Raw genomic sequence first — 71,502 nt, 5'->3', positions numbered from 1 at the left:
GTCATGCCCGGTGAACTTTTGTATTGGGAAAGTCATGCCCGGTGAACTTTTGTATTGGGAAAGTCATGCCCGGTGAACATTTGTACTGGGAAAGTCATGCCCGGTCAACTTTTGTATTCGGAAAGTCATGCCCGGTGATCTTTTGTACTGGGAAAGTCATGCCCGGTGAACTTTTGTATGGGAAAAGTCATGCCCGGTGAACTTTTGTATTGGGAAAGTCATGCCCGGTGAACTTTTGTATTGGGAAAGTCATGCCCGGTCAACTTTTGTATTGGGAAAGTCATGCCCGGTGATCTTTTGTATTGGGAAAGTCATGCCCGGTGATCTTTTGTATTGGGAAAGTCATGCCCGGTCAACTTTTGTATGGGAAAAGTCATGCCCGGTGAACTTTTGTATTGGGAAAGTCATGTCCGGTCAACTTTTGTATTAGGAAAGTCATGCCCGGTGAACTTTTGTATGGGAAAAGTCATCTCCGGTGAACTTTTGTATTAGGAAAGTCATGCCCGGTCAACTTTTGTATTGTGAAAGTCATGCCCGGTGAACTTTTGTATTGGGAAAGTCATGCCCGGTCAACTTTTGTATTGGGAAAGTCATGCCCGGTGAACTTTTGTATTGGGAAATGCCATGCCCGGTGAACTTTTGTATTGGGAAAGTCATGCCCGGTGAACTTTTGTATTGGGAAAGTCATGCCCGGTCAACTTTTGTATTGGGAAAGTCATGCCCGGTGAACTTTTGTATGGGAAAAGTCATGCCCGGTGAACTTTTGTATTGGGAAAGTCATGCCCGGTCAACTTTTGTATTGGGAAAGTCATGCCCGGTCAACTTTTGTATTGGGAAAGTCATGCCCGGTGAATTTTTGTATTGGGAAAGTCATGCCCGGTGAACTTTTGTACTGGAAAAGTCATGCCCGGTGAACTTTTGTATTGGGAAAGTCATGCCCGGTGAACTTTTGTATTGGGAAAAGTCATGCCCGGTGAACTTTTGTATGGGAAAAGTCATGCCCGGTGAACTTTTGTATGGGAAAAGTCATGCCCGGTGAACTTTTGTATTGGAAAAGTCATGCCCGGTGAACTTTTGTATGGGAAAAGTCATGCCCGGTGAACTGTTGTATTGGGAAAGTCATGCCCGGTCAACTTTTGTATTGTGAAAGTCATGCCCGGTCAACTTTTGTATTGGGAAAGTCATGCCCGGTCAACTTTTGTATGGGAAAAGCCATGCCCGGTGAACTTTTGTATTGGGAAAGTCATGCCCGGTGAACTTTTGTATTGGGAAAGTCATGCCCGGTCAACTTTTGTATTGGGAAAGTCATGCCCGGTGAACTTTTGTATGGGAAAAGTCATGCCCGGTGAACTTTTGTATTGGGAAAGTCATGCCCGGTCAACTTTTGTATGGGAAAAGTCATGTCCGGTGAACTTTTGTATTGGGAAAGTCATGCCCGGTGAACTTTTGTATTGGGAAAGTCATGCCCGATGATCTTTTGTATTGGAAAAGTCATGCCCGTCAACTTTTGTATTGGGAAAGTCATGCCCGGTGATCTTTTGTATTGGGAAAGTCATGCCCGGTGATCTTTTGTACTGGGAAAGTCATGCCCGGTCAACTTTTGTATTGGGAAAGTCATGCCCGGTGAACTTTTGTATGGGAAAAGTCATGCCCGGTGAACTTTTGTATTGGGAAAGTCATGCCCGGTGAACTTTTGTATTGGGAAAGTCATGCCCGGTGAACTTTTGTATTGGGAAAGTCATGCCCGGTGAACTTTTGTATTGGGAAAGTCATGCCCGGTGAACTTTTGTATTGGAAAGTCATGCCCGTCAACTTTTGTATTGGGAAGGTCATGCCCGGTGATCTTTTGTACTGGGAAAGTCATGCCCCGTCAACTTTTGTATTGGGAAAGTCATGCCCGCTGAACTTTTGTACTGGGAAAGTCATGCCCGGTGAACTTTTGTATTGGGAAAGTCATGCCCGGTGAACTTTTGTATTGGGAAAGTCATGCCCGGTGAACTTTTGTATTGGGAAAGTCATGCCCGGTCAACTTTTGTATTGGGAAAGTCATGCCCGGTGATCTTTTGTACTGGGAAAGTCATGCCCGGTGATCTTTTGTATGGGAAAACTCATGCCCGGTGAACTTTTGTATTGGAAAAGTCATGCCCGGTGAACTTTTGTATTGGGAAAGTCATGCCCGGTGAACTTTTGTACTGGGAAAGTCATGCCCGGTGAACTTTTGTACTGGGAAAGTCATGCCCGGTGAACTTTTGTATTGGGAAAGTCATGCCCGGTAAACTTTTGTATTGGGAAAGTCATGCCCGGTGAACTTTTGTACTGGGAAAGTCATGCCCGGTGAACTTTTGTATTGGGAAAGTCATGCCCGGTGAACTTTTGTATTGGGAAAGTCATGCCCGGTGAACTTTTGTACTGGGAAAGTCATGCCCGGTGAACTTTTGCATTGGGAAAGTCATGCCCGGTGAACTTTTGTACTGGGAAAGTCATGCCCGGTGAACTTTTGTATTGGGAAAGTCATGCCCGGTGAACTTTTGTATTGGGAAAGTCATGCCCGGTGAACTTTTGTATTGGGAAAGTCATGCCCGGTGATCTTTTGTACTGGAAAGTCATGCCCGGTGAACTTTTGTATTGGGAAAAGTCATGCCCGGTAAACTTTTGTATTGGGAAAGTCATGCCCGGTGAACTTTTGTATTGGGAAAGTCATGCCCGGTGAACTTTTGTATTGGGAAAGTCATGCCCGGTGATCTTTTGTATTGGGAAGGTCATGCCCGGTCAACTTTTGTATGGGAAAAGTCATGCCCGGTGAACTTTTGTATTGGGAAAGTCATGCCCGGTCAACTTTTGTATTAGGAAAGTCATGCCCGGTGAACTTTTGTATGGGAAAAGTCATCTCCGGTGAACTTTTGTATTAGGAAAGTCATGCCCGGTCAACTTTTGTATTGTGAAAGTCATGCCCGGTGAACTTTTGTATTGTGAAAGTCATGCCCGGTCAACTTTTGTATGGGAAAAGCCATGCCCGGTGAACTTTTGTATTGGGAAAGTCATGCCCGGTGAACTTTTGTATTGGGAAAGTCATGCCCGGTCAACTTTTGTATGGGAAAAGTCATGCCCGGTGAACTTTTGTATTGGGAAAGTCATGCCCGGTCAACTTTTGTATTGGGAAAGTCATGCCCGGTGAACTTTTGTATGGGAAAAGTCATGCCCGGTGAACTTTTGTATTGGGAAGTCATGCCCGGTCAACTTTTGTATGGGAAAAGTCATGCCCGGTGAACTTTTGTATTGGGAAAGTCATGCCCGGTCAACTTTTGTATTGGGAAAGTCATGCCCGGTGAACTTTTGTATGGGAAAAGTCATGCCCGGTGAACTTTTGTATTGGGAAAAGTCATGCCCGTCAACTTTTGTATTGGAAAGTCATGCCCGGTGATCTTTTGTACTGGGAAAGTCATGCCCGGTCAACTTTTGTATTGGGAAAGTCATGCCCGGTGAACTTTTGTATGGGAAAAGTCATGCCCGGTGAACTTTTGTATTGGGAAAGTCATGCCCGGTGAACTTTTGTATTGGGAAAGTCATGCCCGGTGAACTTTTGTATTGGGAAAGTCATGCCCGGTGAACTTTTGTATTGGGAAAGTCATGCCCGGTGAACTTTTGTATTGGAAAAGTCATGCCCGTCAACTTTTGTATTGGGAAAGTCATGCCCGGTGATCTTTTGTACTGGGAAAGTCATGCCCCGTCAACTTTTGTATTGGGAAAGTCATGCCCGCTGAACTTTTGTACTGGGAAAGTCATGCCCGGTGAACTTTTGTATTGGGAAAGTCATGCCCGGTGAACTTTTGTATTGGGAAAGTCATGCCCGGTGAACTTTTGTATTGGGAAAGTCATGCCCGGTCAACTTTTGTATTGGGAAAGTCATGCCGGTGATCTTTTGTACTGGGAAAGTCATGCCCGGTGATCTTTTGTATGGGAAAAGTCATGCCCGGTGAACTTTTGTATTGGAAAAGTCATGCCCGGTGAACTTTTGTATTGGGAAAGTCATGCCCGGTGAACTTTTGTACTGGGAAAGTCATGCCCGGTGAACTTTTGTACTGGGAAAGTCATGCCCGGTGAACTTTTGTATTGGGAAAGTCATGCCCGGTAAACTTTTGTATTGGGAAAGTCATGCCCGGTGAACTTTTGTACTGGGAAAGTCATGCCCGGTGAACTTTTGTATTGGGAAAGTCATGCCGGTGAACTTTTGTATTGGGAAAGTCATGCCCGGTGAACTTTTGTACTGGGAAAGTCATGCCCGGTGAACTTTTGCATTGGGAAAGTCATGCCCGGTGAACTTTTGTACTGGGAAAGTCATGCCCGGTGAACTTTTGTATTGGGAAAGTCATGCCCGGTGAACTTTTGTATTGGGAAAGTCATGCCCGGTGAACTTTTGTATTGGGAAAGTCATGCCCGGTGATCTTTTGTACTGGGAAAGTCATGCCCGGTGAACTTTTGTATTGGGAAAGTCATGCCCGGTAAACTTTTGTATTGGGAAAGTCATGCCCGGTGAACTTTTGTATTGGGAAAGTCATGCCCGGTGAACTTTTGTATTGGGAAAGTCATGCCCGGTGATCTTTTGTATTGGGAAGGTCATGCCCGGTCAACTTTTGTATGGGAAAAGTCATGCCCGGTGAACTTTTGTATTGGGAAAGTCATGCCCGGTCAACTTTTGTATTAGGAAAGTCATGCCCGGTGAACTTTTGTATGGGAAAAGTCATCTCCGGTGAACTTTTGTATTAGGAAAGTCATGCCCGGTCAACTTTTGTATTGTGAAAGTCATGCCCGGTGAACTTTTGTATTGTGAAAGTCATGCCCGGTCAACTTTTGTATGGGAAAAGCCATGCCCGGTGAACTTTTGTATTGGGAAAGTCATGCCCGGTGAACTTTTGTATTGGGAAAGTCATGCCCGGTCAACTTTTGTATTGGGAAAGTCATGCCCGGTGAACTTTTGTATTGGGAAAGTCATGCCCGGTCAACTTTTGTATTGGGAAAGTCATGCCCGGTGAACTTTTGTATTGGGAAAGTCATGCCCGGTGAACTTTTGTACTGGGAAAGTCATGCCCGGTGAACTTTTGTATTGGGAAAGTCATGCCCGGTGAACTTTTGTATTGGGAAAAGTCATGCCCGGTGAACTTTTGTATGGGAAAAGTCATGCCCGGTGAACTTTTGTATGGGAAAAGTCATGCCCGGTGAACTTTTGTATTGGGAAAGTCATGCCCGGTGAACTTTTGTGTGGGAAAAGTCATGCCCGGTGATTTTTTGTATTGGGAAAGTCATGCCCGGTCAACTTTTGTATTAGGAAAGTCATGCCCGGTGAACTTTTGTATGGGAAAAGTCATCTCCGGTGAACTTTTGTATTAGGAAAGTCATGCCCGGCCAACTTTTGTATTGTGAAAGTCATGCCCGGTGAACTTTTGTATTGGGAAAGTCATGCCCGGTCAACTTTTGTATGGGAAAAGCCATGCCCGGTGAACTTTTGTATTGGGAAAGTCATGCCCGGTGAACTTTTGTATTGGGAAAGTCATGCCCGGTCAACTTTTGTATTGGGAAAGTCATGCCCGGTGAACTTTTGTATGGGAAAAGTCATACCCGGTGAACTTTTGTATTGGGAAAGTCATGCCCGGTAAACTTTTGTATGGGAAAAGTCATGCCCGGTGAACTTTTGTATTGGGAAAGTCATGCCCGGTGAACTTTTATATTGGGAAAGTCATGCCCGATGATCTTTTGTATTGGGAAAGTCATGCCCGGTGAACTTTTGTATTGGAAAAGTCATGCCCGTCAACTTTTGTATTGGGAAAGTCATGCCCGGTGATCTTTTGTACTGGGAAAGTCATGCCCGGTCAACTTTTGTATTGGGAAAGTCATGCCCGGTGATCTTTTGTATGGGAAAAGTCATGCCCGGTGAACTTTTGTATTGGGAAAGTCATGCCCGGTGAACTTTTGTATTGGGAAAGTCATGCCCGGTGAACTTTTGTATTGGGAAAATCATGCCCGGTGAACTTTTGTATTGGGAAAGTCATGCCCGGTGAACTTTTGTATTGGAAAAGTCATGTCCGTCAACTTTGTATTGGGAAAGTCATGCCCGGTGATCTTTTGTACTGGGAAAGTCATGCCCGGTCAACTTTTGTATTGGGAAAGTCATGCCCGGTGAACTTTTGTACTGGGAAAGTCATGCCCGGTGAACTTTTGTATTGGGAAAGTCATGCCCGGTGAACTTTTGTATTGGGAAAGTCATGCCCGGTGAACTTTTGTATTGGGAAAGTCATGCCCGGTCAACTTTTGTATTGGGAAAGTCATGCCCGGTGATCTTTTGTACTGGGAAAGTCATGCCCGGTGAACTTTTGTATGGGAAAAGTCATGCCCGGTGAACTTTTGTATTGGGAAAGTCATGCCCGGTTAACTTTTGTATTGGGAAAGTCATGCCCGGTGAACTTTTGTACTGGGAAAGTCATGCCCGGTGAACTTTTGTACTGGGGAAGTCATGCCCGTGAACTTTTGTATTGGGAAAGTCATGCCCGGTAAACTTTTATATTGGGAAAGTCATGCCCGGTGAACTTTTGTACTGGGAAAGTCTTGCCCGGTGAACTTTTGTATTGGGAAAGTCATGCCCGGTGAACTTTTGTATTGGGAAAGTCATGCCCGGTGAACTTTTGTACTGGGAAAGTCATGCCCGGTGAACTTTTGTATTGGGAAAGTCATGCCAGGTGAACTTTCGTACTGGGAAAGTCATGCCCGGTGAACTTTTGTATTGGGAAAGTCATGCCCGGTGAACTTTTGTATTGGGAAAGTCATGCCCGGTGAACTTTTGTACTGGAAAAGTCATGCCCGGTGAACTTCTGTATTGGGAAAGTCATGCCCGGTGAACTTTTGTATTGGGAAAGTCATGCCCGGTGAACTTTTTGTACTGGGAAAGTCATGCCCGGTGAACTTTTGTATTGGGAAAGTCATGCCCGGTGAACTTTTGTATTGGGAAAGTCATGCCCGGTGAACTTTTGTATTGGGAAAGTCATGCCCGGTGATCTTTTGTACTGGGAAAGTCATGCCCGGTGAACATTTGTACTGGGAAAGTCATGCCCGGTGAACGTTTGTATTGGGAAAGTCATGCCCGGTGAACTTTTGTATGGGAAAAGTCATGCCCGGTGAACTTTTGTATTGGGAAAGTCATGCCCGGTGAACTTTTGTATTGGGAAAGTCATGCCCGGTGATCTTTGTACTGGGAAAGTCATGCCCGGTGAACATTTGTACTGGGAAAGTCCATGCCCGGTCAACATTTGTATTGGGAAAGTCATGCCCGGTGATCTTTTGTACTGGGAAAGTCATGCCCGGTGAACTTTTGTATTGGGAAAGTCATGCCCGGTGAACTTTTGTATTGGGAAAGTCATGCCCGGTCAACTTTTGTATTGGGAAAGTCATGCCCTGTGAACTTTTGTATTGGGAAAGTCATGCCCGGTGATCTTTTGTACTGGGAAAGTCATGCCCGGTGAACATTTGTACTGGGAAAGTCATGCCCGGTCAACTTTTGTATTGGGAAAGTCATGCCCGGTGATCTTTTGTACTGGAAAGTCATGCCCGGTGAACTTTTGTATTGGGAAAGTCATGCCCGGTGAACTTTTGTATTGGGAAAGTCATGCCCGGTGAACTTTTGTATGGGAAAAGTCATGCCCGGTGAACTTTTGTATTGGGAAAGTCATGCCCGGTGAACTTTTGTATTGGGAAAGTCATGCCCGGTGATCTTTTGTACTGGAAAGTCATGCCCGGTGAACATTTGTACTGGGATAGTCATGCCCGGTCAACTTTTGTATTGGGAAAGTCATGCCCGGTGATCTTTTGTACTGGGAAAGTCATGCCCGGTGAACTTTTGTATTGGGAAAGTCATGCCCGGTGAACTTTTGTATTGGAAAGTCATGCCCGGTCAACTTTTGTATTGGGAAAGTCATGCCCGGTGATCTTTTGTACTGGGAAAGTCATGCCCGGTCAACTTTTGTATTGGGAAAGTCATGCCCGGTGAACTTTTGCATTGGGAAAGTCATGCCCGGTGAACTTTTTTACTGGGAAAGTCATGCCCGTGAACTTTTGTATTGGGAAAGTCATGCCCGGTGAACATTTGTATTGGGAAAGTCATGCCCGGTGAACTTTTGTATTGGGAAAGTCATGCCCGGTGAACTTTTGTATTGGGAAAGTCATGCCCGGTGATCTTTTGTGCTGGGAAAGTCATGCCCGGTGAACTTTTGTATTGGGAAAGTCATGCCCGGTGAACTTTTGTATTGGGAAAGTCATGCCCGGTGAACTTTTGTATTGGAAAAGTCATGCCCGGTGAACTTTTGTATTGGGAAAGTCATGCCCGGTGAACTTTTGTACTGGGAAAGTCATGCCCGGTGAACTTTTGTATTGGGAAAGTCATGCCCGGTGAACATTTGTACTGGGAAAGTCATGTCCGGTCAACTTTTGTATTGGGAAAGTCATGCCCGGTGATCTTTTGTATTGGGAAAGTCATGCCCGGTGAACTTTTGTACTGGAAAAGTCATGCCCGGTGAACTTTTGTATTGGGAAAGTCATGCCCGGTGAACTTTTGTATTGGGAAAGTCATGCCCGGTGAACTTTTGTATTGGGAAAGTCATGCCCGGTGAACTTTTGTATTGGGAAAGTCATGCCCGGTCAACTTTTGTATTGGGAAACTCATGCCCGGTGAACTTTTGTATTGGGAAAGTGATGCCCGGTGAACTTTTGTACTGGGAAAGTCATGCCCGGTGAACTTTTGTATTGGGAAAGTCATGCCCGGTGAACTTTTGTATTGGGAAAGTCATGCCCGGTGATCTTTTGTACTGGGAAAGTCATGCCCGGTCAACTTTTGTATTGGGAAAGTCATGCCCGGTGAACTTTTGTACTGGGAAAGTCATGCCCGGTGAACTTTTGTATTGGGAAAGTCATGCCCGGTGAACTTTTGTATTGGGAAAGTCATGCCCGGTGAACTTTTGTATTGGGAAAGTCATGCCCGGTGAACTTGGGAAAGTCATGCCCGGTCAACTTTTGTATTGGGAAAGTCATGCCCGCTGAACTTTTGTATGGGAAAAGTCATGCCCGGTCAACTTTTGTATTGGGAAAGTCATGCCCGGTGATCTTTTGTATTGGGAAAGTCATGCCCGGTCAACTTTTGTATTGAGAAAGTCATGCCCGGTCAACTTTTGTATTGGGAAAGTCATGCCCGGTCAACTTTTGTATTGGGAAAGTCATGCCCGGTCAACTTTTGTATTGGGAAAGTCATGCCCGGTCAACTTTTGTACTGGGAAAGTCATGCCCGGTGAACTTTTGTATTGGGAAAGTCATGCCCGGTGAAATTTTGTATTGGGAAAGTCATGCCCGGTGAACTTTTGTATTGGGAAAGTCATGCCCGGTCAACTTTTGTATTGGGAAAGTCATGCCCGGTCAACTTTTGTATTGGGAAAGTCATGCCCGGTCAACTTTTGTATTGGGAAAGTCATGGCCGGTGATCTTTTGTACTGGGAAAGTCATGCCCGGTCAACTTTTGTATTGGGAAAGTCATGCCCGGTGATCTTTTGTACTGGGAAAGTCATGCCCGGTCAAATTTGTATTAGGAAAGTCATGCCCGGTCAACTTTTGTATTGGGAAAGTCATGCCCGGTGAACTTTTGTATTGGGAAAGTCATGCCCGGTGAACTTTTGTATTGGGAAAGTCATGCCCGGTGAACTTTTGTACTGGGAAAGTCATGCCCGGTGAACTTTTGTATTGGGAAAGTCATGCCCGGTGATCTTTTGTACTGGGAAAGTCATGCCCGGTGAACTTTTGTATTGGGAAAGTCATGCCCGGTGAACTTTTGTATTGGGAAAGTCATGCCCGGTGAACTTTTGTATTGGGAAAGTCATGCCCGGTCAACTTTTGTATTGGGAAAGTCATGCCCGGTCAACTTTTGTATTGAGAAAGTCATGCCCGGTCAACTTTTGTATTGGGAAAGTCATGCCCGGTGAACTTTTGTATTGGAAAGTCATGCCCGGTGAACTTTTGTACTGGGAAAGTCATGCCCGGTGAACTTTTGTATTGGGAAAGTCATGCCCGGTGAACTTTTGTACTGGGAAAGTCATGCCCGGTGAACTTTTGTATTGGGAAAGTCATGCCCGGTGATCTTTTGTACTGGGAAAGTCATGCCCGGTCAACTTTTGTATTGGGAAAGTCATGCCCGGTGATCTTCTGTTCTGGGAAAGTCATGCCCAGTGAACTTTTGTACTGGGAAAGTCATGCCCGGTGAACTTTTGTATTGGGAAAGTCATGCCCGGTCAACTTTTGTATTGGGAAAGTCATGCCCGGTGAACTTTTGTATTGGGAAATTCATGCCCGGTCAACTTTTGTATTGGGAAAGTCATGCCCGGTGATCTTTTGTACTGGGAAAGTCATGCCCGGTCAACTTTTGTATTGGGAAAGTCATGCCCGGTGATCTTCTGTACTGGGAAAGTCATGCCCCGTGAACTTTTGTACTGGGAAAGTCATGCCCGGTGAACTTTTGTATTGGGAAAGTCATGCCCGGTGAACTTTTGTATTGGGAAAGTCATGCCCGGTGAACTTTTGTATTGGGAAAGTCATGCCCGGTGAACTTTGTATTGGGAAAGTCATGCCCGGTCAACTTTTGTATTGGGAAAGTCATGCCCGGTGAACATTTGTATTGGGAAAGTCATGCCCGGTGAACTTTTGTATTGGGAAAGTCATGCCCGGTGAAACTTTTGTATTGGGGAAAGTCATGCCCGGTGATCTTTTGTGCTGGGAAAGTCATGCCCGGTGAACTTTTGTATTGGGAAAGTCATGCCCGGTGATCTTTTGTACTGGGAAAGTCATGCCCGTGAACTTTTGTATTGGGAAAGTCATGCCCGGTGAACATTTGTACTGGGAAAGTCATGCCCGGTCAACTTTTGTATTCGGAAAGTCATGCCCGGTGATCTTTTGTACTGGGAAAGTCATGCCCGGTGAACTTTTGTATGGGAAAAGTCATGCCCGGTGAACTTTTGTATTGGGAAAGTCATGCCCGGTGAACTTTTGTATTGGGAAAGTCATGCCCGGTCAACTTTTGTATTGGGAAAGTCATGCCCGGTGATCTTTTGTATTGGGAAAGTCATGCCCGGTGATCTTTTGTATTGGGAAAGTCATGCCCGGTCAACTTTTGTATGGGAAAAGTCATGCCCGGTGAACTTTTGTATTGGGAAAGTCATGTCCGGTCAACTTTTGTATTAGGAAAGTCATGCCCGGTGAACTTTTGTATGGGAAAAGTCATCTCCGGTGAACTTTTGTATTAGGAAAGTCATGCCCGGTCAACTTTTGTATTGTGAAAGTCATGCCCGGAGAACTTTTGTATTGGGAAAGTCATGCCCTGTCAACTTTTGTATGGGAAATGCCATGCCCGGTGAACTTTTGTATTGGGAAAGTCATGCCCGGTGAACTTTTGTATTGGGAAAGTCATGCCCGGTCAACTTTTGTATTGGGAAAGTCATGCCCGGTGAACTTTTGTATGGGAAAAGTCATGCCCGGTGAACTTTTGTATTGGGAAAGTCATGCCCGGTCAACTTTTGTATTGGGAAAGTCATGCCCGGTCAACTTTTGTATTGGGAAAGTCATGCCCGGTGAATTTTTGTATTGGGAAAGTCATGCCCGGTGAACTTTTGTACTGGAAAAGTCATGCCCGGTGAACTTTTGTATTGGGAAAGTCATGCCCGGTGAACTTTTGTATTGGGAAAAGTCATGCCCGGTGAACTTTTGTATGGGAAAAGTCATGCCCGGTGAACTTTTGTATGGGAAAAGTCATGCCCGGTGAACTTTTGTATTGGGAAAGTCATGCCCGGTGAACTTTTGTATGGGAAAAGTCATGCCCGGTGAACTGTTGTATTGGGAAAGTCATGCCCGGTCAACTTTTGTATTGTGAAAGTCATGCCCGGTCAACTTTTGTATTGGGAAAGTCATGCCCGGTCAACTTTTGTATGGGAAAAGCCATGCCCGGTGAACTTTTGTATTGGGAAAGTCATGCCCGGTGAACTTTTGTATTGGGAAAGTCATGCCCGGTCAACTTTTGTATTGGGAAAGTCATGCCCGGTGAACTTTTGTATGGGAAAAGTCATGCCCGGTGAACTTTTGTATTGGGAAAGTCATGCCCGGTCAACTTTTGTATGGGAAAAGTCATGCCCGGTGAACTTTTGTATTGGGAAAGTCATGCCCGGTGAACTTTTGTATTGGGAAAGTCATGCCCGATGATCTTTTGTATTGGGAAAGTCATGCCCGGTGAACTTTTGTATTGGAAAAGTCATGCCCGTCAACTTTTGTATTGGGAAAGTCATGCCCGGTGATCTTTTGTACTGGGAAAGTCATGCCCGGTCAACTTTTGTATTGGGAAAGTCATGCCCGGTGAACTTTTGTATGGGAAAAGTCATGCCCGGTGAACTTTTGTATTGGGAAAGTCATGCCCGGTGAACTTTTGTATTGGGAAAGTCATGCCCGGTGAACTTTTGTATTGGGAAAGTCATGCCCGGTGAACTTTTGTATTGGGAAAGTCATGCCCGGTGAACTTTTGTATTGGAAAAGTCATGCCCGTCAACTTTTGTATTGGGAAAGTCATGCCCGGTGATCTTTTGTACTGGGAAAGTCATGCCCCGTCAACTTTTGTATTGGGAAAGTCATGCCCGCTGAACTTTTGTACTGGGAAAGTCATGCCCGGTGAACTTTTGTATTGGGAAAGTCATGCCCGGTGAACTTTTGTATTGGGAAAGTCATGCCCGGTGAACTTTTGTATTGGGAAAGTCATGCCCGGTCAACTTTTGTATTGGGAAAGTCATGCCCGGTGATCTTTTGTACTGGGAAAGTCATGCCCGGTGATCTTTTGTATGGGAAAAGTCATGCCCGGTGAACTTTTGTATTGGAAAAGTCATGCCCGGTGAACTTTTGTATTGGGAAAGTCATGCCCGGTGAACTTTTGTACTGGGAAAGTCATGCCCGGTGAACTTTTGTACTGGGAAAGTCATGCCCGGTGAACTTTTGTATTGGGAAAGTCATGCCCGGTAAACTTTTGTATTGGGAAAGTCATGCCCGGTGAACTTTTGTACTGGGAAAGTCATGCCCGGTGAACTTTTGTATTGGGAAAGTCATGCCCGGTGAACTTTTGTATTGGGAAAGTCATGCCCGGTGAACTTTTGTACTGGGAAAGTCATGCCCGGTGAACTTTTGCATTGGGAAAGTCATGCCCGGTGAACTTTTGTACTGGGAAAGTCATGCCCGGTGAACTTTTGTATTGGGAAAGTCATGCCCGGTGAACTTTTGTATGGGAAAAGTCATGCCCGGTCAACTTTTGTATTGGGAAAGTCATGCCCGGTCAACTTTTGTATTAGGAAAGTCATGCCCGGTGAACTTTTGTATGGGAAAAGTCATCTCCGGTGAACTTTTGTATTAGGAAAGTCATGCCCGGTCAACTTTTGTATTGTGAAAGTCATGCCCGGTGAACTTTTGTATTGTGAAAGTCATGCCCGGTGAACTTTTGTATTGGGAAAGTCATGCCCGGTGAACTTTTGTACTGGGAAAGTCATGCCCGGTGAACTTTTGTATTGGGAAAGTCATGCCCGGTGATCTTTTGTACTGGGAAAGTCATGCCCGGTGATCTTTTGTATTGGGAAGGTCATGCCCGGTCAACTTTTGTATGGGAAAAGTCATGCCCGGTCAACTTTTGTATTGGGAAAGTCATGCCCGGTCAACTTTTGTATTAGGAAAGTCATGCCCGGTGAACTTTTGTATGGGAAAAGTCATCTCCGGTGAACTTTTGTATTAGGAAAGTCATGCCCGGTCAACTTTTGTATTGTGAAAGTCATGCCCGGTGAACTTTTGTATTGTGAAAGTCATGCCCGGTCAACTTTTGTATGGGAAAAGCCATGCCCGGTGAACTTTTGTATTGGGAAAGTCATGCCCGGTGAACTTTTGTATTGGGAAAGTCATGCCCGGTCAACTTTTGTATTGGGAAAGTCATGCCCGGTGAACTTTTGTATTGGGAAAGTCATGCCCGGTCAACTTTTGTATTGGGAAAGTCATGCCCGGTGAACTTTTGTATTGGGAAAGTCATGCCCGGTGAACTTTTGTACTGGGAAAGTCATGCCCGGTGAACTTTTGTATTGGGAAAGTCATGCCCGGTGAACTTTTGTATTGGGAAAAGTCATGCCCGGTGAACTTTTGTATGGGAAAAGTCATGCCCGGTGAACTTTTGTATGGGAAAAGTCATGCCCGGTGAACTTTTGTATTGGAAAAGTCATGCCCGGTGAACTTTTGTATGGGAAAAGTCATGCCCGGTGATTTTTTGTATTGGGAAAGTCATGCCCGGTCAACTTTTGTATTAGGAAAGTCATGCCCGGTGAACTTTTGTATGGGAAAAGTCATCTCCGGTGAACTTTTGTATTAGGAAAGTCATGCCCGGCCAACTTTTGTATTGTGAAAGTCATGCCCGGTGAACTTTTGTATTGGGAAAGTCATGCCCGGTCAACTTTTGTATGGGAAAAGCCATGCCCGGTGAACTTTTGTATTGGGAAAGTCATGCCCGGTGAACTTTTGTATTGGGAAAGTCATGCCCGGTCAACTTTTGTATTGGGAAAGTCATGCCCGGTGAACTTTTGTATGGGAAAAGTCATACCCGGTGAACTTTTGTATTGGGAAAGTCATGCCCGGTAAACTTTTGTATGGGAAAAGTCATGCCCGGTGAACTTTTGTATTGGGAAAGTCATGCCCGGTGAACTTTTATATTGGGAAAGTCATGCCCGATGATCTTTTGTATTGGGAAAGTCATGCCCGGTGAACTTTTGTATTGGAAAAGTCATGCCCGTCAACTTTTGTATTGGGAAAGTCATGCCCGGTGATCTTTTGTACTGGGAAAGTCATGCCCGGTCAACTTTTGTATTGGGAAAGTCATGCCCGGTGAACTTTTGTATGGGAAAAGTCATGCCCGGTGAACTTTTGTATTGGGAAAGTCATGCCCGGTGAACTTTTGTATTGGGAAAGTCATGCCCGGTGAACTTTTGTATTGGGAAAGTCATGCCCGGTGAACTTTTGTATTGGGAAAGTCATGCCCGGTGAACTTTTGTATTGGAAAAGTCATGTCCGTCAACTTTTGTATTGGGAAAGTCATGCCCGGTGATCTTTTGTACTGGGAAAGTCATGCCCGGTCAACTTTTGTATTGGGAAAGTCATGCCCGGTGAACTTTTGTACTGGGAAAGTCATGCCCGGTGAACTTTTGTATTGGGAAAGTCATGCCCGGTGAACTTTTGTATTGGGAAAGTCATGCCCGGTGAACTTTTGTATTGGGAAAGTCATGCCCGGTCAACTTTTGTATTGGGAAAGTCATGCCCGGTGATCTTTTGTACTGGGAAAGTCATGCCCGGTGAACTTTTGTATGGGAAAAGTCATGCCCGGTGAACTTTTGTATTGGGAAAGTCATGCCCGGTGAACTTTTGTATTGGGAAAGTCATGCCCGGTGAACTTTTGTACTGGGAAAGTCATGCCCGGTGAACTTTTGTACTGGGGAAGTCATGCCCGGTGAACTTTTGTATTGGGAAAGTCATGCCCGGTAAACTTTTATATTGGGAAAGTCATGCCCGGTGAACTTTTGTACTGGGAAAGTCTTGCCCGGTGAACTTTTGTATTGGGAAAGTCATGCCCGGTGAACTTTTGTATTGGGAAAGTCATGCCCGGTGAACTTTTGTACTGGGAAAGTCATGCCCGGTGAACTTTTGTATTGGGAAAGTCATGCCAGGTGAACTTTTGTACTGGGAAAGTCATGCCCGGTGAACTTTTGTATTGGGAAAGTCATGCCCGGTGAACTTTTGTATTGGGAAAGTCATGCCCGGTGAACTTTTGTACTGGAAAAGTCATGCCCGGTGAACTTTTGTATTGGGAAAGTCATGCCCGGTGAACTTTTGTATTGGGAAAGTCATGCCCGGTGAACTTTTGTACTGGGAAAGTCATGCCCGGTGAACTTTTGTATTGGGAAAGTCATGCCCGGTGAACTTTTGTATTGGGAAAGTCATGCCCGGTGAACTTTTGTATTGGGAAAGTCATGCCCGGTGATCTTTTGTACTGGGAAAGTCATGCCCGGTGAACATTTGTACTGGGAAAGTCATGCCCGGTGAACGTTTGTATTGGGAAAGTCATGCCCGGTGAACTTTTGTATGGGAAAAGTCATGCCCGGTGAACTTTTGTATTGGGAAAGTCATGCCCGGTGAACTTTTGTATTGGGAAAGTCATGCCCGGTGATCTTTTGTACTGGGAAAGTCATGCCCGGTGAACATTTGTACTGGGAAAGTCATGCCCGGTCAACATTTGTATTGGGAAAGTCATGCCCGGTGATCTTTTGTACTGGGAAAGTCATGCCCGGTGAACTTTTGTATTGGGAAAGTCATGCCCGGTGAACTTTTGTATTGGGAAAGTCATGCCCGGTCAACTTTTGTATTGGGAAAGTCATGCCCTGTGAACTTTTGTATTGGGAAAGTCATGCCCGGTGATCTTTTGTACTGGGAAAGTCATGCCCGGTGAACATTTGTACTGGGAAAGTCATGCCCGGTCAACTTTTGTATTGGGAAAGTCATGCCCGGTGATCTTTTGTACTGGGAAAGTCATGCCCGGTGAACTTTTGTATTGGGAAAGTCATGCCCGGTGAACTTTTGTATTGGGAAAGTCATGCCCGGTGATCTTTTGTACTGGGAAAGTCATGCCCGGTGAACATTTGTACTGGGAAAGTCATGCCCGGTCAACTTTTGTATTGGGAAAGTCATGCCCGGTGATCTTTTGTACTGGGAAAGTCATGCCCGGTGAACTTTTGTATTGGGAAAGTCATGCCCGGTGAACTTTTGTATTGGGAAAGTCATGCCCGGTGAACTTTTGTATGGGAAAAGTCATGCCCGGTGAACTTTTGTATTGGGAAAGTCATGCCCGGTGAACTTTTGTATTGGGAAAGTCATGCCCGGTGATCTTTTGTACTGGGAAAGTCATGCCCGGTGAACATTTGTACTGGGAAAGTCATGCCCGGTCAACTTTTGTATTGGGAAAGTCATGCCCGGTGATCTTTTGTACTGGGAAAGTCATGCCCGGTGAACTTTTGTATTGGGAAAGTCATGCCCGGTGAACTTTTGTATTGGGAAAGTCATGCCCGGTCAACTTTTGTATTGGGAAAGTCATGCCCGGTGATCTTTTGTACTGGGAAAGTCATGCCCGGTCAACTTTTGTATTGGGAAAGTCATGCCCGGTGATCTTCTGTACTGGGAAAGTCATGCCCCGTGAACTTTTGTACTGGGAAAGTCATGCCCGGTGAACTTTTGTATTGGGAAAGTCATGCCCGGTGAACTTTTGTATTGGGAAAGTCATGCCCGGTGAACTTTTGTATTGGGAAAGTCATGCCCGGTGAACTTTTTTACTGGGAAAGTCATGCCCGGTGAACTTTTGTATTGGGAAAGTCATGCCCGGTGAACATTTGTATTGGGAAAGTCATGCCCGGTGAACTTTTGTATTGGGAAAGTCATGCCCGGTGAACTTTTGTATTGGGAAAGTCATGCCCGGTGATCTTTTGTGCTGGGAAAGTCATGCCCGGTGAACTTTTGTATTGGGAAAGTCATGCCCGGTGAACTTTTGTACTGGGAAAGTCATGCCCGGTGAACTTTTGTATTGGGAAAGTCATGCCCGGTGAACTTTTGTATTGGGAAAGTCATGCCCGGTGAACTTTTGTACTGGGAAAGTCATGCCCGGTGAACTTTTGTATTGGGAAAGTCATGCCCGGTGAACTTTTGTATTGGGAAAGTCATGCCCGGTGAACATTTGTACTGGGAAAGTCATGTCCGGTCAACTTTTGTATTGGGAAAGTCATGCCCGGTGATCTTTTGTATTGGGAAAGTCATGCCCGGTGAACTTTTGTACTGGAAAAGTCATGCCCGGTGAACTTTTGTATTGGGAAAGTCATGCCCGGTGAACTTTTGTATTGGGAAAGTCATGCCCGGTGAACTTTTGTATTGGGAAAGTCATGCCCGGTGAACTTTTGTATTGGGAAAGTCATGCCCGGTCAACTTTTGTATTGGGAAACTCATGCCCGGTGAACTTTTGTATTGGGAAAGTGATGCCCGGTGAACTTTTGTACTGGGAAAGTCATGCCCGGTGAACTTTTGTATTGGGAAAGTCATGCCCGGTGAACTTTTGTATTGGGAAAGTCATGCCCGGTGATCTTTTGTACTGGGAAAGTCATGCCCGGTCAACTTTTGTATTGGGAAAGTCATGCCCGGTGAACTTTTGTACTGGGAAAGTCATGCCCGGTGAACTTTTGTATTGGGAAAGTCATGCCCGGTGAACTTTTGTATTGGGAAAGTCATGCCCGGTGAACTTTTGTATTGGGAAAGTCATGCCCGGTCAACTTTTGTATTGGGAAAGTCATGCCCGCTGAACTTTTGTATGGGAAAAGTCATGCCCGGTCAACTTTTGTATTGGGAAAGTCATGCCCGGTGATCTTTTGTATTGGGAAAGTCATGCCCGGTCAACTTTTGTATTGAGAAAGTCATGCCCGGTCAACTTTTGTATTGGGAAAGTCATGCCCGGTCAACTTTTGTATTGGGAAAGTCATGCCCGGTCAACTTTTGTATTGAGAAAGTCATGCCCGGTCAACTTTTGTACTGGGAAAGTCATGCCCGGTGAACTTTTGTATTGGGAAAGTCATGCCCGGTGAAATTTTGTATTGGGAAAGTCATGCCCGGTGAACTTTTGTATTGGGAAAGTCATGCCCGGTCAACTTTTGTATTGGGAAAGTCATGCCCGGTCAACTTTTGTATTGGGAAAGTCATGCCCGGTCAACTTTTGTATTGGGAAAGTCATGACCGGTGATCTTTTGTACTGGGAAAGTCATGCCCGGTCAACTTTTGTATTGGGAAAGTCATGCCCGGTGATCTTTTGTACTGGGAAAGTCATGCCCGGTCAAATTTGTATTAGGAAAGTCATGCCCGGTCAACTTTTGTATTGGGAAAGTCATGCCCGGTGAACTTTTGTATTGGGAAAGTCATGCCCGGTGAACTTTTGTATTGGGAAAGTCATGCCCGGTGAACTTTTGTACTGGGAAAGTCATGCCCGGTGAACTTTTGTATTGGGAAAGTCATGCCCGGTGATCTTTTGTACTGGGAAAGTCATGCCCGGTGAACTTTTGTATTGGGAAAGTCATGCCCGGTGAACTTTTGTATTGGGAAAGTCATGCCCGGTGAACTTTTGTATTGGGAAAGTCATGCCCGGTCAACTTTTGTATTGGGAAAGTCATGCCCGGTCAACTTTTGTATTGGGAAAGTCATGCCCGGTCAACTTTTGTATTGGGAAAGTCATGCCCGGTGAACTTTTGTATTGGAAAGTCATGCCCGGTGAACTTTTGTACTGGGAAAGTCATGCCCGGTGAACTTTTGTATTGGGAAAGTCATGCCCGGTGAACTTTTGTACTGGGAAAGTCATGCCCGGTGAACTTTTGTATTGGGAAAGTCATGCCCGGTGATCTTTTGTACTGGGAAAGTCATGCCCGGTCAACTTTTGTATTGGGAAAGTCATGCCCGGTGATCTTCTGTTCTGGGAAAGTCATGCCCAGTGAACTTTTGTACTGGGAAAGTCATGCCCGGTGAACTTTTGTATTGGGAAAGTCATGCCCGGTCAACTTTTGTATTGGGAAAGTCATGCCCGGTGAACTTTTGTATTGGGAAATTCATGCCCGGTCAACTTTTGTATTGGGAAAGTCATGCCCGGTGATCTTTTGTACTGGGAAAGTCATGCCCGGTCAACTTTTGTATTGGGAAAGTCATGCCCGGTGATCTTCTGTACTGGGAAAGTCATGCCCCGTGAACTTTTGTACTGGGAAAGTCATGCCCGGTGAACTTTTGTATTGGGAAAGTCATGCCCGGTGAACTTTTGTATTGGGAAAGTCATGCCCGGTGAACTTTTGTATTGGGAAAGTCATGCCCGGTGAACTTTTGTATTGGGAAAGTCATGCCCGGTCAACTTTTGTATTGGGAAAGTCATGCCCGGTGAACATTTGTATTGGGAAAGTCATGCCCGGTGAACTTTTGTATTGGGAAAGTCATGCCCGGTGAACTTTTGTATTGGGAAAGTCATGCCCGGTGATCTTTTGTGCTGGGAAAGTCATGCCCGGTGAACTTTTGTATTGGGAAAGTCATGCCCGGTGATCTTTTGTACTGGGAAAGTCATGCCCGGTGAACTTTTGTATTGGGAAAGTCATGCCCGGTGAACTTTTGTATTGGGAAAGTCATGCCCGGTGAACTTTTGTACTGGGAAAGTCATGCCCGGTGAACTTTTGTATTGGGAAAGTCATGCCCGGTGAACTTTTGTATTGGGAAAGTCATGCCCGGTGAACATTTGTACTGGGAAAGTCATGCCCGGTCAACTTTTGTATTGGGAAAGTCATGCCCGGTGATCTTTTGTATTGGGAAAGTCATGCCCGGTGAACTTTTGTACTGGAAAAGTCATGCCCGGTGAACTTTTGTATTGGGAAAGTCATGCCCGGTGAACTTTTGTATTGGGAAAGTCATGCCCGGTGAACTTTTGTATTGGGAAAGTCATGCCCGGTGAACTTTTGTATTGGGAAAGTCATGCCCGGTCAACTTTTGTATTGGGAAACTCATGCCCGGTCAACTTTTGTATTGGGAAACTCATGCCCGGTGAACTTTTGTACTGGGAAAGTCATGCCCGGTGAACTTTTGTATTGGGAAAGTCATGCCCGGTGAACTTTTGTATTGGGAAAGTCATGCCCGGTGAACTTTTGTACTGGGAAAGTCATGCCCGGTGAACTTTTGTACTGGGAAAGTCATGCCCGGTGAACTTTTGTATTGGGAAAGTCATGCCCGGTGAACTTTTGTATTGGGAAAGTCATGCCCGGTGAACTTTTGTATTGGGAAAGTCATGCCCGGTCAACTTTTGTATTGGGAAAGTCATGCCCGGTGAACTTTTGTATTGGGAAAGTCATGCCCGGTGATCTTTTGTACTGGGAAAGTCATGCCCGGTGAACTTTTGTATGGGAAAAGTCATGCCCGGTGATCTTTTGTACTGGGAAAGTCATGCCCGGTCAACTTTTGTATTGGGAAAGTCATGCCCGGTGAACTTTTGTACTGGGAAAGTCATGCCCGGTGAACTTTTGTATTGGGAAAGTCATGCCCGGTGAACTTTTGTATTGGGAAAGTCATGCCCGGTGAACTTTTGTATTGGGAAAGTCATGCCCGGTCAACTTTTGTATTGGGAAAGTCATGCCCGCTGAACTTTTGTATGGGAAAAGTCATGCCCGGTCAACTTTTGTATTGGGAAAGTCATGCCCGGTGATCTTTTGTATTGGGAAAGTCATGCCCGGTCAACTTTTGTATTGAGAAAGTCATGCCCGGTCAACTTTTGTATTGGGAAAGTCATGCCCGGTCAACTTTTGTATTGGGAAAGTCGTGCCCGGTCAACTTTTGTATTGGGAAAGTCATGCCCGGTCAACTTTTGTACTGGGAAAGTCATGCCCGGTGAACTTTTGTATTGGGAAAGTCATGCCCGGTGAAATTTTGTATTGGGAAAGTCATGCCCGGTGAACTTTTGTATTGGGAAAGTCATGCCCGGTGAACTTTTGTATTGGGAAAGTCATGCCCGGTCAACTTTTGTATTGGGAAAGTCATGCCCGGTCAACTTTTGTATTGGGAAAGTCATGACCGGTGATCTTTTGTACTGGGAAAGTCATGCCCGGTGAACTTTTGTATTGGGAAAGTCATGCCCGGTGAACTTTTGTATTGGGAAAGTCATGCCCGGTGAACTTTTGTATTGGGAAAGTCATGCCCGGTCAACTTTTGTATTGGGAAAGTCATGCCCGGTGAACATTTGTATTGGGAAAGTCATGCCCGGTGAACTTTTGTATTGGGAAAGTCATGCCCGGTGAACTTTTGTATTGGGAAAGTCATGCCCGGTGATCTTTTGTGCTGGGAAAGTCATGCCCGGTGAACTTTTGTATTGGGAAAGTCATGCCCGGTGATCTTTTGTACTGGGAAAGTCATGCCCGGTGAACTTTTGTATTGGGAAAGTCATGCCCGGTGAACTTTTGTATTGGGAAAGTCATGCCCGGTGAACTTTTGTACTGGGAAAGTCATGTCCGGTGAACTTTTGTATTGGGAAAGTCATGCCCGGTGAACTTTTGTATTGGGAAAGTCATGCCCGGTGAACATTTGTACTGGGAAAGTCATGTCCGGTCAACTTTTGTATTGGGAAAGTCATGCCCGGTGATCTTTTGTATTGGGAAAGTCATGCCCGGTGAACTTTTGTACTGGAAAAGTCATGCCCGGTGAACTTTTGTATTGGGAAAGTCATGCCCGGTGAACTTTTGTATTGGGAAAGTCATGCCCGGTGAACTTTTGTATTGGGAAAGTCATGCCCGGTGAACTTTTGTATTGGGAAAGTCATGCCCGGTCAACTTTTGTATTGGGAAACTCATGCCCGGTGAACTTTTGTATTGGGAAAGTGATGCCCGGTGAACTTTTGTACTGGGAAAGTCATGCCCGGTGAACTTTTGTATTGGGAAAGTCATGCCCGGTGAACTTTTGTATTGGGAAAGTCATGCCCGGTGAACTTTTGTACTGGGAAAGTCATGCCCGGTGAACTTTTGTATTGGGAAAGTCATGCCCGGTGAACTTTTGTATTGGGAAAGTCATGCCCGGTGAACTTTTGTATTGGGAAAGTCATGGCCGGTCAACTTTTGTATTGGGAAAGTCATGCCCGGTGAACTTTTGTATTGGGAAAGTCATGCCCGGTGATCTTTTGTACTGGGAAAGTCATGCCCGGTGAACTTTTGTATGGGAAAAGTCATGCCCGGTGATCTTTTGTACTGGGAAAGTCATGCCCGGTCAACTTTTGTATTGGGAAAGTCATGCCCGGTGAACTTTTGTACTGGGAAAGTCATGCCCGGTGAACTTTTGTATTGGGAAAGTCATGCCCGGTGAACTTTTGTATTGGGAAAGTCATGCCCGGTGAACTTTTGTATTGGGAAAGTCATGCCCGGTCAACTTTTGTATTGGGAAAGTCATGCCCGCTGAACTTTTGTATGGGAAAAGTCATGCCCGGTCAACTTTTGTATTGGGAAAGTCATGCCCGGTGATCTTTTGTATTGGGAAAGTCATGCCCGGTCAACTTTTGTATTGAGAAAGTCATGCCCGGTCAACTTTTGTATTGGGAAAGTCATGCCCGGTCAACTTTTGTATTGGGAAAGTCATGCCCGGTCAACTTTTGTATTGGGAAAGTCATGCCCGGTCAACTTTTGTACTGGGAAAGTCATGCCCGGTGAACTTTTGTATTGGGAAAGTCATGCCCGGTGAAATTTTGTATTGGGAAAGTCATGCCCGGTGAACTTTTGTATTGGGAAAGCCATGCCCGGTGAACTTTTGTATTGGGAAAGTCATGCCCGGTCAACTTTTGTATTGGGAAAGTCATGCCCGGGCAACTTTTGTATTGGGAAAGTCATGACCGGTGATCTTTTGTACTGGGAAAGTCATGCCCGGTGAACTTTTGTATTGGGAAAGTCATGCCCGGTGATCTTTTGTACTGGGAAAGTCATGCCCGGTCAACTTTTGTATTAGGAAAGTCATGCCCGGTCAACTTTTGTATTGGGAAAGTCATGCCCGGTGAACTTTTGTATTGGGAAAGTCATGCCCGGTGAACTTTTGTATTGGGAAAGTCATGCCCGGTGAACTTTTGTACTGGGAAAGTCATGCCCGGTGAACTTTTGTATTGGGAAAGTCATGCCCGGTGATCTTTTGTACTGGGAAAGTCATGCCCGGTGAACTTTTGTATTGGGAAAGTCATGCCCGGTGAACTTTTGTATTGGGAAAGTCATGCCCGGTGAACTTTTGTATTGGGAAAGTCATGCCCGGTCAACTTTTGTATTGTGAAAGTCATGCCCGGTGAGCTTTTGTATTGGGAAAGTCATGCCCGGTGAACTTTTGTATTGGGAAAGTCATGCCCGGTGAACTTTTGTATTGGAAAGTCATGCCCGGTGAACTTTTGTACTGGGAAAGTCATGCCCGGTGAACTTTTGTATTGGGAAAGTCATGCCCGGTGAACTTTTGTACTGGGAAAGTCATGCCCGGTGAACTTTTGTATTGGGAAAGTCATGCCCGGTGAACTTTTGTATTGGGAAAGTCATGCCCGGTGAACTTTTGTATTGGGAAAGTCATGCCCGGTGATCTTTTGTACTGGGAAAATCATGCCCAGTGAACTTTTGTATTGGGAAAGTCATGCCCGGTGAACTTTTGTATTGGGAAAGTCATGCCCGGTGAACATTTGTACTGGGAAAGTCATGCCCGGTCAACTTTTGTACTGGGAAAGTCATGCCCGGTGATCTTTTGTACTGGGAAAGTCATGCCCGGTGAACTTTTGTATGGGAAAAGTCATGCTCGGTGAACTTTTGTATTGGGAAAGTCATGCCCGGTGAACTTTTGTATTGGGAAAGTCATGCCCGGTCAACTTTTGTATTGGGAAAGTCATGCCCGGTGATCTTCTGTACTGGGAAAGTCATGCCCGGTGAACTTTTGTACTGGGAAAGTCATGCCCGGTGAACTTTTGTATTGGGAAAGTCATGCCCGGTGAACTTTTGTATTGGGAAAGTCATGCCCGGAGAACTTTTGTATCGGGAAAGTCATGCCCGGTGATCTTTTGTATTGGGAAAGCCATGCCCGGTCAACTTTTGTATGGGAAAAGTCATGCCCGGTGAACTTTTGTATTGGGAAAGTCATGCCCGGTCAACTATTGTATTAGGAAAGTCATGCCCGGTGAACTTTTGTATGGGAAAAGTCATCTCCGGTGAACTTTTGTATTAGGAAAGTCATGCCCGGTCAACTTTTGTATTGTGAAAGTCATGCCCGGTGAACTTTTGTATTGGGAAAGTCATGCCCGGTCAACTTTTGTATGGGAAAAGCCATGCCCGGTGAACTTTTGTATTGGGAAAGTCATGCCCGGTGAACTTTTGTATTGGGAAAGTCATGCCCGGTCAACTTTTGTATTGGGAAAGTCATGCCCGGTGAACTTTTGTATGGGAAAAGTCATGCCCGGTGAACTTTTGTATTGGGAAAGTCATGCCCGGTCAACTTTTGTATTGGGAAAGTCATGCCCGGTCAACTTTTGTATTGGGAAAGTCATGCCCGGTCAACTTTTGTATTGGGAAAGTCATGCCCGGTGAACTTTTGTACTGGGAAAGTCATGCCCGGTGAACTTTTGTATTGGGAAAGTCATGCCCGGTGAACTTTTGTATTGGGAAAGTCATGCCCGGTGAACATTTGTACTGGGAAAGTCATGCCCGGTCAACTTTTGTATTGGGAAAGTCATGCCCGGTGATCTTTTGTATTGGGAAAGTCATGCCCGGTGAACTTTTGTACTGGAAAAGTCATGCCCGGTGAACTTTTGTATTGGGAAAGTCATGCCCGGTGAACTTTTGTACTGGGAAAGTCATGCCCGGTGAACTTTTGTATTGGGAAAGTCATGCCCGGTCAACTTTTGTATTGGGAAAGTCATGCCCGGTGAACTTTTGTATTGGGAAAGTCATGCCCGGTGAACTTTTGTACTGGGAAAGTCATGCCCGGTGAACTTTTGTATTGGGAAAGTCATGCCCGGTGAACTTTTGTATTGGGAAAGTCATGCCCGGTGAACTTTTGTACTGGGAAAGTCATGCCCGGTGAACTTTTGTATTGGGAAAGTCATGCCCGGTGTACTTTTGTATTGGGAAAGTCATGCCCGGTGAACTTTTGTATTGGGAAAGTCATGCCCGGTCAACTTTTGTATTGGGAAAGTCATGCCCGGTGAACTTTTGTATTGGGAAAGTCATGCCCGGTGATCATTTGTACTGGGAAAGTCATGCCCGGTGAACTTTTGTATGGGAAAAGTCATGCCCGGTGATCTTTTGTACTGGGAAAGTCATGCCCGGTCAACTTTTGTATTGGGAAAGTCATGCCCGGTGAACTTTTGTACTGGGAAAGTCATGCCCGGTGAACTTTTGTATTGGGAAAGTCATGCCCGGTGAACTTTTGTATTGGGAAAGTCATGCCCGGTGAACTTTTGTATTGGGAAAGTCATGCCCGGTCAACTTTTGTATTGGGAAAGTCATTCCCGCTGAACTTTTGTATTGGGAAAGTCATGCCCGGTGAACTTTTGTATTGGGAAAGTCATGCCCGGTCAACTTTTGTACTGGGAAAGTCATGCCCGGTGAACTTTTGTATTGGGAAAGTCATGCCCGGTGAAATTTTGTATTGGGAAAGTCATGCCCGGTGAACTTTTGTATTGGGAAAGTCATGCCCGGTGAACTTTTGTATTGGGAAAGTCATGCCCGGTCAACTTTTGTATTGGGAAAGTCATGCCCGGTCAACTTTTGTATTGGGAAAGTCATGACCGGTGATCTTTTGTACTGGGAAAGTCATGCCCGGTCAACTTTTGTATTAGGAAAGTCATGCCCGGTCAACTTTTGTATTGGGAAAGTCATGCCCGGTGAACTTTTGTATTGGGAAAGTCATGCCCGGTGAACTTTTGTATTGGGAAAGTCATGCCCGGTGAACTTTTGTACTGGGAAAGTCATGCCCGGTGAACTTTTGTATTGGGAAAGTCATGCCCGGTGACCTTTGGACTGGGAAAGTCATGCCCGGTGAACTTTTGTATTGGGAAAGTCATGCCCGGTGAACTTTTGTATTGGGAAAGTCATGCCCGGTGAACTTTTGTATTGGGAAAGTCATGCCCGGTCAACTTTTGTATTGGGAAAGTCATGCCCGGTGAACTTTTGTATTGGGAGAGTCATGCCCGGTGAACTTTTGTATTGGGAAAGTCATGCCCGGTGAACTTTTGTATTGGAAAGTCATGCCCGGTGAACTTTTGTACTGGGAAAGTCATGCCCGGTGAACTTTTGTATTAGGAAAGTCATGCCCGGTGAACTTTTGTACTGGGAAAGTCATGCCCGGTGAACTTTTGTACTGGGAAAGTCATGCCCGGTGAACTTTTGTATTGGGAAAGTCATGCCCGGTGAACTTTTGTATTGGGAAAGTCATGCCCGGTGAACATTTGTACTGGGAAAGTCATGCCCGGTCAACTTTTGTATTGGGAAAGTCATGCCCGGTGATCTTTTGTACTGGGAAAGTCATGCCCGGTGAACTTTTGTATGGGAAAAGTCATGCCCGGTGAACTTTTGTATTGGGAAAGTCATGCCCGGTGAACTTTTGTATTGGGAAAGTCATGCCCGGTCAACTTTTGTATTGGGAAAGTCATGCCCGGTGATCTTCTGTACTGGGAAAGTCATGCCCGGTGAACTTTTGTACTGGGAAAGTCATGCCCGGTGAACTTTTGTATTGGGAAAGTCATGCCCGGTGAACTTTTGTATTGGGAAAGTCATGCCCGGTGAACTTTTGTATTGGGAAAGTCATGCCCGGTGAACTTTTGTATGGGAAAAGTCATGCCCGGTGAACATTTGTACTGGGAAAGTCATGCCCGGTCAACTTTTGTATTGGGAAAGTCATGCCCGGTGATCTTTTGTACTGGGAAAGTCATGCCCGGTGAACTTTTGTATGGGAAAAGTCATGCCCGGTGAACTTTTGTATTGGGAAAGTCATGCCCGGTGAACTTTTGTATTGGGAAAGTCATGCCCGGTGAACTTTTGTATTGGGAAAGTCATGCCCGGTGAACTTTTGTATTGGAAAAGTCATGCCCGTCAACTTTTGTATTGTGAAAGTCATGCCCGGTGATCTTTTGTACTGGGAAAGTCATGCCCGGTGAACTTTTGTATTGGGAAAGTCATGCCCGGTGAACTTTTGTACTGGGAAAGTCATGCCCGGTGAACTTTTGTACTGGGAAAGTCATGCCCGGTGAACTTTTGTATTGGGAAAGTCATGCCCGGTAAACTTTTCTATTGGGAAAGTCATGCCCGGTGAACTTTTGTACTGGGAAAGTCATGCCCGGTGAACTTTTGTACTGGGAAAGTCATGCCCGGTGAACTTTTGTATTGGGAAAGTCATGCCCGGTGAACTTTTGTATTGGGAAAGTCATGCCCGTTGAACTTTTGTACTGGGAAAGTCATGCCCGGTGAACTTTTGTATTGGGAATGTCATGCCCGGTGAACTTTTGTATTGGGAAAGTCATGCCCGGTGAACTTTTGTACTGGGAAAGTCATGCCCGGTGAACTTTTGTATTGGGAAAGTCATGCCAGGTGAACTTTTGTACTGGGAAAGTCATGCCCGGTGAACTTTTGTATTGGGAAAGTCATGCCCGGTAAACTTTTGTATTGGGAAAGTCATGCCCGGTGAACTTTTGTACTGGGAAAGTCATGCCCGGTGAACTTTTGTATTGGGAAAGTCATGCCCGGTGAACTTTTGTATTGGGAAAGTCATGCCCGGTGATCTTTGGTACTGGGAAAGTCATGCCCTGTGAACTTTTGTATTGGGAAAGTCATGCCCGGTGAACTTTTGTATTGGGAAAGTCATGCCCGGTGAACTTTTGTATTGGGAAAGTCATGCCCGGTGATCTTTTGTACTGGGAAAGTCATGCCCGGTGAACTTTTGTATGGGAAAAGTCATGCCCGGTGAACTTTTGTATTGGGAAAGTCATGCCCGGTGAACTTTTGTATTGGGAAAGTCATGCCCGGTGATCTTTTGTGCTGGGAAAGTCATGCCCGGTGAACATTTGTACTGGGAAAGTCATGCCCGGTCAACTTTTGTATTGGGAAAGTCATGCCCGGTGATCTTTTGTACTGGGAAAGTCATGCCCGGTGAACTTTTGTATTGGGAAAGTCATGCCCGGTGAACTTTTGTATTGGGAAAGTCATGCCCGGTCAACTTTTGTATTGGGAAAGTCATGCCTGGTGATCTTTTGTACTGGGAATGTCATGCCCGGTCAACTTTTGTATTGGGAAAGTCATGCCCGGTGATCTTCTGTACTGGGAAAGTCATGCCCGGTGAACTTTTGTACTGGGAAAGTCATGCCCGGTGAACTTTTGTATTGGGAAAGTCATGCCCGGTGAACTTTTGTATTGGGAAAGTCATGCCCGGTGAACTTTTGTATCGGGAAAGTCATGCCCGGTCAACTTTTGTATTGGGAAAGTCATGCCCGGTGAACTTTTGTATTGGGAAAGTCATGCACGGTGAACTTTTGTATTGGGAAAGTCATGCCCGGTGAACTTTTGTATTGGGAAAGTCATGCCCGGTGATCTTTTGTACTGGGAAAGTCATGCCCGGTGAACTTTTGTATTGGAAAAGTCATGCCCGGTGATATTTTGTACTGGGAAAGTCATGCCCGGTGAACTTTTGTATTGGGAAAGTCATGCCCGGTGAACTTTTGTATTGGGAAAGTCATGCCCGGTGAACTTTTGTACTGGGAAAGTCATGCCCGGTGAACTTTTGTATTGGGAAAGTCATGCCCGGTGAACTTTTGTATTGGGAAAGTCATGCCCGGTGAACATTTGTACTGGGAAAGTCATGCCCGGTCAACTTTTGTATTGGGAAAGTCATGCCCGGTGATCTTTTGTATTGGGAAAGTCATGCCCGGTGAACTTTTGTACTGGGAAAGTCATGCCCGGTGAACTTTTGTATTGGGAAAGTCATGCCCGGTAAACTTTTGTACTGGGAAAGTCATGCCCGGTCAACTTTTGTATTGGGAAAGTCATGCCCGGTTAACTTTTGTATTGGGAAAGTCATGCCCGGTGAACTTTTGTATTGGGAAAGTCATGCCCGGTGAACTTTTGTATGTAAAAGTCATGCCCGGTGAACTTTTGTATTGGGAAAGTCATGCCCGGTCAACTTTTGTATTGGGAAAGTCATGCCCGGTGAACTTTTGTATTGGGAAAGTCATGCCCGGTGAACTTTTGTACTGGGAAAGTCATGCCCGGTGAACTTTTGTATTGGGAAAGTCATGCCCGGTGAACTTTTGTATTGGGAAAGTCATGCCCGGTGAACTTTTGTACTGGGAAAGTCATGCCCGGTGAACTTTTGTATTGGGAAAGTCATGCCCGGTGAACTTTTGTATTGGGAAAGTCATGCCCGGTGAACTTTTGTATTGGGAAAGTCATGCCCGGTGAACTTTTGTATTGGGAAAGTCATGCCCGGTCAACTTTTGTATTGGGAAAGTCATGCCCGGTGAACTTTTGTATTGGGAAAGTCATGCCCGGTGATCTTTTGTACTGGGAAAGTCATGCCCGTTGAACTTTTGTATGGGAAAAGTCATGCCCGGTGATCTTTTGTACTGGGAAAGTCATGCCCGGTGAACTTTTGTATTGGGAAAGTCATGCCCGGTGAACTTTTGTACTGGGAAAGTCATGCCCGGTGAACTTTTGTATTTGGAAAGTCATGCCCGGTGAACTTTTGTATTGGGAAAGTCATGCCCGGTGAACTTTTGTATTGGGAAAGTCATGCCCGGTGAACTTTTGTACTGGGAAAGTCATGCCCGGTGAACTTTTGTATTGGGAAAGTCATGCCCGGTCAACTTTTGTATTGGGAAAGTCATGCCCGGTGAACTTTTGTATTGGGAAAGTCATGCCCGGTGAACATTTGTACTGGGAAAGTCATGCACGGTCAACTTTTGTATTGGGAAAGTCATGCCCGGTGATCTTTTGTACTGGGAAAGTCATGCCCGGTGAACTTTTGTATTGGGAAAGTCATGCCCGGTGAACTTTTGCATGGGAAAAGTCATGCCCGTCAACTTTTGTATTGGGAAAGTCATGCCCGGTGATCTTTTGTACTGGGAAAGTCATGCCCGGTGAACTTTTGTATTGGGAAAGTCATGCCCGGTGAACTTTTGTATTGGGAAAGTCATGCCCGGTGATCTTTTGTACTGGGAAAGTCATGCCCTGTGAACTTTTGTACTGGGAAAGTCATGCCCGGTGAACTTTTGTATTGGGAAAGTCATGCCCGGTGAACTTTTGGATTGGGAAAGTCATGCCCGGTGATATTTTGTACTGGGAAAGTCATGCCCGGTGAACTTTTGTATTGGGAAAGTCATGCCCGGTGAACTTTTGTATTGGGAAAGTCATGCCCGGTGAACTTTTGTATTGGGAAAGTCATGCCCGGTGAACTTTTGTATTGGGAAAGTCATGCCCGGTGAACTTTTGTACTGGGAAAGTCATGCCCGGTCAACTTTTGTATTGGGAAAGTCATGCCCGGTCAACTTTTGTATTGGGAAAGTCATGCCCGGTCAACTTTTGTATTGGGAAAGTCATGCCCGGTGATCTTTTGTACTGGGAAAGTCATGCCCGGTGAACTTTTGTACTGGGAAAGTCATGCCCGGTGAACTTTTGTATTGGGAAAGTCATGCCCGGTGAACTTTTGTACTGGGAAAGTCATGCCCGGTGAACTTTTGTATTGGGAAAGTCATGCCCGGTGAACTTTTGTATTGGGAAAGTCATGCCCGGTGAACTTTTGTACTGGGAAAGTCATGCCCGGTGAACTTTTGTACTGGGAAAGTCATGCCCGGTGAACTTTTGTATTGGGAAAGTCATGCCCGGTGAACTTTTGTATTGGGAAAGTCATGCCCGGTGATCTTTTGTACTGGGAAAGTCATGCCCGGTGAACTTTTGTACTGGGAAAGTCATGCCCGGTGAACGTTTGTATTGGGAAAGTCATGCCCGGTGAACTTTTGTATTGGGAAAGTCATGCCCGGTGATCTTTTGTACTGGGAAAGTCATGCCCGGTGAACTTTTGTATTGGGAAAGTCATGCCCGGTGAACTTTTGTATTGGGAAAGTCATGCCCGGTGAACTTTTGTATTGGGAAAGTCATGCCCGGTGAACTTTTGTACTGGGAAAGTCATGCCCGGTCAACTTTTGTATTGGGAAAGTCATGCCCGGTCAACTTTTGTATTGGGAAAGTCATGCCCGGTGAACTTTTGTACTGGGAAAGTCATGCCCGGTGAACTTTTGTATTGGGAAAGTCATGCCCGGTGAACTTTTGTATTGGGAAAGTCATGCCCGGTGATCTTTTGTACTGGGAAAGTCATGCCCGGTGAACTTTTGTACTGGGAAAGTCATGCCCGGTGAACGTTTGTATTGGGAAAGTCATGCCCGGTGAACTTTTGTATTGGGAAAGTCATGCCCGGTGATCTTTTGTACTGGGAAAGTCATGCCCGGTGAACTTTTGTATTGGGAAAGTCATGCCCGGTGAACTTTTGTATTGGGAAAGTCATGCCCGGTGAACTTTTGTATTGGGAAAGTCATGCCCGGTGAACTTTTGTACTGGGAAAGTCATGCCCGGTCAACTTTTGTATTGGGAAAGTCATGCCCGGTCAACTTTTGTATTGGGAAAGTCATGCCCGGTCAACTTTTGTATTGGGAAAGTCATGCCCGGTGATCTTTTGTACTGGGAAAGTCATGCCCGGTGAACTTTTGTATGGGAAAAGTTATGCCCGGTGAACTTTTGTATTGGGAAAGTCATGCTCGGTGAACTTTTGTATTGGGAAAGTCATGACCGGTCAACTTTTGTATTGGGAAAGTCATGCCCGGTGATCTTTTGTACTGGGAAAGTCATTCCCGGTGAACTTTTGTACTGGGAAAGTCATGCCCGGTGAACTTTTGTATTGGGAAAGTCATGCCCATTGAACTTTTGTATTGGGAAAGTCATGCCCGGTGAACTTTTGTATTGGGAAAGTCATGCCCGGTGATCTTTTGTATTGGGAAAGTCATGCCCGGTGAACTTTTGTATGGAAAAGTTATCTCCGGTGAACTTTTGTATTGGGAAAGTCATGCTCGGTGAACTTTTGTATTGGGAATGTCATGACCGGTCAACTTTTGTATTGGGAAAGTCATGCCCGGTGATCTTTTGTACTGGGAAAGTCATTCCCGGTGAACTTTTGTACTGGGAAAGTCATGCCCGGTGAACTTTTGTATTGGGAAAGTCATGCCCGGTGAACTTTTGTATTGGGAAAGTCATGCCCGGTGAACTTTTGTATTGGGAAAGTCATGCCCGGTCAACTTTTGTATTAGGAAAGTCATGCCCGGTGAACTTTTGTATGGGAAAAGTTATCTCCGGTGAACTTTTGTATTAGGAAAGTCATGCCCGGTCACCTTTTGTATTGTGAAAGGCATGCCCGGTGAACTTTTGTATTGAGAAAGTCATGCCCGGTCAACTTTTGTATGGGAAAAGCCATGCCCGGTGAACTTTTGTATTGGGAAAGTCATGCCCAGTGAACTTTTGTATTGGGAAAGTCATGCCCGGTGAACTTTTGTATTGGGAAAGTCATGCCCGGTGAACTTTTGTACTGGGAAAGTCATGCCCGGTGAACTTTTGTATTGGGAAAGTCATGCCCGGTGAACTTTTGTATTGGGAAAGTCATGCCCGGTGAACTTTTGTATTGGGAAAGTCATGCCCGGTGAACTTTTGTACTGGGAAAGTCATGCCCGGTGAACTTTTGTATGGGAAAAGTCATGCCCGGTGATCTTTTGTACTGGGAAAGTCATGCCCGGTGAACTTTTGTATTGGGAAAGTCATGCCCGGTGAACTTTTGTATTGGGAAAGTCATGCCCGGTGAACTTTTGTATTGGGAAAGTCATGCCCGGTCAACTTTTGTATTGGGAAAGTCATGCCCGGTGAACTTTTGTATTGGGAAAGTCATGCCCGGTCAACTTTTGTATTGGGAAAGTCATGCCCGGTGATCTTTTGTACTGGGAAAGTCATGCCCGGTGAACTTTTGTACTGGGAAAGTCATGCCCGGTGAACTTTTGTATTGGGAAAGTCATGCCCGGTGAACTTTTGTATGGGAAAAGTCATGCCCGTTGAACTTTTGTATTGGGAAAGTCATGCCCGGTGAACTTTTGTACTGGGAAAGTCATGCCCGGTCAACTTTTGTATTGGGAAAGTCATGCCCGGTGAACTTTTGTATTGGGAAAGTCATGCCCGGTCAACTTTTGTATTGGGAAAGTCATGCCCGGTGAACTTTTGTATTGGGAAAGTCATGCCCGGTGAACTTTTGTATTGGGAAAGTCATGCCCGGTGAACTTTTGTATGGGAAAGTCATGCCCGGTGAACTTTTGTATTGGGAAAGTCATGCCCGGTGAACTTTTGTATTGGGAAAGTCATGCCCGGTGAACTTTTGTATTGGGAAAGTCATGCCCGGTGAACTTTTGTATGGGAAAGTCATGCCCGGTGAACTTTTGTATTGGGAAAGTCATGCCCGGTGAACTTTTGTATTGGGAAAGTCATGCCCGGTGAACTTTTGTATTGGGAAAGTCATGCCCGGTGAACTTTTGTATTGGGAAAGTCATGCCCGGTGAACTTTTGTACTGGGAAAGTCATGCCCGGTGATCTTTTGTACTGGGAAAGTCATGCCCGGTGAACTTTTGTACTGGGAAAGTCATGCCCGGTGAACTTTTGTATTGGGAAAGTCATGCCCGGTCAACTTTTGTATTGGGAAAGTCATGCCCGGTGATCTTTTGTACTGGGAAAGTCATGCCCGGTGAACTTTTGTACTGGGAAAGTCATGCCCGGTCAACTTTTGTATTGGGAAAGTCATGCCCGGTGAACTTTTGTATTGGGAAAGTCATGCCCGGTCAACTTTTGTATTGGGAAAGTCATGCCCGGTGATCTTTTGTACTGGGAAAGTCATGCCCGGTGAACTTTTGTACTGGGAAAGTCATGCCCGGTGAACTTTTGTATTGGGAAAGTCATGCCCGGTGAACTTTTGTATTGGGAAAGTCATGCCCGGTGAACTTTTGTATTGGGAAAGTCATGCCCGGTCAACTTTTGTATTAGGAAAGTCATGCCCGGTGAACTTTTGTACTGGGAAAGTCATGCCCGGTGAACTTTTGTATTGGGAAAGTCATGCCCGGTGAACTTTTGTATTGGGAAAGTCATGCCCGGTGATCTTTTGTACTGGGAAAGTCATGCCCGGTGAACTTTTGTACTGGGAAAGTCATGCACGGTGAACTTTTGTATTGGGAAAGTCATGCCCGGTGAACTTTTGTATTGGGAAAGTCATGCCCGGTGAACTTTTGTATTGGGAAAGTCATGCCCGGTGAACATTTGTACTGGGAAAGTCATGCCCGGTCAACTTTTGTATTGGGAAAGTCATGCCCGGTGATCTTTTGTACTGGGAAAGTCATGCCCGGTGAACTTTTGTATTGGGAAAGTCATGCCCGGTGAACTTTTGTATGGGAAAAGTCATGCCCGGTGATCTTTTGTACTGGGAAAATCATGCCCGGTGATCTTTTGTGTTGGGAAAGTCATGCCCGGTCAACTTTTGTATTGGGAAAGTCATGCCCGGTGAACTTTTGTATTGGGAAAGTCATGCCCGGTGAACTTTTGTATGAGAAAGTCATGCCCGGTGAACTTTTGTATTGGGAAAGTCATGCCCGGTGAACTTTTGTATTGGGAAAGTCATGCCCGGTGAACTTTTGTATTGGGAAAGTCATGCCCGGTGAACTTTTGTATTGGGAAAGTCATGCCCGGTGAACTTTTGTATTGGGAAAGTCATGCCCGGTGAACTTTTGTATTGGGAAAGTCATGCCCGGTGAACTTTTGTATTGGGAAAGTCATGCCCGGTGAACTTTTGTACTGGGAAAGTCATGCCCGGTGAACTTTTGTATAGGGAAAGTCATGCCCGGTGAACTTTTGTATTGGGAAAGTCATGCCCGGTGAACTTTTGTATTGGGAAAGTCATGCCCGGTGAACTTTTGTATTGGGAAAGTCATGCCCGGTTTACTTTTGTATTGGGAAAGTCATGCCCGGTGAACTTTTGTACTGGGAAAGTCATGCCCGGTGAACTTTTGTATTGGGAAAGTCATGCCCGGTGAACTTTTGTATTGGGAAAGTCATGCCCGGTGAACTTTTGTATTGGGAAAGTCATGCCCGGTGATCTTTTGTACTGGGAAAGTCATGCCCGGTGAACTTTTGTATGGGAAAAGTCATGCCCGGTGATCTTTTGTGCTGGGAAAGTCATGCCCGGTGAACTTTTGTATGGGAAAAGTCATGCCCGGTGAACTTTTGTATGGGAAAAGTCATGCCCGGTGAACTTTTGTATTGGGAAAGTCATGCCCGGTCAACTTTTGTATTGGGAAAGTCATGCCCGGTGAACTTTTGTACTGGGAAAGTCATGCCCGGTGAACTTTTGTATTGGGAAAGTCATGCCCGGTGATCTTTTGTGCTGGGAAAGTCATGCCCTGTGAACTTTTGTATGGGAAAAGTCATGCCCGGTGAACTTTTGTATGGGAAAAGTCATGCCCGGTGAACTTTTGTATTGGGAAAGTCATGCCCGGTCAACTTTTGTATTGGGAAAGTCATGCCCGGTGATCTTTTGTACTGGGAAAGTCATGCCCGGTGAACTTTTGTATTGGGAAAGTCATGCCCGGTGAACTTTTGTATTGGGAAAGTCATGCCCGGTGAACTTTTGTATTGGGAAAGTCATGCCCGGTGAACTTTTGTATTGGGAAAGTCATGCGCGGTGAACTTTTGTATTGGGAAAGTCATGCCCGGTGAACTTTTGTATGGGAAAAGTCATGCCCGGTGAACTTTTGTATTGGGAAAGTCATGCCCGGTGAACTTTTGTATTGGGAAAGTCATGCCCGGTCAACTTTTGTATTGGGAAAGTCATGCCCGGTGATCTTTTGTACTGGGAAAGTCATGCCCGGTGAACTTTTGTATGGGAAAAGTCATGCCCGGTGAACTTTTGTATTGGGAAAGTCATGCCCGGTGAACTTTTGTATGGGAAAAGTCATGCCCGGTGATCTTTTGTACTGGGAAAGTCATGCCCAGTGAACTTTTGTATTGGGAAAGTCATGCCCGGTCAACTTTTGTATTGGGAAAGTCATGCCCGCTGATCTTTTGTACTGGGAAAGTCATGCCCGGTGAACTTTTGTATGGGAAAAGTCATGCCCGGTGAACTTTTGTATTGGGAAAGTCATGCCCGGTGAACTTTTGTATTGGGAAAGTCATGCCCGGTCAACTTTTGTATTGGGAAAGTCATGCCCGGTCAACTTTTGTATTGGGAAAGTCATGCCCGGTGAATTTTTGTATGGGAAAAGTCATGCCCGGTGAACTTTTGTATTGGGAAAGTCATGCCCGGTGATCTTTTGTATTGGGAAAGTCATGCCCGGTCAACTTTTGTATTGGGAAAGTCATGCCCGGTGAACTTTTGTATTGGGAAAGTCATGCCCGGTGATCTTTTGTACTGGGAAAGTCATGCCCGGTGAACTTTTGTATTGGGAAAGTCATGCCCGGTGAATTTTTGTATTGGGAAAGTCATGCCCGGTGAACTTTTGTACTGGGAAAGTCATGCCCGGTGATCTTTTGTACTGGGAAAGTCATGCCCGGTGAACTTTTGTATTGGGAAAGTCATGCCCGGTGAACTTTTGTACTGGGAAAGTCATGCCCGGTGAACTTTTGTACTGGGAAAGTCATGCCCGGTGAACTTTTGTATTGGGAAAGTCATGCCCGGTGAACTTTTGTATTGGGAAAGTCATGCCCGGTGAACTTTTGTATTGGGAAAGTCATGCCCGGTGAACTTTTGTACTGGGAAAGTCATGCCCGGTGAACTTTTGTATGGGAAAAGTCATGCCCGGTGAACTTTTGTATTGGGAAAGTCATGCCCGGTCAACTTTTGTATTGGGAAAGTCATGCCCGGTGATCTTTTGTACTGGGAAAGTCATGCCCGGTGAACTTTTGTATTGGGAAAGTCATGCCCGGTGAACTTTTGTATTGGGAAAGTCATGCCCGGTGAACTTTTGTATTGGGAAAGTCATGCCCGGTCAACTTTTGTATTGGGAAGTCATGCCCGGTGAACTTTTGTATTGGGAAAGTCATGCCCGGTCAACTTTTGTATTGGGAAAGTCATGCCCGGTGATCTTTTGTACTGGGAAAGTCATGCCCGGTGAACTTTTGTACTGGGAAAGTCATGCCCGGTGAACTTTTGTATTGGGAAAGTCATGCCCGGTGAACTTTTGTATTGGGAAAGTCATGCCCGGTGAACTTTTGTATTAGGAAAGTCATGCCCGGTCAACTTTTGTATTAGGAAAGTCATGCCCGGTGAACTTTTGTACTGGGAAAGTCATGCCCGGTGAACTTTTGTATTGGGAAAGTCATGCCCGGTCAACTTTTGTATTGGGAAAGTCATGTCCGGTGATCTTTTGTACTGGGAAAGTCATGCCCGGTGAACTTTTGTACTGGGAAAGTCATGCCCGGTCAACTTTTGTATTGGGAAAGTCATGCCCGGTCAACTTTTGTATGGGAAAAGTCATGCCCGGTGAACTTTTGTATTGGGAAAGTCATGCCCGGTCAACTTTTGTATTGGGAAAGTCATGCCCGGTGATCTTTTGTACTGGGAAAGTCATGCCCGGTGAACTTTTGTATTGGGAAAGTCATGCCCGGTGAACTTTTGTATTGGGAAAGTCATGCCCGGTGAACTTTTGTATTGGGAAAGTCATGCCCGGTCAACTTTTGTATGGGAAAAGTCATGCCCGGTGAACTTTTGTATTGGGAAAGTCATGCCCGGTCAACTTTTGTATTGGGAAAGTCATGCCCGGTGATCTTTTGTACTGGGAAAGTCATGCCCGGTGAACTTTTGTATTGGGAAAGTCATGCCCGGTGAACTTTTGTATTGGGAAAGTCATGCCCGGTGAACTTTTGTATTGGGAAAGTCATGCCCGGTGAACTTTTGTATTGGAAAATTCATGCCCGGTGAACTTTTGTATTGGGAAAGTCATGCCCGGTGAACTTTTGTATTGGGAAAGTCATGCCCGGTGAACTTTAGTACTGGGAAAGTCATGCCCGGTGAACTTTTGTATGGGAAAGTCATGCCCGGTGATCTTTTGTACTGGGAAAGTCATGCCCGGTGAACTTTTGTATTGGAAAAGTCATGCCCGGTGATCTTTTGTATTGGGAAAGTCATGCCCGGTGAACTTTTGTATGGGAAAAGTCATGCCCGGTGAACTTTTGTATTGGGAAAGTCATGCCCGGTGAACTTTTGTATTGGGAAAGTCATGCCCGGTGAACTTTTGTATTGGGAAAGTCATGCCCGGTGAACTTTTGTATGGGAAAAGTCATGCCCGGTGAACTTTTGTATTGGGATAGTCATGCCCGGTGAACTTTTGTATTGGGAAAGTCATGCCCGGTGAACTTTTGTATTGGGAAAGTCATGCCCGATGATCTTTTGTACTGGGAAAGTCATGCCCGGTGAACTTTTGTATTGGGAAAGTCATGCCCGGTGAACTTTTGCATTGGGAAAGTCATGCCCGGTGAACATTTGTACTGGGAAAGTCATGCCCGGTCAACTTTTGTATTGGGAAAGTCATGCCCGGTGATCTTTTGTACTGGGAAAGTCATGCCCGGTGAACTTTTGTATTGGGAAAGTCATGCCCGGTGAACTTTTGTATTGGGAAAGTCATGCCCGGTGAACATTTGTACTGGGAAAGTCATGCCCGGTGATCTTTTGTACTGGGAAAGTCATGCCCGGTGAACTTTTGTACTGGGAAAGTCATGCCCGGTCAACTTTTGTATTAGGAAAGTCATGCCCGGTGAACTTTTGTACTGGGAAAGTCATGCCCGGTGAACTTTTGTATTGGGAAAGTCATGCCCGGTCAACTTTTGTATTGGGAAAGTCATGCCCGGTGATCTTTTGTACTGGGAAAGTCATGCCCGGTGAACTTTTGTATTGGGAAAGTCATGCCCGATGATCTTTTGTACTGGGAAAGTCATGCCCGGTGAACTTTTGTATTGGGAAAGTCATGCCCGGTGAACTTTTGCATTGGGAAAGTCATGCCCGGTGAACATTTGTACTGGGAAAGTCATGCCCGGTCAACTTTTGTATTGGGAAAGTCATGCCCGGTGATCTTTTGTACTGGGAAAGTCATGCCCGGTGAACTTTTGTATTGGGAAAGTCATGCCCGGTGAACTTTTGTATTGGGAAAGTCATGCCCGGTGAACATTTGTACTGGGAAAGTCATGCCCGGTGAACTTTTGTATTGGGAAAGTCATGCCCGGTGAACTTTTGTATTGGGAAAGTCATGCCCGGTGAACTTTTGTATTGGGAAAGTCATGCCCGGTGAACTTTTGTATTGGAAAATTCATGCCCGGTGAACTTTTGTATTGGGAAAGTCATGCCCGGTGAACTTTTGTATTGGGAAAGTCATGCCCGGTGAACTTTAGTACTGGGAAAGTCATGCCCGGTGAACTTTTGTATGGGAAAGTCATGCCCGGTGATCTTTTGTACTGGGAAAGTCATGCCCGGTGAACTTTTGTATTGGAAAAGTCATGCCCGGTGATCTTTTGTATTGGGAAAGTCATGCCCGGTGAACTTTTGTATGGGAAAAGTCATGCCCGGTGAACTTTTGTATTGGGAAAGTCATGCCCGGTGAACTTTTGTATTGGGAAAGTCATGCCCGGTGAACTTTTGTATTGGGAAAGTCATGCCCGGTGAACTTTTGTATGGGAAAAGTCATGCCCGGTGAACTTTTGTATTGGGATAGTCATGCCCGGTGAACTTTTGTATTGGGAAAGTCATGCCCGGTGAACTTTTGTATTGGGAAAGTCATGCCCGATGATCTTTTGTACTGGGAAAGTCATGCCCGGTGAACTTTTGTATTGGGAAAGTCATGCCCGGTGAACTTTTGCATTGGGAAAGTCATGCCCGGTGAACATTTGTACTGGGAAAGTCATGCCCGGTCAACTTTTGTATTGGGAAAGTCATGCCCGGTGATCTTTTGTACTGGGAAAGTCATGCCCGGTGAACTTTTGTATTGGGAAAGTCATGCCCGGTGAACTTTTGTATTGGGAAAGTCATGCCCGGTGAACATTTGTACTGGGAAAGTCATGCCCGGTGATCTTTTGTACTGGGAAAGTCATGCCCGGTGAACTTTTGTACTGGGAAAGTCATGCCCGGTCAACTTTTGTATTAGGAAAGTCATGCCCGGTCAACTTTTGTATTGGGAAAGTCATGCCCGGTGAACTTTTGTATGGGAAAAGTCATGCCCGGTGAATTTTTGTATTGGGAAAGTCATGCCCGGTGAACTTTTGTATTGGGAAAGTCATGCCCGGTGAACTTTTGTATTGGGAAAGTCATGCCCGATGATCTTTTGTACTGGGAAAGTCATGCCCGGTGAACTTTTGTATTGGGAAAGTCATGCCCGGTGAACTTTTGCATTGGGAAAGTCATGCCCGGTGAACATTTGTACTGGGAAAGTCATGCCCGGTCAACTTTTGTATTGGGAAAGTCATGCCCGGTGATCTTTTGTACTGGGAAAGTCATGCCCGGTGAACTTTTGTATTGGGAAAGTCATGCCCGGTGAACTTTTGTATTGGGAAAGTCATGCCCGGTGAACATTTGTACTGGGAAAGTCATGCCCGGTGATCTTTTGTACTGGGAAAGTCATGCCCGGTGAACTTTTGTACTGGGAAAGTCATGCCCGGTCAACTTTTGTATTAGGAAAGTCATGCCCGGTGAACTTTTGTACTGGGAAAGTCATGCCCGGTGAACTTTTGTATTGGGAAAGTCATGCCCGGTCAACTTTTGTATGGGAAAAGTCATGCCCGGTGAACTTTTGTATTGGGAAAGTCATGCCCGGTCAACTTTTGTATTGGGAAAGTCATGCCCGGTGAACTTTTGTATTGGGAAAGTCATGCCCGGTGAACTTTTGTATTGGGAAAATCATGCCCGGTCAACTTTTGTATGGGAAAAGTCATGCCCGGTGAACTTTTGTACTGGGAAAGTCATGCCCGGTGAACTTTTGTATTGGGAAAGTCATGCCCGGTGAACTTTTGTATTGGGAAAGTCATGCCCGGTGAACTTTTGTATTGGGAAAGTCATGCCCGGTGAACTTTTGTATTGGGAAAGTCATGCCCGGTGAACTTTTGTATTGGGAAAGTCATGCCCGGTGAACTTTTGTATTGGGAAAGTCATGCCCGGTCAACTTTTGTATTGGGAAAGTCATGCCCGGTGAACTTTTGTATTGGGAAAGTCATGCCCGGTCAACTTTTGTATTGGGAAAGTCATGCCCGGTCAACTTTTGTATGGGAAAAGTCATGCCCGGTGAACTTTTGTACTGGGAAAGTCATGCCCGGTGAACTTTTGTATTGGGAAAGTCATGCCCGGTGAACTTTTGTATTGGGAAAGTCATGCCCGGTGAACTTTTGTATTGGGAAAGTCATGCCCGGTGAACTTTTGTATTGGGAAAATCATGCCCGGTCAACTTTTGTATGGGAAAAGTCATGCCCGGTGAACTTTTGTATTGGGAAAGTCATGCCCGGTCAACTTTTGTATTGGGAAAGTCATGCCCGGTGATCTTTTGTACTGGGAAAGTCATGCCCGGTGAACTTTTGTATTGGGAAAGTCATGCCCGGTGAACTTTTGTATTGGGAAAGTCATGCCCGGTGAACTTTTGTATTGGGAAAGTCATGCCCGGTGAACTTTTGTATTGGAAAATTCATGCCCGGTGAACTTTTGTATTGGGAAAGTCATGCCCGGTGAACTTTTGTATTGGGAAAGTCATGCCCGGTGAACTTTTGTACTGGGAAAGTCATGCCCGGTGAACTTTTGTATGGGAAAGTCATGCCCGGTGATCTTTTGTACTGGGAAAGTCATGCCCGGTGAACTTTTGTATTGGAAAAGTCATGCCCGGTGATCTTTTGTATTGGGAAAGTCATGCCCGGTGAACTTTTGTATGGGAAAAGTCATGCCCGGTGAACTTTTGTATTGGGAAAGTCATGCCCGGTGAACTTTTGTATTGGGAAAGTCATGCCCGGTGAACTTTTGTATGGGAAAAGTCATGCCCGGTGAACTTTTGTATTGGGAAAGTCATGCCCGGTCAACTTTTGTATTGGGAAAGTCATGCCCGGTGATCTTTTGTACTGGGAAAGTCATGCCCGGTGAACTTTTGTATTGGGAAAGTCATGCCCGGTGAACTTTTGTATTGGGAAAGTCATGCCCGGTGAACTTTTGTATTGGGAAAGTCATGCCCGGTGAACTTTTGTATTGGGAAAGTCATGCCCGGTGAACATTTGTACTGGGAAAGTCATGCCCGGTCAACTTTTGTATTGGGAAAGTCATGCCCGGTGATCTTTTGTACTGGGAAAGTCATGCCCGGTGATCTTTTGTATTGGGAAAGTCATGCCCGGTCAACTTTTGTATGGGAAAAGTCATGCCCGGTGAACTTTTGCATGGGAAAAGTCATGCCCGGTGAACTTTTGTATGGGAAAAGTCATGCCCGGTGAACTTTTGTATTGGGAAAGTCATGCCCGGTGAACTTTTGTACTGGGAAAGTCATGCCCGGTGAACTTTTGTATTGGGAAAGTCATGCCCGGTGAACTTTTGTATTGGGAAAGTCATGCCCGGTGAACTTTTGTATGGGAAAAGTCATGCCCGGTGAACTTTTGTATGGGAAAAGTCATGCCCGGTGAACTTTTGTATTGGGAAAGTCATGCCCGGTCAACTTTTGTATTGGGAAAGTCATGCCCGGTGATTTTTGTACTGGGAAAGTCATGCCCGGTGAACTTTTGTATGGGAAAAGTCATGCCCGGTGAACTTTTGTATGGGAAAAGTCATGCCCGGTGAACTTTTGTATTGGGAAAGTCATGCCCGGTGAACTTTTGTATTGGGAAAGTCATGCCCGGTGAACTTTTGTATTGGGAAAGTCATGCCCGGTGAACTTTTGTATTGGGAAAGTCATGCCCGGTGAACTTTTGTACTGGGAAAGTCATGCCCGGTGAACTTTTGTATTAGGAAAGTCATGCCCGGTGAACTTTTGTATTGGGAAAGTCATGCCCGGTCAACTTTTGTACTGGGAAAGTCATGCCCGGTGAACTTTTGTATGGGAAAAGTCATGCCCGGTGAACTTTTGTATTGGGAAAGTCATGCCCGGTCAACTTTTGTATTGGGAAAGTCATGCCCGGTGATCTTTTGTACTGGGAAAGTCATGCCTGGTGAACTTTTGTATTGGGAAAGTCATGCCCGGTGAACTTTTGTATTGGGAAAGTCATGCCCGGTGAACTTTTGTATGGGAAAAGTCATGCCCGGTGAACTTTTGTATTGGGAAAGTCATGCCCGGTGAACTTTTGTATTGGGAAAGTCATGCCCGGTGAACTTTTGTATTGGAAAAGTCATGCCCGGTGAACTTTTGTATTGGGAAAGTCATGCCCGGTGAACTTTTGTACTGGGAAAGTCATGCCCGGTGGACTTTTATATGGGAAAGTCATGCCCGGTGATCTTTTGTACTGGGAAAGTCATGCCCGGTGAACTTTTGTATTGGGAAAGTCATGCCCGGTGAACTTTTGTATGGAAAAAGTCATGCCCGGTGAACTTTTGTATTGGGAAAGTCATGCCCGGAGAACTTTTGTATTGGGAAAGTCATGCCCGGTGAACTTTTGTATTGGGAAAGTCATGCCCGGTGAACTGTTGTATTGGGAAAGTCGTGCCCGGTGAACTTTTGTATTGGGAAAGTCATGCCCGGTGAACTTTTGTATTGGGAAAGTCATGCCCGGTGAACTTTTGTATTGGGAAAGTCATGCCCGGTGAACTTTTGTATTCAGAAAATCATGCCCGGTGATCTTTTGTACTGGGAAAGTCATGCCCGGTCAACTTTTGTTTTGGGAAAGTCATGCCCGGTGAACTTTTGTATTGGGAAAGTCATGCCCGGTGAACTTTGTATTGGGAAAGTCATGCCCGGTGAACTTTTGTATTGGGAAAGTCATGCCCGGTGAACTTTTGTACTGGGAAAGTCATGCCCGGTGAACTTTTGTATTGGGAAAGTCATGCCCGGTGAACTTTTGTATTGGGAAAGTCATGCATGGTGAACTTTTGTATTGGGAAAGTCATGCCCGGTGAACTTTTGTATTGGGAAAGTCATGCCCGGTGAACTTTTGTATTGGGAAAGTCATGCCCGGTCAACTTTTGTATTGGGAAAGTCATGCCCGGTGATCTTTTGTACTGGGAAAGTCATGCCCGGTGAACTTTTGTATGGGAAAAGTCATGCCCGGTGAACTTTTGTATTGGGAAAGTCATGCCCGGTGAACTTTTGTATTGGGAAAGTCATGCCCGGTGGTCTTTTGTACTGGGAAAGTCATGCCCGGTGAACTTTTGTATGGGAAAAGTCATGCCCGGTGAACTTTTGTATTGGGAAAGTCATGCCCGGTGAACTTTTGTATTGGGAAAGTCATGCCCGGTGAACTTTTGTATTGGGAAAGTCATGCCCGGTGAACATTTGTACTGGGAAAGTCATGCCCGGTCAACTTTTGTATTGGGAAAGTCATGCCCGGTGATCTTTTGTACTGGGAAAGTCATGCCCGGTGATCTTTTGTATTGGGAAAGTCATGCCCGGTCAACTTTTGTATGGGAAAAGTCATGCCCGGTGAACTTTTGTATTGGGAAAGTCATGCCCGGTGAACCTTTGCATGGGAAAAATCATGCCCGGTGAACTTTTGTATGGGAAAAGTCATGCCCGGTGAACTTTTGTATTGGGAAAGTCATGCCCGGTGAACTTTTGTACTGGGAAAGTCATGCCCGGTGAACTTTTGTATTGGGAAAGTCATGCCCGGTGAACTTTTGTATTGGGAAAGTCATGCCCGGTGAACATTTGTACTGGGAAAGTCATGCCCGGTCAACTTTTGTATTGGGAAATTCATGCTCGGTGATCTTTTGTACTGGGAAAGTCATGCCCGGTGAACTTTTGTATTGGGAAAGTCATGCCCGGTGAACTTTTGTATTGGGAAAGTCATGCCCGGTCAACTTTTGTATTGGGAAAGTCATGCCCGGTGATCTTTTGTACTGGGAAAGTCATGCCCGGTGAACTTTTGTACTGGGAAAGTTATGCCCGGTGAACTTTTGTATTGGGAAAGTCATGCGCGGTGAACTTTTGTATTGGGAAAGTCATGCCCGGTGATCTTTTGTACTGGGAAAGTCATGCCCGGTGAACTTTTGTATTGGGAAAGTCATGCCCGGTGAACTTTTGTATTGGGAAAGTCATGCCCGGTGAACTTTTGTACTGGGAAAGTCATGCCCGGTGAACTTTTGTATTGGAAAAGTCATGCCCGGTCAACTTTTGTATTGGGAAAGTCATGCCCGGTCATCTTTTGTATGGGAAAAGTCATGCCCGGTGAACTTTTGTATTGGGAAAGTCATGCCCGGTCAACTTTTGTATTGGGAAAGTCATGCCCGGTCAACTTTTGTATTGGGAAAGTCATGCCCGGTGAACTTTTGTATGGGAAAAGTCATGCCCGGTGAACTTTTGTATGGGAAAAGTCATGCCCGGTGAACTTTTGTATTGGGAAAGTCATGCCCGGTGAACTTTTGTATTGGGAAAGTCATGCCCGGTGAACTTTTGTATTGGAAAAGTCATGCCCGGTGAACTTTTGTATTGGGAAAGTCATGCCCGGTGAACTTTTGTACTGGGAAAGTCATGCCCGGTGAACTTTTATATGGGAAAGTCATGCCCGGTGATCTTTTGTACTGGGAAAGTCATGCCCGGTGAACTTTTGTATTGGGAAAGTCATGCCCGGTGAACTTTTGTATGGGAAAAGTCATGCCCGGTGAACTTTTGTATTGGGAAAGTCATGCCCGGTGAACTTTTGTATTGGGAAAGTCATGCCCGGTGAACTTTTGTATTGGGAAAGTCATGCCCGGTGAACTGTTGTATTGGGAAAGTCGTGCCCGGTGAACTTTTGTATTGGGAAAGTCATGCCCGGTGAACTTTTGTATTGGGAAAGTCATGCCCGGTGAACTTTTGTATTGGGAAAGTCATGCCCGGTGAACTTTTGTATTGGGAAAGTCATGCCCGGTGAACTTTTGTATTGGGAAAGTCATGCCCGGTGATCTTTTGTACTGGGAAAGTCATGCCCGGTCAACTTTTGTTTTGGGAAAGTCATGCCCGGTGAACTTTTGTATTGGGAAAGTCATGCCCGGTGAACTTTGTATTGGGAAAGTCATGCCCGGTGAACTTTTGTATTGGGAAAGTCATGCCCGGTGAACTTTTGTACTGGGAAAGTCATGCGCGGTGAACTTTTGTATTGGGAAAGTCATGCCCGGTGAACTTTTGTATTGGGAAAGTCATGCCCGGTGAACTTTTGTATTGGGAAAGTCATGCCCGGTGAACTTTTGTATTGGGAAAGTCATGCCGGTGAACTTTTGTATTGGGAAAGTCATGCCCGGTCAACTTTTGTATTGGGAAAGTCATGCCCGGTGATCTTTTGTACTGGGAAAGTCATGCCCGGTGAACTTTTGTATGGGAAAAGTCATGCCCGGTGAACTTTTGTATTGGGAAAGTCATGCCCGGTGAACTTTTGTATTGGGAAAGTCATGCCCGGTGGTCTTTTGTACTGGGAAAGTCATGCCCGGTGAACTTTTGTATGGGAAAAGTCATGCCCGGTGAACTTTTGTATTGGGAAAGTCATGCCCGGTGAACTTTTGTATTGGGAAAGTCATGCCCGGTGAACTTTTGTATTGGGAAAGTCATGCCCGGTGAACTTTTGTATTGGGAAAGTCATGCCCGGTGAACATTTGTACTGGGAAAGTCATGCCCGGTCAACTTTTGTATTGGGAAAGTCATGCCCGGTGATCTTTTGTACTGGGAAAGTTATGCCCGGTGATCTTTTGTATTGGGAAAGTCATGCCCGGTCAACTTTTGTATGGGAAAAGTCATGCCCGGTGAACTTTTGTATTGGGAAAGTCATGCCCGGTGAACCTTTGCATGGGAAAAATCATGCCCGGTGAACTTTTGTATGGGAAAAGTCATGCCCGGTGAACTTTTGTATTGGGAAAGTCATGCCCGGTGAACTTTTGTACTGGGAAAGTCATGCCCGGTGAACTTTTGTATTGGGAAAGTCATGCCCGGTGAACTTTTGTATTGGGAAAGTCATGCCCGGTGAACATTTGTACTGGGAAAGTCATGCCCGGTCAACTTTTGTATTGGGAAAGTCATGCCCGGTGATCTTTTGTACTGGGAAAGTCATGCCCGGTGAACTTTTGTATTGGGAAAGTCATGCCCGGTGAACTTTTGTATTGGGAAAGTCATGCCCGGTCAACTTTTGTATTGGGAAAGTCATGCCCGGTGATCTTTTGTACTGGGAAAGTCATTCCCGGTGAACTTTTGTACTGGGAAAGTTATGCCCGGTGAACTTTTGTATTGGGAAAGTCATGCCCGGTGAACTTTTGTATTGGGAAAGTCATGCCCGGTGATCTTTTGTACTGGGAAAGTCATGCCCGGTGAACTTTTGTATTGGGAAAGTCATGCCCGGTGAACTTTTGTATTGGGAAAGTCATGCCCGGTGAACTTTTGTACTGGGAAAGTCATGCCCGGTGAACTTTTGTATGGGAAAAGTCATGCCCGGTCAACTTTTGTATTGGGAAAGTCATGCCCGGTCAACTTTTGTATGGGAAAAGTCATGCCCGGTGAACTTTTGTATTGGGAAAGTCATGCCCGGTCAACTTTTGTATTGGGAAAGTCATGCCCGGTCAACTTTTGTATTGGGAAAGTCATGCCCGGTGAACTTTTGTATGGGAAAAGTCATGCCCGGTCAACTTTTGTATTGGGAAAGTCATGCCCGGTCAACTTTTGTATGGGAAAAGTCATGCCCGGTGAACTTTTGTATTGGGAAAGTCATGCCCGGTCAACTTTTGTATTGGGAAAGTCATGCCCGGTCAACTTTTGTATTGGGAAAGTCATGCCCGGTGAACTTTTGTATTGGGAAAGTCATGCCCGGTGATCTTTTGTACTGGGAAAGTCATGCCCGGTGAACTTTTGTATTAGGAAAGTCATGCCCGGTGAACTTTTGTATTGGGAAAGTCATGCCCGGTGAACTTTTGTACTGGGAAAGTCATGCCCGGTGAACTTTTGTATTGGAAAAGTCATGCCCGGTCAACTTTTGTATTGGGAAAGTCATGCCCGGTCAACTTTTGTATGGGAAAAGTCATGCCCGGTGAACTTTTGTATTGGGAAAGTCATGCCCGGTCAACTTTTGTATTGGGAAAGTCATGCCCGGTCAACTTTTGTATTGGGAAAGTCATGCCCGGTGAACTTTTGTATGGGAAAAGTCATGCCCAGTGAACTTTTGTATGGGAAAAGTCATGCCCGGTGAACTTTTGTATTGGGAAAGTCATGCCCGGTGAACTTTTGTATTGGGAAAGTCATGCCCGGTGAACTTTTGTATTGGAAAAGTCATGCCCGGTGAACTTTTGTATTGGGAAAGTCATGCCCGGTGAACTTTTGTACTGGGAAAGTCATGCCCGGTGAACTTTTATATGGGAAAGTCATGCCCGGTGATCTTTTGTACTGGGAAAGTCATGCCCGGTGAACTTTTGTATTGGGAAAGTCATGCCCGGTGAACTTTTGTATTGGGAAAGTCATGCCCGGTGAACTTTTGTATTGGGAAAGTCATGCCCGGTGAACTTTTGTATTGGGAAAGTCATGCCCGGTGAACTGTTGTATTGGGAAAGTCGTGCCCGGTGAACTTTTGTATTGGGAAAGTCATGCCCGGTGAACTTTTGTATTGGGAAAGTCATGCCCGGTGAACTTTTGTATTGGGAAAGTCATGCCCGGTGAACTTTTGTATTGGGAAAGTCATGCCCGGTGAACTTTTGTATTGGGAAAGTCATGCCCGGTGATCTTTTGTACTGGGAAAGTCATGCCCGGTCAACTTTTGTTTTGGGAAAGTCATGCCCGGTGAACTTTTGTATTGGGAAAGTCATGCCCGGTGAACTTTGTATTGGGAAAGTCATGCCCGGTGAACTTTTGTATTGGGAAAGTCATGCCCGGTGAACTTTTGTACTGGGAAAGTCATGCGCGGTGAACTTTTGTATTGGGAAAGTCATGCCCGGTGAACTTTTGTATTGGGAAAGTCATGCATGGCGAACTTTTGTATTGGGAAAGTCATGCCCGGTGAACTTTTGTATTGGGAAAGTCATGCCCGGTGAACTTTTGTATTGGGAAAGTCATGCCCGGTCAACTTTTGTATTGGGAAAGTCATGCCCGGTGATCTTTTGTACTGGGAAAGTCATGCCCGGTGAACTTTTGTATGGGAAAAGTCATGCCCGGTGAACTTTTGTATTGGGAAAGTCATGCCCGGTGAACTTTTGTATTGGGAAAGTCATGCCCGGTGGTCTTTTGTACTGGGAAAGTCATGCCCGGTGAACTTTTGTATGGGAAAAGTCATGCCCGGTGAACTTTTGTATTGGGAAAGTCATGCCCGGTGAACTTTTGTATTGGGAAAGTCATGCCCGGTGAACTTTTGTATTGGGAAAGTCATGCCCGGTGAACTTTTGTATTGGGAAAGTCATGCCCGGTGAACATTTGTACTGGGAAAGTCATGCCCGGTCAACTTTTGTATTGGGAAAGTCATGCCCGGTGATCTTTTGTACTGGGAAAGTCATGCCCGGTGATCTTTTGTATTGGGAAAGTCATGCCCGGTCAACTTTTGTATGGGAAAAGTCATGCCCGGTGAACTTTTGTATTGGGAAAGTCATGCCCGGTGAACCTTTGCATGGGAAAAATCATGCCCGGTGAACTTTTGTATGGGAAAAGTCATGCCCGGTGAACTTTTGTATTGGGAAAGTCATGCCCGGTGAACTTTTGTACTGGGAAAGTCATGCCCGGTGAACTTTTGTATTGGGAAAGTCATGCCCGGTGAACTTTTGTATTGGGAAAGTCATGCCCGGTAAACATTTGTACTGGGAAAGTCATGCCCGGTCAACTTTTGTATTGGGAAAGTCATGCCCGGTGATCTTTTGTACTGGGAATGTCATGCCCGGTGAACTTTTGTATTGGGAAAGTCATGCCCGGTGAACTTTTGTATTGGGAAAGTCATGCCCGGTCAACTTTTGTATTGGGAAAGTCATGCCCGGTGATCTTTTGTACTGGGAAAGTCATTCCCGGTGAACTTTTGTACTGGGAAAGTTATGCCCGGTGAACTTTTGTATTGGGAAAGTCATGCCCGGTGAACTTTTGTATTGGGAAAGTCATGCCCGGTGATCTTTTGTACTGGGAAAGTCATGCCCGGTGAACTTTTGTATTGGGAAAGTCATGCCCGGTGAACTTTTGTATTGGGAAAGTCATGCCCGGTGAACTTTTGTACTGGGAAAGTCATGCCCGGTGAACTTTTGTATGGGAAAAGTCATGCCCGGTCAACTTTTGTATTGGGAAAGTCATGCCCGGTCAACTTTTGTATGGGAAAAGTCATGCCCGGTGAACTTTTGTATTGGGAAAGTCATGCCCGGTCAACTTTTGTATTGGGAAAGTCATGCCCGGTCAACTTTTGTATTGGGAAAGTCATGCCCGGTGAACTTTTGTATGGGAAAAGTCATGCCCGGTCAACTTTTGTATTGGGAAAGTCATGCCCGGTCAACTTTTGTATGGGAAAAGTCATGCCCGGTGAACTTTTGTATTGGGAAAGTCATGCCCGGTCAACTTTTGTATTGGGAAAGTCATGCCCGGTCAACTTTTGTATTGGGAAAGTCATGCCCGGTGAACTTTTGTATTGGGAAAGTCATGCCCGGTGATCTTTTGTACTGGGAAAGTCATGCCCGGTGAACTTTTGTATTAGGAAAGTCATGCCCGGTGAACTTTTGTATTGGGAAAGTCATGCCCGGTGAACGTTTGTATTGGGAAAGTCATGCCCGGTGAACTTTTGTACTGGGAAAGTCATGCCCGGTGAACTTTTGTATGGGAAAAGTCATGCCCGGTGAACTTTTGTATTGGGAAAGTCATGCCCGGTCAACTTTTGTATGGGAAAAGTCATGCCCGGTGAACTTTTGTATTGGGAAAGTCATGCCCGGTCAACTTTTGTATTGGGAAAGTCATGCCCGGTCAACTTTTGTATTGGGAAAGTCATGCCCGGTGAACTTTTGTATGGGAAAAGTCATGCCCGGTCAACTTTTGTATTGGGAAAGTCATGCCCGGTCAACTTTTGTATTGGGAAAGTCATGCCCGGTGATCTTTTGTACTGGGAAAGTCATGCCCGGTGAACTTTTGTATTGGGAAAGTCATGCCCGGTGAACTTTTGTATTGGGAAAGTCATGCCCGGTGAACTTTTGTATGGGAAAAGTCATGCCCGGTGAACTGTTGTATTGGGAAAGTCATGCCCGGTGAACTTTTGTATTGGGAAAGTCATGCCCGGTGAACTTTTGTATTGGAAAAGTCATGCCCGGTGAACTTTTGTATTGGGAAAGTCATGCCCGGTGAACTTTTGTACTGGGAAAGTCATGCCCGGTGAACTTTTGTATGGGAAAGTCATGCCCGGTGATCTTTTGTACTGGGAAAGTCATGCCCGGTGAACTTTTGTATTGGGAAAGTCATGCCCGGTGAACTTTTGTATGGGAAAAGTCATGCCCGGTGAACTTTTGTATTGGGAAAGTCATGCCCGGTGAACTTTTGTATTGGGAAAGTCATGCCCGGTGAACTTTTGTATTGGGAAAGTCATGCCCGGTGAACTTTTGTATTGGGAAAGTCATGCCCGGTGAACTTTTGTATTGGGAAAGTCATGCCCGGTGAACTTTTGTATTGGGAAAGTCATGCCCGGTGAACTTTTGTATTGGGAAAGTCATGCCCGGTGAACTTTTGTATTGGGAAAGTCATGCCCGGTGAACTTTTGTATTGGGAAAGTCATGCCCGGTGATCTTTTGTACTGGGAAAGTCATGCCCGGTCAACTTTTGTATTGGGAAAGTCATGCCCGGTGAACTTTTGTATTGGGAAAGTCATGCCCGGTGAACTTTTGTATTGGGAAAGTCATGCCCGGTGAACTTTTGTATTGGGAAAGTCATGCCCGGTGAACTTTTGCATTGGGAAAGTCATGCCCGGTGAACTTTTGTATCGGGAAAGTCATGCCCGGTGAACTTTGTATTGGGAAAGTCATGCCCGGTGAACTTTTGTATTGGGAAAGTCATGCCCGGTCAACTTTTGTATTGGGAAAGTCATGCCCGGTGATCTTTTGTACTGGGAAAGTCATGCCCGGTGAACTTTTGTATGGGAAAAGTCATGCCCGGTGAACTTTTGTATTAGGAAAGTCATGCCCGGTGAACTTTTGTATTGGGAAAGTCATGCCCGATGGTCTTTTGTACTGGGAAAGTCATGCCCGGTGAACTTTTGTATAGGAAAAGTCATGCCCGGTGAACTTTTGTATTGGGAAAGTCATGCCCGGTGAACTTTTGTATTGGGAAAGTCATGCCCGGTGAACTTTTGTATTGGGAAAGTCATGCCCGGTGAACTTTTGTATTGGGAAAGTCATGCCCGGTGAACATTTGTACTGGGAAAGTCATGCCCGGTCAACTTTTGTATTGGGAAATTCATGCCCGGTGATCTTTTGTACTGGGAAAGTCATGCCCGGTGATCTTTTGTATTGGGAAAGTCATGCCCGGTCAACTTTTGTATGGGAAAAGTCATGCCCGGTGAACTTTTGTATTGGGAAAGTCATGCCCGGTGAACTTTTGCATGGGAAAAGTCATGCCCGGTGAACTTTTGTATGGGAAAAGTCATGCCCGGTGAACTTTTGTATTGGGAAAGTCATGCCCGGTGAACTTTTGTACTGGGAAGGTCATGCCCGGTGAACTTTTATATTGGGAAAGTCATGCCCGGTGAACTTTTGTATTGGGAAAGTCATGCCCGGTGAACATTTGTACTGGGAAAGTCATGCCCGGTCAACTTTTGTATTGGGAAAGTCATGCCCGGTGATCTTTTGTACTGGGAAAGTCATGCCCGGTGAACTTTTTTATTGGGAAAGTCATGCCCGGTGAACTTTTGTATTGGGAAAGTCATGCCCGGTCAACTTTTGTATTGGGAAAGTCATGCCCGGTGATCTTTTGTACTGGGAAAGTCATGCCCGGTGAACTTTTGTACTGGGAAAGTCATGCCCGGTGAACTTTTGTATTGGGAAAGTCATGCCCGGTGAACTTTTGTATTGGGAAAGACATGCCCGGTGATCTTTTGTACTGGGAAAGTCATGCCCGGTGAACTTTTGTGTTGGGAAAGTCATGCCCGGTGAACTTTTGTATTGGGAAAGTCATGCCCGGTGAACTTTTGTACTGGGAAAGTCATGCCCGGTGAACTTTTGTATGGGAAAAGTCATGCCCGGTCAACTTTTGTATTGGGAAAGTCATGCCCGGTCAACTTTTGTATGGGAAAAGTCATGCCCGGTGAACTTTTGTATTGGGAAAGTCATGCCCGGTCAACTTTTGTATTGGGAAAGTCATGCCCGGTCAACTTTTGTATTGGGAAAGTCATGCCCGGTGAACTTTTGTATGGGAAAAGTCATGCCCGGTCAACATTTCTATTGGGAAAGTCATGCCCGGTCAACTTTTGTATGGGAAAAGTCCTGCCCGGTGAACTTTTGTATTGGGAAAGTCATGCCCGGTCAACTTTTGTATTGGGAAAGTCATGCCCGGTCAACTTTTGTATTGGGAAAGTCATGCCCGGTGAACTTTTGTATTGGGAAAGTCATGCCCGGTGAACTTTTGTATTGGGAAAGTCATGCCCGGTGATCTTTTGTATTGGGAAAGTCATGCCCGGTGAAGTTTTGTATTGGGAAAGTCATGCCCGGTCAACTTTTGTATTGGGAAAGTCATGCCCGGTGAACTTTTGTATTGGGAAAGTCATGCCCGGTGATCTTTTGTACTGGGAAAGTCATGCCCGGTGAACTTTTGTATTGGGAAATTCATGCCCGGTGATCTTTTGTATTGGGGAAGTCATGCCCGGTGAACTTTTGTATTGGGAAAGTCATGCCCGGTGATCTTTTGTACTGGGAAAGTCATGCCCGGTCAACTTTTTTATTGGGAAAGTCATGCCCGGTGAACTTTTGTATGGGAAAAGTCATGCCCGGTCAACTTTTGTATTGGGAAAGTCATGCCCGGTGATCTTTTGTATTGGGAAAGTCATGCCCGGTGAACTTTTGTATGGGAAAAGTCATGCCCGGTGAACTTTTGTATTGGGAAAGTCATGCCCGGTGAACATTTGTATGGGAAAAGTCATGCCCGGTGAACTTTTGTATGGGAAAAGTCATGCCCGGTGAACTTTTGTATTGGGAAAGTCATGCCCGGTGAACTTTTGTATTGGGAAAGTCATGCCCGGTGAACTTTTGTATTGGGAAACTCATGCCCGGTCAACTTTTGTATTGGGAAAGTCATGCCCGGTGAACTTTTGTATTGGGAAAGTCATGTCCTGTGAACTTTTGTACTGGGAAAGTCATGCCCGGTGAACTTTTGTACTGGGAAAGTCATGCCCGGTGAACTTTTGTACTGGGAAAGTCATGCCCGGTGAACTTTTGTATTGGGAAAGTCATGCCCGGTGAACTTTTGTATTGGGAAAGTTATGCCCGGTGAACTTTTGTATTGGGAAAGTCATGCCCGGTGAACTTTTGTATTGGGAAAGTCATGCCCGGAGAACTTTTGTATTGGGAAAGTCATGCCCGGTGAACTTTTGTATTGGGAAAGTCATACCCGGTGAACTTTTGTATTGGGAAAGCCATGCCCGGTGAACTTTTGTATTGGGGAAGTCATGCCCGGTGAACTTTTGTATTGGGAAAGTCATGCCCGGTGAACTTTTGTATTGGGAAAGTCATGCCCGGTGAACTTTTGTATTGGGAAAGTCATGCCCGGTGAACTTTTGTATTGGGAAAGTCATGCCCGGTGAACTTTTGTATTGGGAAAGTCATGCCCGGTTAACTTTTGTATTGGGAAAGTCATGCCCGGTCAACTTTTGTATTGGGAAAGTCATGCCCGGTGAACTTTTGTATTGGGAAAGTCATGCCCGGTGATCTTTTGTACTGGGAAAGTCATGCCCGGTCAACTTTTGTATTGGGAAAGTCATGCCCGGTGAACTTTTGTATGGGAAAAGTCATGCCCGGTCAACTTTTATATTGGGAAAGTCATGCCCGGTGAACTTTTGTATTGGGAAAGTCATGCCCGGTGAACTTTTGTATTGGGAAAGTCATGCCCGGTGAACATTTGTACTGGGAAAGTCATGCCCGGTCAACTTTTGTATTGGGCAAGTCATGCCCGGTGATCTTTTGTACTGGGAAAGTCATGCCCGGTGAACTTTTGTATTGGGACAGTCATGCCCGGTGAACTTTTGTATTGGGAAAGTCATGCCCGGTCAACTTTTGTATTGGGAAAGTCATGCCCGGTGATCTTTTGTACTGGGAAAGTCATGCCCGGTGAACTTTTGTACTGGGAAAGTCATGCCCGGTGAACTTTTGTATTGGGAAAGTCATGCCCGGTGAACTTTTGTATTGGGAAAGTCATGCCCGGTGATCTTTTGTACTGGGAAAGTCATGCCCGGTGAACTTTTGTATTGGGAAAGTCATGCCCGGTGAACTTTTGTATTGGGAAAGTCATGCCCGGTGAACTTTTGTACTGGGAAAGTCATGCCCGGTGAACTTTTGTACTGGGAAAGTCATGCCCGGTCAACTTTTGTATTGGGAAAGTCATGCCCGGTGATCTTTTGTACTGGGAAAGTCATGCCCGGTGAACTTTTGTACTGGGAAAGTCATGCCCGGTGAACTTTTGTATTGGGAAAGTCATGCCCGGTCAACTTTTGTATTGGGAAAGTCATGCCCGGTGATCTTTTGTATTGGGAAAGTCATGCCCGGTGAACTTTTGTATTGGGAAAGTCATGCCCTGTGAACTTTTGTATTGGGAAAGTCATGCCCGGTGAACTTTTGTATTGGGAAAGTCATGCCCGGTGAACTTTTGTATTGGGAAAGTCATGCCCGGTGAACTTTTGTATTGGGAAAGTCATGCCCGGTGAACTTTTGTATTGGGAAAGTCATGCCCGGTGAACTTTTGTATTGGGAAAGTCATGCCCGGTGACCTTTTGTATTGGGAAAGTCATGCCCGGTGAACTTTTGTATTGGGAAAGACATGCCCGGTCAACTTTTGTATTGGGAAAGTCATGCCCGGTCAACTTTTGTATTGGGAAAGTCATGCCCGGTCAACTTTTGTATTGGGAAAGTCATGCCCGGTGATCTTTTGTACTGGGAAAGTCATGCCCGGTGAACTTTTGTATTGGGAAAGTCATGCCCGGTGATCTTTTGTACTGGGAAAGTCATGCCCGGTCAACTTTTGTATTGGGAAAGTCATGCCCGGTGAACTTTTGTATTGGGAAAGTCATGCCCGGTGAACTTTTGTATTGGGAAAGTCATGCCCTGTGATCTTTTGTACTGGGAAAGTCATGCCCGGTGAACTTTTGTATTGGGAAAGTCATGCCCGGTCAACTTTTGTATTGGGAAAGTCATGCCCGGTCAACTTTTGTATTGGGAAAGTCATGCCCGGTGATCTTTTGTACTGGGAAAGTCATGCCCGGTGAACTTTTGTATTGGGAAAGTCATGCCCGGTGATCTTTTGTACTGGGAAAGTCATGCCCGGTCAACTTTTGTATTAGGAAAGTCATGCCCGGTGAACTTTTGTACTGGGAAAGTCATGCCCGGTGAACTTTTGTATTGGGAAAGTCATGCCCGGTCAACTTTTGTATTGGGAAAGTCATGCCCGGTGATCTTTTGTACTGGGAAAGTCATGCCCGGTGAACTTTTGTATTGGGAAAGTCATGCCCGGTGATCTTTTGTACTGGGAAGGTCATGCCCGGTGAACTTTTGTATTGGGAAAGTCATGCCCGGTGATCTTTTGTATTGGGAAAGTCATGCCCGGTGAACTTTTGTATGGGAAAAGTCATGCCCGGTGAACTTTTGTATTGGGAAAGTCATGCCCGGTGAACTTTTGTATTGGGAAAGTCATGCCCGGTGAACTTTTGTATTGGGAAAGTCATGCCCGGTGAACTTTTGTACTGGGAAAGTCATGCCCGGTGAACTTTTGTATGGGAAAAGTCATGCCCGGTGAACTTTTGTATTGGGAAAGTCATGCCCGGTGAACTTTTGTATTGGGAAAGTCATGCCCGGTGAACTTTTGTATGGGAAAAGTCATGCCCGGTGAACTTTTGTATTGGGAAAGTCATGCCCGGTGAACTTTTGTATTGGGAAAGTCATGCCCGGTGAACTTTTGTACTGGGAAAGTCATGCCCGGTGAACTTTTGTATTGGGAAAGTCATGCCCGGTGAACTTTTGTATGGGAAAAGTCATGCCCGGTGAACTTTTGTATTGGGAAAGTCATGCCCGGTGAACTTTTGTATGGGAAAAGTCATGCCCGGTGAACTTTTGTACTGGGAAAGTCATGCCCGGTGATCTTTTGTACTGGGAAAGTCATGCCCGGTGAACTTTTGTATTGGGAAAGTCATGCCCGGTGAACTTTTGTATGGGAAAAGTCATGCCCGGTGATCTCTTGTACTGGGAAAGTCATGCCCGCTGAACTTTTGTATGGGAAAGTCATGCCCGGTGAACTTTTGTACTGGGAAAGTCATGCCCGGTGAACTTTTGTATGGGAAAAGTCATGCCCGGTGAACTTTTGTACTGGGAAAGTCATGCCCGGTGATCTTTTGTACTGGGAAAGTCATGCCCGGTGAACTTTTGTATTGGGAAAGTCATGCCCGGTGAACTTTTGTATGGGAAAAGTCATGCCCGGTCAACTTTTACATGGGAAAAGTCATGCCCGGTTAACTTTTGTACTGGGAAAGTCATACCCGGTGAACTTTTGTATTGGGAAAGTCATGCCCGGTCAACTTTTGTATGGGAAAAGTCATGCCCGGTGAACTTTTGTATTGGGAAAGTCATGCCCGGTGAACTTTTGTACTGGGAAAGTCATGCCCGGTGAACTTTTGTATTGGGAAAGTCATGCCCGGTGAACTTTTGTATGGGAAAAGTCATGCCCGGTGAACTTTTGTATGGGAAAAGTCATGCATGGTGAACTTTTGTATTGGGAAAGTCATGCCCGGTCAACTTTTGTATTGGGAAAGTCATGCCCGGTGATCTTTTGTACTGGGAAAGTCATGCCCGGTGAACTTTTGTATGGGTAAAGTCATGCCCGGTGAACTTTTGTATGGGAAAAGTCATGCCCGGTGAACTTTTGTATTGGGAAAGTCATGCCCGGTGAACTTTTGTATTGGAAAAGTCATGCCCGGTGAACTTTTGTACTGGGAAAGTCATGCCCGGTGAACTTTTGTATTGGGAAAGTCATGCCCGGTGAACTTTTGTATGGGAAAAGTCATGCCCGGTGAACTTTTGTATTGGGAAAGTCATGCCCGGTGAACTTTTGTACGGGAAAAGTCATGCCCGGTGAACTTTTGTACTGGGAAAGTCATGCCCGGTGATCTTTTGTACTGGGAAAGTCATGCCCGGTGAACTTTTGTATTGGGAAAGTCATGCCCGGTGAACTTTTGTATGGGAAAATCATGCCCGGTGATCTCTTGTACTGGGAAAGTCATGCCCGGTGAACTTTTGTATTGGGAAAGTCATGCCCGGTGAACTTTTGTATGGGAAAAGTCATGCCCGGTGATCTTTTGTACTGGGAAAGTCATGCCCGGTGAACTTTTGTATTGGGAAAGTCATGCCCGGTGAACTTTTGTATTGGGAAAGTCATGCCCGGTGATCTTTTGTACTGGGAAAGTCATGCCCGGTGAACTTTTGTATTGGGAAAGTCATGCCCGGTGAACTTTTGTATTGGGAAAGTCATGCCCGGTGAACTTTTGTACTGGGAAAGTCATGACCGGTGAACTTTTGTATGGGAAAAGTCATGCCCGGTCAACTTTTGTATTGGGAAAGTCATGCCCGGTCAACTTTTGTATGGGAAAAGTCATGCCCGGTGAACTTTTGTATTGGGAAAGTCATGCCCGGTCAACTTTTGTATTGGGAAAGTCATGCCCGGTCAACTTTTGTATTGGGAAAGTCATGCCCGGTGAACTTTTGTATGGGAAAAGTCATGCCCGGTCAACTTTTGTATTGGGAAAGTCATGCCCGGTCAACTTTTGTATGGGAAAAGTCATGCCCGGTGAACTTTTGTATTGGGAAAGTCATGCCCGGTCAACTTTTGTATTGGGAAAGTCATGCCCGGTCAACTTTTGTATTGGGAAAGTCATGCCCGGTGAACTTTTGTATTGGGAAAGTCATGCCCGGTGAACTTTTGTATTGGGAAAGTCATACCCGGTGATCTTTTGTACTGGGAAAGTCATGCCCGGTGAACTTTTGTATGGGAAAAGTCATGCCCGGTGATCTTTTGTACTGGGAAAGTCATGCCCGGTGAACTTTTGTATGGGAAAAGTCATGCCCGGTGAACTGTTGTATGGGAAAAGTCATGCCCGGTGAACTTTTGTATTGGGAAAGTCATGCCCGGTCAACTTTTGTATTGGGAAAGTCATGCCCGGTGATCTTTTGTACTGGGAAAGTCATGCCCGGTGAACTTTTGTATTGGGAAAGTCATGCCCGGTCAACTTTTGTATTGGGAAAGTCATGCCCGGTCAACTTTTGTATTGGGAAAGTCATGCCCGGTGATCTTTTGTATTGGGAAAGTCATGCCCGGTGAACTTTTGTATTGGGAAAGTCATGCCCGTTCAACTTTTGTATTGGAAAAGTCATGCCCGGTGATCTTTTGTACTGTTAAAGTCGTGCCCGGTGAACTTTTGTATTGGGAAAGTCATGCCCGGTGAACTTTTGTATTGGGAAAGTCATGCCCGGTGAATTTTTGTACTGGGAAAGTCATGCCCGGTGAACTTTTGTATTGGGAAAGTCATGCCCGGTGAACTTTTGTATGGGAAAAGTCATGCCCGGTCAACTTTTGTATTGGGAAAGTCATGCCCGGTCAACTTTTGTATGGGAAAAGTCATGCCCGGTGAACATTTGTATTGGGAAAGTCATGCCCGGTCAACTTTTGTATTGGGAAAGTCATGCCCGGTCAACTTTTGTATTGGGAAAGTCATGCCCGGTGATCTTTTGTATTGGGAAAGTCATGCCCGGTCAACTTTTGTATTGGGAAAGTCATGCCCGGTGAACTTTTGTATTGGGAAAGTCATGCCCGGTGAACTTTTGTATTGGGAAAGTCATGCACGGTGAACTTTTGTATGGGAAAAGTCATGCCCCGTGAACTTTTGTACTGGGAAAGTCATGCCCGGTCAACTTTTGTATTGGGAAAGTCATGCCCGGTTAACTTTTGTATGGGAAAAGTCATGCCCGGTGAACTTTTGTATTGGGAAAGTCATGCCCGGTGAACTTTTGTACTGGGAAAGTCATGCCCGGTGAACTTTTGTATTGGGAAAGTCATGCCCGGTGAACTTTTGTATGGGAAAAGTTATGCCCGGTGAACTTTTGTATGGGAAAAGTCATGCCCGGTGAACTTTTGTACTGGGAAAGTCATGCCCGGTCAACTTTTGTATTGGAAAAGTCATGCCCGGTGAACTTTTGTATGGGAAAAGTCATGCCCGGTGAACTTTTGTATTGGGAAAGTCATGCCCGGTGAACATTTGTATGGGAAAAGTCATGCCCGGTGAACTTTTGTATTGGGAAAGTCATGCCCGTGAACTTTTGTATTGGGGAAGTCATGCCCGGTGATCTTTTGTACTGGGAAAGTCATGCCCGGTGAACTTTTGTATGGGAAAAGTCATGCCCGGTGAACTTTTGTATTGGGAAAGTCATGCCCGGTGAACTTTTGTATTGGGAAAGTCATGCCCGGTGAACTTTTGTATTGGGAAAGTCATGCCCGGTGAACTTTTGTATTGGGAAAGTCATGCCCGGTGATCTTTTGTACTGGGAAAGTCATGCTCGGTGAACTTTTGTATTGGGAAAATCATGCCCGGTGAACTTTTGTATTGGGAAAGTCATGCCCGGTCAACTTTTGTATGGGAAAAGTCATGCCCGGTGAACTTTTGTATGGGAAAAGTCATGCCCGGTGAACTTTTGTATTGGGAAAGTCATGCCCGGTGAATTTTTGTATGGGAAAAGTCATGCCCGGTGATCTTTTGTACTGGGAAAGTCATGCCCGGTGAACTTTTGTATGGGAAACGTCATGCCCGGTGAACTTTTGTATTGGGAAAGTCATGCCCGGTGAACTTTTGTATTGGGAAAGTCATGCCCGGTGAACTTTTGTATTGGGAAAGTCATGCCCGGTGATCTTTTGTACTGGGAAAGTCATGCCCGGTGAACTTTTGTATTGGGAAAGTCATGCCCGGTGATCTTTTGTACTGGGAAAAGTCATGCCCGGTGATCTTTTGTACTGGGAAAGTCATGCCCGGTGAACTTTTGTATTGGGAAAGTCATGCCCGGTGAACTTTTGTATTGGGAAAGTCATGCCCGGTGATCTTTTGTACTGGGAAAGTCATGCCCGGTGAACTTTTGTATTGGGAAAGTCATGCCCGGTGAACTTTTGTATTGGGAAAGTCATGCCCAGTGAACTTTTGTATTGGGAAAGTCATGCCCGGTGAACTTTTGTATTGGGAAAGTCATGCCCGGTGATCTTTTGTACTGGGAAAGTCATGCCCGGTGAACTTTTGTATTGGGAAAGTCATGCCCGGTGAACTTTTGTATGGGAAAAGTCATGCCCGGTGAACTTTTGTATTGGGAAAGTCATGCCCGGTGATCTTTGGTACTGGGAAAGTCATGCCCGGTCAACTTTTGTATTGGGAAAGTCATGCCCGGTGAAATTTTGTATGGGAAAAGTCATGCCCGGTGAACTTTTGCATTGGGAAAGTCATGCCCGGTCAACTTTTGTATTGGGAAAGTCATGCCCGGTGAACTTTTGTATTGGGAAAGTCATGCCCGGTGAACTTTTGTATTGGGAAAGTCATGCCCGGTGAACTTTTGTATGGGAAAAGTCATGCCCGGTGAACTTTTGTATTGGAAAAGTCATGCCCGGTGAACTTTTGTATTGGGTAAGTCATGCCCGGTGAACTTTTGTATGGGAAAAGTCATGCCCGGTGAACTTTTGTATTGGGAAAGTCATGCCCGGTGAACATTTGTATGGGAAAAGTCATGCCCGGTGAACTTTTGTATTGGGAAAGTCATACCCGGTGAACTTTTGTATGGGAAAAGTCATGCCCGGTGAACTTTTGTATTGGGAAAGTCATGCGCGGTGAACTTTTGTATTGGGAAAGTCATGCCCGGTGAACTTTTGTATTGGGAAAGTCATGCCCGGTGAACTTTTGGATTGGGAAAGTCATGCCCGGTCAACTTTTGTATTGGGAAAGTCATGCCCGGTGAACTTTTGTATGGGAAAAGTCATGCCCGGTGAACTTTTGTATTGGGAAAGTCATGCCCGGTCAACTTTTGTATTGGGAAAGTCATGCCCGGTGATCTTTTGTACTGGGAAAGTCATGCCCGGTGAACTTTTGTACTGGGAAAGTCATGCCCGGTGAACTTTTGTATTGTGAAAGTCATGCCCGGTGAACTTTTGTATTGGGAAAGTCATGCCCGGTGAACTTTTGTATGGGAAAAGTCAGCCCGGTGATCTTTTGTATGGGAAAAGTCATGCCCGGTGATCTTTTGTACTGGGAAAGTCATGCCCGGTGAACTTTTGTATGGGAAAAGTCATGCCCGGTGAACTTTTGTATTGGGAAAGTCATGCCCGGTGAACTTTTGTATGGGAAAAGTCATGCCCGGTGAACTTCTGTATTGGGAAAGTCATGCCCGGTGAACTTTTGTATTGGGAAAGTCATGCCCGGGGAACTTTTGTATGGGAAAAGTCATGCCCGGTGAACTTTTGTATTGGGAAAGTCATGCCCGGTGAACTTTTTTATTGGGAAAGTCATGCCCGGTGAACTTTTGTATTGGGAAAGTCATGCCCGGTGAACTTTTGTATTGGGAAAGTCATGCCCGGTGATCTTTTGTACTGGGAAAGTCATGCCCGGTGAACTTTTGTATTGCGAAAGTCATGCCCGGTGAACTTTTGTATTGGGAAAGTGATGCCCGGTCAACTTTTGTATGGGAAAAGTCATGCCCGGTGAACTTTTGTATGGGAAAAGTCATGCCCGGTGAACTTTTGTATTGGGAAAGTCATGCCCGGTGAACTTTTGTATGGGAAAAGTCATGCCCGGTGATCTTTTGTACTGGGAAAGTCATGCCCGGTCAACTTTTGTATGGGAAAAGTCATGCCCGGTGAACTTTTGTATTGGGAAAGTCATGCCCGGTGAACTTTTGTATTGGGAAAGTCATGCCCGGTGAACTTTTGTATTGGGAAAGTCATGTCCGGTGATCTTTTGTACTGGGAAAGTCATGCCCGGTGAACTTTTGTATGGGAAAAGTCATGCCCGGTGAACTTTTGTATTGGGAAAGTCATGCCCGGTGAACTTTTGTACTGGGAAAGTCATGCCCGGTCAACTTTTGTATTGGGAAAGTCATGCCCGGTGATCTTTTGTACTGGGAAAGTCATGCCCGGTGAACTTTTGTACTGGGAAAGTCATGCCCGGTGAACTTTTGTATTGGGAAAGTCATGCCCGGTGAACTTTTGTATTGGGAAAGTCATGCCCGGTGAACTTTTGTATTGGGAAAGTCATGCCCGGTGATCTTTTGTATTGGGAAAGTCATGCCCGGTGAACTTTTGTATGGGAAAAGTCATGCCCGGTGAACTTTTGTATTGGGAAAGTCATGCCCGGTGATCTTTTGTATTGGGAAAGTCATGCCCGGTGAACTTTTGTATGGGAAAAGTCATGCCCGGTGAACTTTTGTATTGGGAAAGTCATGCCCGGTGAACTTTTGTATGGGAAAAGTCATGCCCGGTGAACTTTTGTATGGGAAAAGTCATGCCCGGTGAACTTTTGTATTGGGAAAGTCATGCCCGGTGAACTTTTGTATGGGAAAAGTCATGCCCGGTGAACTTTTGTATGGGAAAAGTCATGCCCGGTGAACTTTTGTATTGGGAAAGTCATGCCCGGTGAACTTTTGTATTGGGAAAGTCATGCCCGGTCAACTTTTGTATTGGGAAAGTCATGCCCGGTGAACTTTTGTATTGGGAAAGTCATGTCCGGTGATCTTTTGTATTGGGAAAGTCATGCCCGGTCAACTTTTGTATTGGGAAAGTCATGCCCGGTGAACTTTTGTATTGGGAAAGTCATGCCCGGTGAACTTTTGTATTGGGAAAGTCATGCCCGGTGAACTTTTGTATGGGAAAAGTCATGCCCGGTGAACTTTTGTACTGGGAAAGTCATGCCCGGTCAACTTTTGTATTGGGAAAGTCATGCCCGGTCAACTTTAGTATGGGAAAAGTCATGCCCGGTGAACTTTTGTATTGGGAAAGTCATGCCCGGTGAACTTTTGTACTGGGAAAGTCATGCCCGGTGAACTTTTGTATTGGGAAAGTCATGCCCGGTGAACTTTTGTATGGGAAAAGTCATGCCCGGTGAACTTTTGTATGGGAAAAGTCATGCCCGGTGAACTTTTGTATTGGGAAAGTCATGTCCGGTCAACTTTTGTATTGGGAAAGTCATGCCCGGTGATCTTTTGTACTGGGAAAGTCATGCCCGGTGAACTTTTCTATTGGGAAAGTCATGCCCGGTGAACTTTTGTATTGGGAAAGTCATGCCCGGTGATCTTTTGTACTGGGAAAGTCATGCCCGGTGAACTTTTGTATTGGGAAAGTCATGCCCGGTGAACTTTTGTATTGGGAAAGTCATGCCCGGTCAACTTTTGTATGGGAAAAGTCATGCCCGGTAAACTTTTGTATGGGAAAAGTCATGCCCGGTGAAATTTTGTATTGGGAAAGTCATGCTCGGTGAACTTTTGTATGGGAAAAGTCATGCCCGGTGATCTTTTGTACTGGGAAAGTCATGCCCGGTGAACTTTTGTATGGGAAAAGTCATGCCCTGTGAACTTTTGTATTGGGAAAGTCATGCCCGGTGAACTTTTGTATTGGGAAAGTCATGCCCGGTGAACTTTTGTATTGGGAAAGTCATGCCCGGTGATCTTTTGTACTGGGAAAGTCATGCCCGGTGAACTTTTGTATTGGGAAAGTCATGCCCGGTGATCTTTTGTACTGTGAAAAGTCATGCCCGGTGATCTTTTGTACTGGGAAAGTCATGCCCGGTGAACTTTTGTATTGGGAAAGTCATGCCCGGTGAACTTTTGTATTGGGAAAGTCATGCCCTGTGATCTTTTGTACTGGGAAAGTCATGCCCGGTGAACTTTTGTATGGGAAAAGTCATGCCCGGTGAACTTTTGTATTGGGAAAGTCATGCCCGGTGAACATTTGTATGGGAAAAGTCATGCCCGGTGAACTTTTGTATTGGGAAAGTCATGCCCGGTGAACTTTTGTATTGGGAAAGTCATGCCCGGTGATCTTTTGTACTGGGAAAGTCATGCCCGGTGAACTTTTGTATGGGAAAAGTCATGCCCGGTGAACTTTTGTATTGGGAAAGTCATGCCCGGTGAACTTTTGTATTGGGAAAGTCATGCCCGGTGAACTTTTGTATTGGGAAAGTCATGCCCGGGAACTTTTGTATTGGGAAAGTCATGCCCGGTGAACTTTTGTATTGGGAAAGTCATGCCCGGTGATCTTTTGTACTGGGAAAGTCATGCCCGGTGAACTTTTGTATTGGGAAATTCATGCCCGGTGAACTTTTGTATTGGGAAAGTCATGCCCGGTCAACTTTTGTATGGGAAAAGTCATGCCCGGTGAACTTTTGTATGGGAAAAGTCATGCCCGGTGAAATTTTGTATTGGGAAAGTCATGCCCGGTGAACTTTTGTATGGGAAAAGTCATGCCCGGTGATCTTTTGTACTGGGAAAGTCATGCCCGGTGAACTTTTGTATGGGAAAAGTCATGCCCGGTGAACTTTTGTATTGGGAAAGTCATGCCCGGTGAACTTTTGTATTGGGAAAGTCATGCCCGGTGATCTTTTGTACTAGGAAAGTCATGCCCGGCGAACTTTTGTATTGGGAAAGTCATGCCCGGTGATCTTTTGTACTGGGAAAAGTCATGCCCGGTGATCTTTTGTACTGGGAATGTCATGCCCGGTGAACTTTTGTATTGGGAAAGTCATGCCCGGTGAACTTTTGTATTGGGAAAGTCATGCCCGGTGACCTTTTGTACTGGGAAAGTCATGCCCGGTGAACTTTTGTATTGGGAAAGTCATGCCCGGTGAACTTTTGTATTGGGAAAGTCATGCCCGGTGAACTTTTGTATTGGAAAAGTCATGCCCGGTGAACTTTTGTATTGGGAAAGTCATGCCCGGTGATCTTTTGTACTGGGAAAGTCATGCCCGGTGAACTTTTGTATTGGGAAAGTCATGCCCGGTGAACTTTTGTATGGGAAAAGTCATGCCCGGTGAACTTTTGTGTTGGGAAAGTCATGCCCGGTGATCTTTGGTACTGGGAAAGTCATGCCCGGTCAACTTTTGTATTGGGAAAGTCATGCCCGGTGAACTTTTGTATGGGAAAAGTCATGCCCGGTGAACTTTTGTATTGGGAAAGTCATGCCCGGTCAACTTTTGTATTGGGAAAGTCATGCCCGGTGAACTTTTGTATTGGAAAAGTCATGCCCGGTGAACTTTTGTATTGGGAAAGTCATGCCCGGTGAACTTTTGTATGGGAAAAGTCATGCCCGGTGAACTTTTGTATTGGGAAAGTCATGCCCGGTGAACTTTTGTATTGGGAAAGTCATGCCCGGTGAACTTTTGTATGGGAAAAGTCATGCCCGGTGAACTTTTGTATTGGGAAAGTCATGCCCGGTGATCTTTTGTACTGGGAAAGTCATGCCCGGTGAACTTTTGTATTGGGAAAGTCATGCCCGGTGATCTTTTGTACTGGGAAAGTCATGCCCGGTCAACTTTTGTATTAGGAAAGTCATGCCCGGTCAACTTTTGTATTGGGAAAGTCATGCCCGGTGATCTTTTGTACTGGGAAAGTCATGCCCGGTGAACTTTTGTATTGGGAAAGTCATGCCCGGTGAACTTTTGTATTGGGAAAGTCATGCCCGGTGAACTTTTGTATGGGAAAAGTCATGCCCGGTGAACTTTTGTATGGGAAAAGTCATGCCCGGTGATCTTTTGTATGGGAAAAGTCATGCCCGGTGATCTTTTGTACTGGGAAAGTCATGCCCGGTGAACTTTTGTATTGGGAAAGTCATGCCCGGTGAATTTTGTATGGGAAAAGTCATGCCCGGTGATCTTTTGTGCTGGGAAAGTCATGCCCGGTCAACTTTTGTATTGGGAAAGTCATGCCCGGTGAACTTTTGTATTGGGAAAGTCATGCCCGGTGAACTTTTGTATTGGGAAAGTCATGCCCGGTGATCTTTTGTACTGGGAAAGTCATGCCCGGTGAACTTTTGTATTGGGAAAGTCATGCCCGGTGAACTTTTGTATGGGAAAAGTCATGCCCGGTGAACTTTTGTGTTGGGAAAGTCATGCCCGGTGATCTTTGGTACTGGGAAAGTCATGCCCGGTCAACTTTTGTATTGGGAAAGTCATGCCCGGTGAACTTTTGTATGGGAAAAGTCATGCCCGGTGAACTTTTGTATTGGGAAAGTCATGCCCGGTCAACTTTTGTATTGGGAAAGTCATGCCCGGTGAACTTTTGTATTGGAAAAGTCATGCCCGGTGAACTTTTGTATTGGGAAAGTCATGCCCGGTGAACTTTTGTATGGGAAAAGTCATGCCCGGTGAACTTTTGTATTGGGAAAGTCATGCCCGGTGAACTTTTGTATTGGGAAAGTCATGCCCGGTGAACTTTTGTATGGGAAAAGTCATGCCCGGTGAACTTTTGTATTGGGAAAGTCATGCCCGGTGATCTTTTGTACTGGGAAAGTCATGCCCGGTGAACTTTTGTATTGGGAAAGTCATGCCCGGTGATCTTTTGTACTGGGAAAGTCATGCCCGGTCAACTTTTGTATTAGGAAAGTCATGCCCGGTCAACTTTTGTATTGGGAAAGTCATGCCCGGTGATCTTTTGTACTGGGAAAGTCATGCCCGGTGAACTTTTGTATTGGGAAAGTCATGCCCGGTGAAATTTGTATTGGGAAAGTCATGCCCGGTGAACTTTTGTATGGCAAAAGTCATGCCCGGTGAACTTTTGTATTGGGAAAGTCATGCCCGGTGAACTTTTGTATGGGAAAAGTCATGCCCGGTGAACTTTTGTATTGGGAAAATCATGCCCGGTGAACTTTTGTATTGGGAAAGTCATGCCCGGTGAACTTTTGTATTGGGAAAATCATGCCCGGTGAACTTTTGTATTGGGAAAGTCATGCCCGGTGAACTTTTGTATTGGGAAAGTCATGCCCGGTGAACTTTTGTATTGGGAAAGTCATGCCCGGTGATCTTTTGTACTGGGAAAGTCATGCCCGGTGAACTTTTGTATTGGGAAAGTCATGCCCGGTGAACTTTTGTATTGGGAAAGTCATGCCCGGTGAATTTTGTATGGGAAAAGTCATGCCCGGTGATCTTTTGTGCTGGGAAAGTCATGCCCGGTCAACTTTTGTATTGGGAAAGTCATGCCCGGTGAACTTTTGTATTGGGAAAGTCATGCCCGGTGAACTTTTGTATTGGGAAAGTCATGCCCGGTGATCTTTTGTACTGGGAAAGTCATGCCCGGTGAACTTTTGTATTGGGAAAGTCATGCCCGGTGAACTTTTGTATTGGGAAAGTCATGCCCGTTCAACTTTTGTATTGGGAAAGTCATGCCCGGTGATCTTTTGTACTGGGAAAGTCATGCCCGGTGAACTTTTGTACTGGGAAAGTCATGCCCGGTGAACTTTTGTATTGGGAAAGTCATGCCCGGTGAACTTTTGTATTGGGAAAGTCATGCCCGGTGAACTTTTGTATTGGGAAAGTCATGCCCGGTGATCTTTTGTATTGGGAAAGTCATGCCCGGTGAACTTTTGTATGGGAAAAGTCATGCCCGGTGAACTTTTGTATTGGGAAAGTCATGCCCGGTGAACTTTTGTACTGGGAAAGTCATGCCCGGTGAACTTTTGTATTGGGAAAGTCATGCCCGGTGAACTTTTGTATTGGGAAAGTCATGCCCGGTGAACATTTGTACTGGGAAAGTCATGCCCGGTCAACTTTTGTATTGGGAAAGTCATGCCCGGTGATCTTTTGTACTGGGAAAGTCATGCCCGGTGAACTTTTGTACTGGGAAAGTCATGCCCGGTGAACTTTTGTATTGGGAAAGTCATGCCCGGTGAACTTTTGTATGGGAAAAGTCATGCCCGGTGAACTTTTGTATGGGAAAAGTCATGCCCGGTGAACTTTTGTATGGGAAAAGTCATGCCCGGTGAACTTTTGTATTGGGAATGTCATGCCCGGTCAACTTTTGTATTGGGAAAGTCATGCCCGGTGATCTTTTGTACTGGGAAAGTCATGCCCGGTCAACTTTTGTATTGGGAAAGTCATGCCCGGTGAACTTTTGTATTGGGAAAGTCATGCCCGGTGAACTTTTGTATGGGAAAAGTCATGCCCGGTGAACTTTTGTATTGGGAAAGTCATGCCCGGTCAACTTTTGTATTGGGAAAGTCATGCCCGGCGATCTTTTGTACTGGGAAAGTCATGCCCGGTCAACTTTTGTATTGGGAAAGTCATGCCCGGTGAACTTTTGTGTGGGAAAAGTCATGCCCGGTGAACTTTTGTATGGGAAAAGTCATGCCCGTGAACTTTTGTATTGGGAAAGTCATGCCCGGTGAACTTTTGTATGGGAAAAGTCATGCCCGGTGAACTTTTGTATGGGAAAAGTCATGCCCGGTGAACTTTTGTATTGGGAAAGTCATGCCCGGTGATCTTTTGTACTGGGAAAGTCATGCCCGGTGAACTTTTGTACTGGGAAAGTCATGCCCGGTCAACTTTTGTATTGGGAAAGTCATGCCCGGTGAACTTTTGTATGGGAAAAGTCATGCCCGGTGAACTTTTGTATTGGGAAAGTCATGCCCGGTGAACTTTTGTATTGGGAAAGTCATGCCCGGTGATCTTTTGTACTGGGAAAGTCATGCCCGGTGAACTTTTGTATGGGAAAAGTCATGCCCGGTGAACTTTTGTATTGGGAAAGTCATGCCCGGTGATCTTTTGTACTGGGAAAGTCATGCCCGGTGAACTTTTGTACTGGGAAAGTCATGCCCGGTGAACTTTTGTATGGGAAAAGTCATGCCCGGTGAACTATTGTATGGGAAAAGTCATGCCCGGTGAACTTTTGTATTGGGAAAGTCATGTCCGGTCAACTTTTGTATTGGAAAAGTCATGCCCGGTGATCTTTTGTACTGGGAAAGTCATGCCCGGTGAACTTTTGTATTGGGAAAGTCATGCCCGGTGAACTTTTGTATTGGGAAAGTCATGCCCGGTGATCTTTTGTACTGGGAAAGTCATGCCCGGTGAACTTTTATATTGGGAAAGTCATGCCCGGTGAACTTTTGTATTGGGAAAGTCATGCTCGGTCAACTTTTGTATGGGAAAAGTCATGCCCGGTGAACTTTTGTATGGGAAAAGTCATGCCCGGTGAAATTTTGTATTGGGAAAGTCATGCCCGGTGAACTTTTGTATGGGAAAAGTCATGCCCGGTGATCTTTTGTACTGGGAAAGTCATGCCCGGTGAACTTTTGTATGGGAAAAGTCATGCCCTGTGAACTTTTGTATTGGGAAAGTCATGCCCGGTGAACTTTTGTATTGGGAAAGTCATGCCCGGTGAACTTTTGTATTGGGAAAGTCATGCCCGGTGATCTTTTGTACTGGGAAAGTCATGCCC

This window comes from Musca autumnalis, unplaced genomic scaffold (genome assembly GCF_047663935.1).
Source record: "Musca autumnalis isolate F117 unplaced genomic scaffold, ASM4766393v1 scaffold_31, whole genome shotgun sequence".
Lineage (NCBI taxonomy): Eukaryota > Metazoa > Arthropoda > Insecta > Diptera > Muscidae > Musca > Musca autumnalis.
The sequence above is the reverse complement of the archived record's forward strand: the minus strand, read 5'-3'. Positions refer to the sequence as shown.